This window comes from Anomaloglossus baeobatrachus, chromosome 7 (genome assembly GCF_048569485.1).
Source record: "Anomaloglossus baeobatrachus isolate aAnoBae1 chromosome 7, aAnoBae1.hap1, whole genome shotgun sequence".
Lineage (NCBI taxonomy): Eukaryota > Metazoa > Chordata > Amphibia > Anura > Aromobatidae > Anomaloglossus > Anomaloglossus baeobatrachus.
Genome location: NC_134359.1, coordinates 13,142,307 through 13,214,395, shown reverse-complemented (window position 1 = coordinate 13,214,395; position 72,089 = coordinate 13,142,307). Strand labels below are relative to the sequence as shown.

The window sequence follows — 72,089 nt, the reverse complement described above, 5'->3', positions numbered from 1 at the left end:
TATGCGCGACATCTGAATAAGGCTCTAGGGGAGGAAAATCATCTGTAATGCTCAGTTCCAGCTTCTAATGGTTTTATTTTTCTTTAACAAGTTAGAAAAATGTTATTTCAGTTTCCGAGCTCTTTCTGATTATGAGAAATGTGGATGACGACCTTCCCTTGAATCTCACGGGGTTTCACCGGACGTCCCGGCTGCCTCGTGGTGCGGCCGGACACACAAGCATTGTAATGGCCATCACAGGTGGTGTCACTTTTGGAAAAGTCGCTCTCTGGATACTCTGTAACATCTGTGACTTTGTCTGAGAAAAGAGGCCATTAAAAGAGATGCATTTGTCACAAAATCAAAGACTAAAACCAGCCCCATGAGGAGCACCCGGGTGACCACCACCAGGAGCACACGGCTGACCACCACCAGGAGCACCCGGGTGACCACCACCAGGAGCACACGGCTGACCACCACCAGGAGCACCCGGGTGACCACCACCAGGAGCACACGGCTGACCACCACCAGGAGCACCCGGGTGACCACCACCAGGAGCACACGGCTGACCACCACCAGGAGCACACGGCTGACCACCACCAGGAGCACACGGCTGACCACCACCAGGAGCACACGGCTGACCACCACCAGGAGCACACGGCTGACCACCAAAGTCTGGGACAAGAGTGAATGAAGCTGTCTATCACATCATCCGGATATAGCGTATTCTGGGATGTGTATAGTGAAGACACTTGATGTCTGGGCAGTTTCCAGCCTGGCAGAGGAAATAAATGGCTGGCACTAGTAATGCCCGTGCATCGGAGCCGCAGGCTGACAATTACTTGCATAAACAGACGCGTGTGATCTAAACAATGTGCACAATGTGGCGGTGGAAAGATTACACAGGAACAATCAGTGATCCTTCCTTCCCAAACATACAATTAGCTGAAACACAGGATGCACAGCGTATAAGCTTCATCTGCAGCCGGGTTATACGGTCATATTCACACTTGTAGATTTTAGGGTACGTTCACAGGGGACAGAGCCTGATGCAAAGGCCGCAGCGTATTCCTGGAGGAGAATCTGCTGCATATTATAGCGGCAGCAAAGTGGAGGAGCTTATAGGAAATCTCACCACACACCGCAGGAACAATCTGCTCAAAAATTGATCTGTGGCGCGGATTCTAAGGCTATGTGCGCACTAAAAAGTGCCTTTTTCTTAAGATAAAAACGGACCCTCTTAAAAACTGCACCAAAACTGCAACGAAATCCGCATGCGGTTTTACCACGGATTTACAGTGGATTTTCTGCAAGTTGGTCCCTGCGGATTTTTACCATTATCTATGGCAAAAACCGCAGGTACCTGCAGAAAAAAAGTGACATGCTCATTAATTCCGCAGCGGAAAATCCACGGGTATAAAAAAACGCAGTGTGCGCACATCTTTTTTTAAACCCATAGGATTTGCTGGGGAATGACTGCAGCAATGTTCATTTTCTGCAGCAAATCCGCAGTAAATCCGCAGCGTGCGCACAGGGCCTAAATCTGCAGTATATAAATTCATGAACTTTGCACTAAAAAATGAGCCCAAACTGCAGCATTTTCCCAATTGAAATGTGCTGTAAATGACATGATTTGCACTGGTTTTCCGGCGCATTATTCCTGTGTAATCAACCGGATTTACTCGCAAAATCCAGCGCAATTTATGGGTTTGTCTTTGCTTTTAAATAACAATCTTTAAAAAAAATAAATAAACGAGCAACATAACAAATGCATCAAGTATTTACAAGGCAAAGGGGAAAATCTGAGCCAATATTTATCAGATATGGATTCCGTGCCAAAATGTGGACTTGGACTAGTTTCGTTTAGCTGCGTTCTATGGGGATGGATGAAAATTACCCAAATAGAAGAGTTCCCTGTAAAGAGATAAAAGTCCTTGCGTCGCCCTCTTCTGTCACATTGAAGGGTCTTCCAGGAGACCCCTGAGGCCGGGTGGGAACCCTAGATGCATAGAATGACTGCATTGTCCCCTGCTCTGCCCCATCACACCAGAGGATCCCAGCTAAGCGGAGTGACAATATATGGGAGCAGATATGGCGGCTGTATATGGGAGCAGACAAGGCGGCTGTATATGGGAGCAGACATGGCGGCTGTATATGGGAGCAGACATGGCGGCTGTATATGGGAGCAGATATGGCGGCTGTATATGGGAGCAGATATGGAGGCTGTATATGGGAGCAGATATGGAGGCTGTATATGGGAGCAGATATGGAGGCTGTATATGGGAGCAGATATGGAGGCTGTATATGGGAGCAGATATGGAGGCTGTATATGGGAGCAGATATGGAGGCTGTATATGGGAGCAGATATGGAGGCTGTATATGGGAGCAGATATGGAGGCTGTATATGGGAGCAGATATGGAGGCTGTATATGGGAGCAGATATGGAGGCTGTATATGGGAGCAGATATGGCGGCTGTATATGGAGCAGATATGGCGGCTGTATATGGAGCAGATATGGCGGCTGTATATGGAGCAGATATGGCGGCTGTATATGGAGCAGATATGGTGGCTGTATATGGGAGCAGATATGGAGGCTGTATATGGGAGCAGATATGGAGGCTGTATATGGAGCAGATATGGTGGCTGTATATGGAGCAGATATGGAGGCTGTATATGGAGCAGATATGGTGGCTGTATATGGGAGCAGATATGGAGGCTGTATATGGGAGCAGATATGGAGGCTGTATATGGGAGCAGATATGGAGGCTGTATATGGGAGCAGATATGGAGGCTGTATATGGAGCAGATATGGAGGCTGTATATGGAGCAGATATGGCGGCTGTATATGGAGCAGATATGGCGGCTGTATATGGAGCAGATATGGCGGCTGTATATGGAGCAGATATGGCGGCTGTATATGGAGCAGATATGGCGGCTGTATATGGAGCAGATATGGAGGCTGTATATGGAGCAGATATGGAGGCTGTATATGGAGCAGATATGGAGCAGATATGGTGGTTGTATATGGAGCAGATATGGAGGTTGTATATGGAGCAGATATGGCGGCTGTATATGGAGCAGATATGGAGGCTGTATATGGAGCAGATATGGTGGCTGTATATGGAGCAGATATGGCGGCTGTATATGGAGCAGATATGGCGGCTGTATATGGAGCAGATATGGCGGCTGTATATGGAGCAGATATGGCGGCTGTATATGGAGCAGATATGGCGGCTGTATATGGAGCAGATATGGCGGCTGTATATGGAGCAGATATGGCGGCTGTATATGGAGCAGATATGGCGGCTGTATATGGAGCAGATATGGCGGCTGTATATGGAGCAGATATGGCGGCTGTATATGGAGCAGATATGGCGGCTGTATATGGAGCAGATATGGCGGCTGTATATGGAGCAGATATGGTGGCTGTATATGGAGCAGATATGGCGGCTGTATATGGAGCAGATATGGCGGCTGTATATGGAGCAGATATGGAGGCTGTATATGGAGCAGATATGGAGGCTGTATATGGAGCAGATATGGAGGCTGTATATGGAGCAGATATGGAGGCTGTATATGGAGCAGATATGGAGGCTGTATATGGAGCAGATATGGCGGCTGTATTAGCCAGTTATAAGGAACAGATGAGCTTTTAGATCTCACTCCTTAGTTTCTTATTCTTTACAGTAAAATCTTCCTTCCGAAACTTCCAGGACGCTCCTTTATGAAGCTAGATTCATGTGAGGCCGGCCTGACGCAGAAACGTCTGACTGTCGTATTGATCTAAGGTTTGCAGAAATCCAGCGTTTGCTGCAAAAAAAACCGAATCATATACACGGAAGAGATGCAAAAAATTCAGCTAGAAATCTGCACCGTGTGATCATCCCCCAATCTGAGAAAAGCAGCATTAATTAGAGGAATATGAATTATAATTAGGGATTACCCTGTGTCCATCATCATAAAACAATGGAAGCCCGGCTACTGATGGACGAGTACTTTGCAATTATTTATTTTTTTAACGTTCGGTATCACTTCAGTATCTGGCTGAGAATTTGAGGCAATTCACACATTTTCTCAAAGCATTTTTGCACTGACTTCCTCCTGACCAAATCTGAAACAGCCGCTCCTAACAGCAAAGTATGGGAGAAATCAGCTTTTATTAGGGGGAAATCAGATGTCTGTGGCCTAAAGTGGGGGATGGGCAGAGCTAGTGTAGGGCTATATATATAGGAATAGATAGGAAATCCCCTACTGGGGGCAGAACCGAGACCTCAGCGGAAAACACACGACTCCCTGTGCGATTCACTGCAAGTCTGGAGATTATTTTGGGTGTAATGCAGATGTAAAAGAGGCCTCTGTAAAGAGCTACATGAAGCAAGGATCACCATAGTAATCACTGACACCCTGTGACAACAGGCGTATAACGCTGACACCCTGTGACAACAGGCGTATAACGCTGAAACCCTGCGACAACAGGCGTATAACGCTGACACCCTGCGACAACAGGCGTATAACGCTGACACCCTGCGACAACAGGCGTATAACGCTGACACCCTGTGACAACAGGCGTATAACGCTGACACACTGTAACCACAGGCGTATAACGCTGACACCCTGTGACAACAGGCGTATAACGCTGACACCCTGTGACAACAGGCGTATAACACCGACACCCTGTGACAACAAGCGTATAACGCTGACACCCTGTGACAACAGGCGTATAACGCTGACACCCTGTGACAACAGGCGTATAACGCTGACACCCTGTGACAACAGGCGTATAACACTGAAAAACCAGCCACATAACGCTGACACACTGTGACAACAGCCGTATAACGCCGACACACTAACAGGCATATAACGCTGACACACTGTACCAACAGGCGTATAACACCGACACCCTGTGACAACAGGCGTATAACGCCGACACCCTGTGACAACAGGCGTATAACGCCGACACCCTGTGACAACAGGCGTATAACGCCGACACACTGTACCAACAGGCGTATAACGCTGACACCCTGTGACAACAGGCGTATAACGCTGACACCCTGTGACAACAGGCGTATAACGCTGACACCCTGTGACAACAGGCGTATAACGCTGACACCCTGTGACAACAGGCGTATAACGCTGACACCCTGTGACAACAGGCGTATAACGCTGACACCCTGTGACAACAGGCGTATAACGCTGACACCCTGTGACAACAGGCGTATAACGCTGACACCCTGTGACAACAGGCGTATAACGCTGACACCCTGTGACAACAGGCGTATAACGCTGACACCCTGTGACAACAGGCGTATAACGCTGACACCCTGTGACAACAGGCGTATAACGCTGACACACTGTATCAACAGGCGTATAACGCTGACACACTGTATCAACAGGCGTATAACGCTGACACACTGTATCAACAGCCGTATAACGCTGACATCCTGTGACAACAGCCGTATAACGCTGACACACTGTAACAACAGGCACATGACGCTGACACACTGTGACAACAGCCGTATAACGCTGACACACTGTACCAACAGCCGTATAATGCTGACACACTGTACCAACAGCCGTATAATGCTGACACACTGTACCAATAGCCACATAACGCTGACACACTGACAACAGCCGTATAACGCTGACACACTGACAACAGCCGTATAACGCCGACACACTGACAACAGCCGTATAACGCCGACACACTGAAACAGCCACATAACGCTGACACACTGTGACAACAGGCGTATAACGCTGACACACTGAAACAGCCACATAACTCTGACACACTGTGACAACAGGCGTATAACGCTGACACACTGTAACAACACCTGTGTAACACTGACACATTGTATCAGCGATATACAACTGTTACAAAAAGTCCACGTTATAGGACTTGTTACAATGTGCCACCGTTATACGACTGTTGTTACATTGTAAGAACAGTCGTATAACGCTGACACATTGTAACAACAGTCGTAAAACACTGATACATTGTAAGAACAGTCGTAAAACACTGATACATTGTAAGAACAGTCGTAAAACACTGATACATTGTAAGAACAGTCGTATAACGCTGACACATTGTAACAACAGTCGTAAAACACTGATACATTGGAAGAACAGTCGTATAACACTGATACATTGTAAGAACAGTCGTAAAACACTGATACATTGTAAGAACAGTCGTAAAACACTGATACATTGTAAGAACAGTCGTAAAACGCTGACACATTGTAAGAACAGTCGTATAACGCTGACACATTGTAAGAACAGTCGTATAACGCTGATACACTGTATCACTCACCCTCTGACATGCAGTAGCTCCGTTACATGACCCTGGGTGACTGGATCTGCACTGACACACTGTATCCACATTCTATCAGATGTGTCACGCACAGCCTATATGAGCGCAGTGCACTATATGAACCTATTAACCTCTTCTTTCCGAGGATAAACACTCCAGTAATTTAATTATAAATCCCTCAGCAATTAATGAGGCGGATATTTAATTAGCTGCTTATAAAAGCTTCTTCCTATTCCTCATCCTCCTAATGGAAAGCCATAGTCAGTGCAGTGATCTGCAGCAGAGGAGCTGCTCACCTGGCATCATGTGCGGGGTCCTCCCTGCTGCTCCCTGGTGATGGTGGGGGAGACCCCATATGTGAGGTAGGTTAGGCTGCAGCAGTGTCCATCCCAGCACTGCTCCCTGCACAAAGACCAGTGCAGACCCCTACAGACCACGCCCCCAGGCACATCCCTGGGAGGAGCCTGAGCTCTTACTCATGACGTCATTCAGGCAGATCAGAGAGAATGGTCCTGACTGTTAACTGTTTAGCTGATGATGGGAAGTAAGAAAGTGAGAGACCCCCGCAAAAAGTGTCGTATCCAGAGTGTGGGGATCTGTGGGTGACGCTCTGTTATGGGGGATCTGTGGATGACGCGCTGTTATGGGGGGATCTGTGGATGATACTCTGTTATGGAGGATCTGTGGATGATGCTCTGTTATGGGGGATCTGTGGATGATGCTCTGTTATGGGGGATCTGTGGATGACGCTCTGTTATGGGGGATCTGTGGATGATGCTCTGTTATGGGGGGATCTGTGGATGATACTCTGTTATGGAGGATCTGTGGATGATGCTCTGTTATGGGGGATCTGTGGATGATGCTCTGTTATGGGGGATCTGTGGATGACATTCTGTTATGGAGGATCTGTGGATGATGCTCTGTTATGGGGGATCTGTGGATGATGCTCTGTTATGGGGATCTGTGGATGATGCTCTGTTATGGAGGATCTGTGGATGACGCTCTGTTCTGGGGGATCTGTGGATGATGCTCTGTTATGGGGTATCTGTGGATGACGCGCTGTTATGAGGGATCTGTGGATGATGCTCTGTTATGGGAAATCTGTGGATGATGCTCTGTTATGGAGGATCTGTGGATGATGCTCTGTTATGGGGGATCTGTGGATGATGCTCTGTTGTGGGGATCTGTGGATAATGCTCTGTTATGGGGAATCTGTGGATGACGTTTTGTTATGAGGGATCTGTGGATGACACTCTTATGGGGGATCTGTGGGTGACACTCTGTTATGGGGGATCTGTGGATGACGTTTTGTTATGAGGGATCTGTGGATGACACTCTTAGGGGGGATCTATGGGTGACACTCTGTTATGGGGGATCTGTGGATGACGTTCTGTTATGGAGGATCTGTGGATGATGCTCTGGTATGGGGGATCTGTGGAGGACGCTCTGTTATGGGGGATCTGTGGATGATGCTCTGTTATGGGGGATCTGTGGATGATGCTCTGTTATGGGGGATCTGTAGATGACGCTCTGTTATGGAGGATCTGTGGATGATGCTCTGTTATGGGGAATCTGTGGATGACGTTTTGTTATGAGGGATCTGTGGATGACACTCTTATGGGGGATCTGTGGGTGACGCTCTGTTATAGGGGATCTGTGGATGACACTCTGTTATGGTGGATCTGTGGATGATGCTCTGTTATGGGGGATCTGTGGATGACGCTCTGTTATGGAGGATCTGTGGATGATGCTCTGTTGTGGGGGATCTGTGGATGACGCTCTGTTATAGGGGATCTGTGGATGATGCTCTGTTCTGGGGGATCTGTGGGTGACACTCTGTTATAGGGGATCTGTGGATGACGCTCTGTTATGGGGGATTTGTGGATGACGCTCTGTTATAGGGGATCTGTGGATGATGCTCTGTTCTGGGGGATCTGTGGATGATGCTCTGTTATGGGGGATCTGTGGATGACGCTCTGTTATGGGGGATCTGTGGATGACGCTCTGTTATGGAGGATCTGTGGATGACGCTCTGTTATGGGGGGATCTGTGGATGACGCTCTGTTATAGGGGATCTGTGGATGATGTACCATTATAGGGGATCTGTGGATGACGCTCTGTTCTGGGGGATCTGTGGATGATGCTCTGTTCTGGGGGATCTGTGGATGATGCTCTGTTCTGGGGGATCTGTGGATGATGCTCTGTTCTGGGGGATCTGTGGATGATGCTCTGTTATGGGGGGATCTGTGGATGACGCTCTGTTATGGGGATCTGTGGATGATGCTCTGTTCTGGGGGATCTGTGGATGATGCTCTGTTATGGGGGATCTGTGGATGATGCTCTGTTCTGGGGGATCTGTGGATGATGCTCTGTTATGGGGGATCTGTGGATGACGCTCTGTTATGGGGGATCTGTGGATGATGCTCTGTTCTGGGGGATCTGTGGATGATGCTCTGTTCTGGGGGATCTGTGGATGATGCTCTGTTCTGGGGGATCTGTGGATGACGCTCTGTTATGGGGATCTGTGGATGACGCTCTCTTATGGGGGATCTGTGCTGTTATGGGGGATCTGTGGATGACATTTTGTTATGGAGGATCTGTGGATGATGCTCTGTTATGGGGGATCTGTGGATGATGCTCTGTTATGGGGGATCTGTGGATGACGTTCTGTTATGGAGGATCTGTGGATGATGCTCTGTTATGGGGGATCTGTGGATGATGCTCTGTTATGGGGGATCTGTGGATGATGCTCTATTATGGGGGATCTGTGGATAACGTTCTGTTATGGAGGATCTGTGGATGACGCTCTGTTATGGGGGATCTGTGGATGACACTCTGTTATGGGGCATCTGTGGATGACGTTTTGTTATGAGGGATCTGTGGATGACGCTCTGTTATGGGGGATCTGTGGAAGACGCTCTGTTATGGGGGATCTGTGGGTGACACTCTGTTATGGGGGATCTGTGGATGACGTTTTGTTATGAGGGATCTGTGGATGACACTCTTATGGGGGATCTGTGGGTGACGCTCTGTTATAGGGGATCTGTGGATGATGCTCTGTAATGGGGGATCTGTGGATGATGCTCTGTTATGGGGGATCTGTGGATGATGCTCTGTTATGGAGGATCTGTGGATGATGCTCTGTTATGGGGGATCTGTGGATGACGCTCTGTTAAGGGGGGATCTGTGGATGACGCTCTGTTATGGGGGATCTGTGGATGACGCTCTGTTATGGGGGATCTGTGGATGACGCTCTCTTATGGGGGATCTGTGCTGTTATGGGGGATCTGTGGATGACGCTCTGTTATGGAGGATCTGTGGATGATGCTCTGTTATGGGGGATCTGTGGATGACGTTCTGTTATGGAGGATCTGCGGATGACGCTCTATTATGGAGGATCTGCGGATGACGCTCTGTTATTGGGGATCTGTGGATGACGCTCTGTTATGGGGGATCTGTGGATGACGCTCTGTTATGGGGGATCTGTGGATGACGCTCTGTTATGGGGGATCTGTGGATGATGCTCTGTTATGGGGGATCTGTGGATGACGCTCTCTTATGGGGGATCTGTGCTGTTATGGGGGATCTGTGGATGACGCTCTGTTATGGGGGATCTGTGGATGACGCTCTGTTATGGGGGATCTGTGGATGACGCTCTGTTATGGGGGATCTGTGGATGACGCTCTGTTATGGGGGATCTGTGGATGACGCTCTGTTATGGGGGATCTGTGGATGACGCTCTGTTATGGGGGATCTGTGGATGACGCTCTGTTATGGGGGATGTGTGGATGACGCTCTCTTATGGGGGATCTGTGCTGTTATGGGGGATCTGTGGATGACGCTCTGTTATGGAGGATCTGTGGATGACGCTCTGTTATGGGGGATCTGCGGAGGACGTTCTGTTATGGGAGATCTGTGGATGACGCTCTGTTATGGGGGATCTGCGGAGGACACTCTGTTATGGGGGATCTGTGGATGACGCTCGGTTATGGGGGATCTGTGGATGACGCTCTGTTATGGGGGATCTGTGGATGATGCTCTGTTATGGGGGATCTGTGGATGATGCTCTGTTATGGGGGATCTGTGGATGACGCTCTGTTATGGGGGATCTGTGGATGACGCTCTGTTATGGAGGATCTGTGGATGACGCTCTGTTATGGGGGGATCTGTGGATGACGCTCTGTTATAGGGGATCTGTGGATGATGTACCATTATGGGGGATCTGTGGATGACGCTCTGTTCTGGGGGATCTGTGGATGATGCTCTGTTCTGGGGGATCTGTGGATGATGCTCTGTTCTGGGGGATCTGTGGATGACGCTCTGTTATGGGGATCTGTGGAAAACGCTCTCTTATGGGGGATCTGTGCTGTTATGGGGGATCTGTGGATGACATTCTGTTATGGAGGATCTGTGGATGATGCTCTGTTATGGGGGATCTGTGGATGATGCTCTGTTCTGGGGGATCTGTGGATGATGCTCTGTTATGGGGGGATCTGTGGATGACGCTCTGTTATGGGGGATCTGTGGATGAGGCTCTGTTATGGTGGATCTGTGGATGACGCTCTGTTATGGGGGATCTGTGGATGATGCTCTGTTCTGGGGGATCTGTGGATGATGCTCTGTTCTGGGGGATCTGTGGATGACGCTCTGTTATGGGGATCTGTGGAAAACGCTCTCTTATGGGGGATCTGTGCTGTTATGGGGGATCTGTGGATGACATTCTGTTATGGAGGATCTGTGGATGATGCTCTGTTATGGGGGATCTGTGGATGATGCTCTGTTATGGGGGATCTGTGGATGACGTTCTGTTATGGAGGATCTGTGGATGATGCTCTGTTATGGGGGATCTGTGGATAACGTTCTGTTATGGAGGATCTGTGGATGACGCTCTGTTATGGGGGATCTGTGGATGACGCTCTGTTATGGGGCATCTGTGGATGACGTTTTGTTATGAGGGATCTGTGGATGACGCTCTGTTATGGGGGATCTGTGGAGGACGCTCTGTTATGGGGGATCTGTGGAAGACGCTCTGTTATGGGGGATCTGTGGGTGACACTCTGTTATGGGGCATCTGTGGATGACGTTTTGTTATGAGGGATCTGTGGATGACACTCTTATGGGGGATCTGTGGGTGACGCTCTGTTATAGGGGATCTGTGGATGATGCTCTGTAATGGGGGATCTGTGGATGATGCTCTGTAATGGGGGATCTGTGGATGATGCTCTGTTATGGGGGATCTGTGGATGATGCTCTGTTATGGAGGATCTGTGGATGATGCTCTGTTATGGGGGATCTGTGGATGACGCTCTGTTATGGGGGATCTGTGGGTGATGCTCTGTTATGGGGGATCTGTGGATGACGTTCTGTTATGGAGGATCTGTGGATGACGCTCTGTTATGGGGCATCTGTGGATGACGTTTTGATATGAGGGATCTGTGGATGACACTCTTATGGAGGATCTGTGGATGACGCTCTGTTATGGAGGATCTGTGGCTGACGCTCTGTTATGGAGGATCTGTGGATGACGCTCTGTTATGGGGGGATCTGTGGATGATGCTCTGTTATAGGGGATCTGTGGATGATGTACCATTATGGGGGATCTGTGGATGACGCTCTGTTCTGGGGGATCTGTGGATGACGCTCTGTTCTGGGGGATCTGTGGATGACGCTCTGTTCTGGGGGATCTGTGGATGACGCTCTGTTCTGGGGGATCTGTGGATGATGCTCTGTTATGGGGGATCTGTGGATGACGCTCTGTTATGGTGGATCTGTTGATGATGCTCTGTTCTTGGGGATCTGTGGATGACGCTCTGTTATGGAGGATCTGTGGATGACGCTCTGTTATGGAGGATCTGTGGATGATGCTCTGTTATGGGGGATCTGTGGATGATGCTCTGTTATGGGGGATCTGTGGATGACGCTCTGTTATGGGGATCTGTGGATGACGCTCTGTTATGGAGGATCTGTGGATGACGCTCTGTTATGGGGGGATCTGTGGATGACGCTCTGTTATAGGGGATCTGTGGATGATGTACCATTATGGGGGATCTGTGGATGACGCTCTGTTCTGGGGGATCTGTGGATGATGCTCTGTTCTGGGGGATCTGTGGATGATGCTCTGTTCTGGGGGATCTGTGGATGACGCTCTGTTATGGGGATCTGTGGAAAACGCTCTCTTATGGGGGATCTGTGCTGTTATGGGGGATCTGTGGATGACATTCTGTTATGGAGGATCTGTGGATGATGCTCTGTTATGGGGGATCTGTGGATGATGCTCTGTTCTGGGGGATCTGTGGATGATGCTCTGTTATGTGGGGATCTGTGGATGACGCTCTGTTATGGGGGATCTGTGGATGAGGCTCTGTTATGGTGGATCTGTGGATGACGCTCTGTTATGGGGGATCTGTGGATGATGCTCTGTTCTGGGGGATCTGTGGATGATGCTCTGTTCTGGGGGATCTGTGGATGACGCTCTGTTATGGGGATCTGTGGAAAACGCTCTCTTATGGGGGATCTGTGCTGTTATGGGGGATCTGTGGATGACATTCTGTTATGGAGGATCTGTGGATGATGCTCTGTTATGGGGGATCTGTGGATGATGCTCTGTTATGGGGGATCTGTGGATGACGTTCTGTTATGGAGGATCTGTGGATGATGCTCTGTTATGGGGGATCTGTGGATAACGTTCTGTTATGGAGGATCTGTGGATGACGCTCTGTTATGGGGGATCTGTGGATGACGCTCTGTTATGGGGGATCTGTGGGTGACACTCTGTTATGGGGGATCTGTGGATGACGTTTTGTTATGAGGGATCTGTGGATGACACTCTTATGGGGGATCTGTGGGTGACGCTCTGTTATAGGGGATCTGTGGATGATGCTCTGTAATGGGGGATCTGTGGATGATGCTCTGTAATGGGGGATCTGTGGATGATGCTCTGTTATGGGGGATCTGTGGATGATGCTCTGTTATGGAGGATCTGTGGATGATGCTCTGTTATGGGGGATCTGTGGATGACGCTCTGTTATGGGGGATCTGTGGGTGATGCTCTGTTATGGGGGATCTGTGGATGACGTTCTGTTATGGAGGATCTGTGGATGATGCTCTGTTATGGGGGATCTGTGGATGATGCTCTGTTATGGGGGATCTGTAGATGACGCTCTGTTATGGGGCATCTGTGGATGACGTTTTGATATGAGGGATCTGTGGATGACACTCTTATGGAGGATCTGTGGATGACGCTCTGTTATGGAGGATCTGTGGATGACGCTCTGTTATGGAGGATCTGTGGATGACGCTCTGTTATGGGGGGATCTGTGGATGATGCTCTGTTATAGGGGATCTGTGGATGATGTACCATTATGGGGGATCTGTGGATGACGCTCTGTTCTGGGGGATCTGTGGATGACGCTCTGTTCTGGGGGATCTGTGGATGACGCTCTGTTCTGGGGGATCTGTGGATGACGCTCTGTTCTGGGGGATCTGTGGATGATGCTCTGTTATGGGGGATCTGTGGATGACGCTCTGTTATGGGGGATCTGTGGATGATGCTCTGTTCTTGGGGATCTGTGGATGACGCTCTGTTATGGGGGATCTGTGGGTGATGCTCTGTTATGGGGGATCTGTGGATGACGTTCTGTTATGGAGGATCTGCGGATGACGCTCTCTTATGGGGGATCTGTAGATGACGCTCTGTTATGGGGGATCTGTGGATGACGCTCTCTTATGGGGGATCTGTGGATGACGCTCTCTTATGGGGGATCTGTGCTGTTATGGGGGATCTGTGGATGACGTTCTGTTTTTGGGGATCTGTGGATGACGCTCTCTTATGGAGGATCTGCGGATGATGCTCTGTTTTTGGGGATCTGTGGATGATGCTCTGTTATGGGGGATCTGTGGATGACGCTCTGTTATGGGGGATCTGTGGATGACGCTCTCTTATGGGGGATCTGTGGGTGACGCTCTCTTATGAGGGATCTGTGGATGACGCTCTGTTATGGGGGATCTGTGGATGATGCTCTGTTATGGGGGATCTGTGGATGATGCTCTGTTATGGGGGATCTGTGGATGATGCTCTGTTATGGGGGATCTGTGGATGATGCTCTGTTATGGGGGATCTGTGGATGATGCTCTGTTATGGGGGATCTGTGGATGATGCTCTGTTATGGGGGATCTGTGGATGACGCTCTGTTATGGGGGGATCTGTGGATGACGCTCTGGTATGGGGGATCTGTGGGTGATGCTCTGTTATGGGGGATCTGTGGATGATGCTCTGCAATGGGGGATCTGTGGATGACACTCTGTTATGGGGGATCTGTGGATGACGCTCTGTTATGGGGGGGATCTGTGGGTGACGCTCTGTTTGGGGGATCTGTGGATGACGCTCTGTTATGGGGGGGATCTGTGGGTGATGCTCTGTTATGGGGGATCTGTGGATGACGTTCTATTTTGGGGGATCTGTGGATGATGCTCTGTTATGGGGGATCTGTGGCTGACGTTCTGTTATGGGGGATCTGTGGATGATGTTTTATTATGGGGGATCTGCGGATGACGCTCTGTTATGGGGGATCTGTGGATGACGCTCTGTTATGGGGGATCTGTGGATGATGTTTTATTATGGGGGATCTGCGGATGACGCTCTGTTATGGGGGATCTGTGGATGACGCTCTGTTATGGGGGATCTGTGGATGATGTTTTATTATGGGGGATCTGCGGATGACGCTCTGTTATGGGGGATCTGTGGATGACGCTCTGTTATGGGGGATCTGTGGATGATGTTTTATTATGGGGGATCTGCGGATGACGCTCTGTTATGGGGGATCTGTGGATGACGCTCTGTTACGGGGGATCTGTGGATGTCGCTCTGTTATGGGGGATCTGTGGATGACGCTCTCTTATGGGGGATCTGTGGGTGACGCTCTGTTATGGGGGATCTGTGGATGACGCTCTGTTATAGAGGATCTGTGGATGATGTTTTATTATGGGGGATCTGCGGATGACGCTCTGTTATGGGGGATCTGTGGATGACGCTCTGTTATGGGGGATCTGTGGATGATGTTTTATTATGGGGGATCTGCGGATGACGCTCTGTTATGGGGGATCTGTGGATGACGCTCTGTTATGGGGGATCTGTGGATGTCGCTCTGTTATGGGGGATCTGTGGATGACGCTCTGTTATGGGGGATCTGTGGATGACGCTCTCTTATGGGGGATCTGTGGGTGACGCTCTGTTATGGGGGATCTGTGGATGACGCTCTGTTATGGGGATCTGTGGATGACGTTTTGTTATGGAGGATCTGTGGATGACGCTCTGTTACGGGGGATCTGTGGATGACGCTCTGTTATGGGGGATCTGTGGATGACGCTCTGCTATGCGGGATCTATGGATGATGCTCTGCTCTAGGGGATCTGTGGATGACGCTCTGTTATGGGGGATCTGTGGATGACGCTCTGTTATGGGGATCTGTGGATGATGCTCTGTTATGGGGGATCTGTGGATGACGCTCTGTTATGGGGGATCTGTGGATGACGCTCTGCTATGGGGGATCTATGGATGATGCTCTGCTCTAGGGGATCTGTAGATGACGCTCTGTTATGGGGGATCTATGGATGATGCTCTGCTCTAGGGGATCTGTAGATGACGCTCTGTTATGGGGGATCTGTGGATGACGCTCTGTTATGGGGATCTGTGGATGACGTTTTGTTATGGAGGATCTGCGGATGACGCTCTGTTATGGGGGATCTGTGGATGACGCTTTGTTATGGGGGATCTGTGGATGACGCTCTGTTATGGGGGATCTGTGGATGACGCTCTGTTATGGGAGATCTGTGGATGACGCTCTGCTATGGGGGATCTATGGATGATGCTCTGTTATGGGGGATCTGTGGATGACGCTCTGCTATGGGGGATCTATGGATGACGCTCTGTTATGGGGGATCTGTGGATGATGCTCTGTTATGGGGGATCTGTGGATAATGCTCTGTTATGGGGGATCTGTGGATGATGCTCTGTTATGGGGGATCTGTGGATGATGCTCTGTTATGGGGGATCTGTGGATGATGCTCTGTTATGGGGGATCTGTGGATGATGCTCTGTTATGGGGGATCTGTGGATGATGCTCTGTTATGGGGGATCTGTGGATGATGCTCTGTTATGGGGGATCTGTGGATGACGCTCTGCTATGGGGGATCTATGGATGATGCTCTGCTCTAGGGGATCTGTAGATGACGCTCTGTTATGGGGGATCTGTGGATGACGCTCTGTTATTGGGGATCTGTAGATGACGTTCTATTATAGGCGATCTGTGGATGATGTTTTATTATGGGGGATCTGTGGATGACGCTCTGCTATGGGGGATCTATGGATGATGCTCTGTTATGGGGGATCTGTGGATGACGCTCTGCTATGGGGGATCTATGGATGACGCTCTGTTATGGGGGATCTGTGGATGATGCTCTGTTATGGGGGATCTGTGGATGATGCTCTGTTATGGGGGATCTGTGGATGATGCTCTGTTATGGGGGATCTGTGGATGATGCTCTTTTATGGGGGATCTGTGGATGACGCTCTGCTATGGGGGATCTATGGATGATGCTCTGCTCTAGGGGATCTGTAGATGACGCTCTGTTATGGGGGATCTGTGGATGACGCTCTGTTATTGGGGATCTGTAGATGACGTTCTATTATACGCGATCTGTGGATGATGTTTTATTATGGGGGATCTGTGGATGATGCTCTGTTATGGGGGATCTGTGGATGATGCTCTGTTATGGGGGATCTGTGGATGATGCTCTATTATGGGGGATCTGTGGATGATGCTCTATTATGAGGGATCTGTGGATGATGCCCTATTATGGGGGATCTGTGGATGATGCTCTGTTATGGGGGATCTGTGGATGATGCTCTGTTATGGGGGATCTGTGGATGACGTTCTGTTATGGAGGATCTGTGGATGATGCTCTGTTATGGGGGATCTGTGGATGATGCTCTGTTATGGGGGATCTGTAGATGACGCTCTGTTATGGGGCATCTGTGGATGACGTTTTGTTATGAGGGATCTGTGGATGACACTCTTATGGAGGATCTGTGGATGACGCTCTGTTATGGAGGATCTGTGGATGACGCTCTGTTATGGAGGATCTTTGGATGACGCTCTGTTATGGGGGGATCTGTGGATGACGCTCTGCTATGGGGGATCTGTGGATTAGGCTCTGTTCTGGGGGATCTGTGGATGACGCTCTGTTCTGGGGGATCTGTGGATGAGGCTCTGTTCTGGGGGATCTGTGGATGATGCTCTGTTATGGGGGATCTGTGGATGACGCTCTGTTATGGGGGATCTGTGGATGATGCTCTGTTCTTGGGGATCTGTGGATGACGCTCTGTTATGGGGGATCTGTGGATGACGTTCTGTTATGGAGGATCTGCGGATGACGCTCTCTTATGGGGGATCTGTAGATGACGCTCTGTTATGGGGGATCTGTGGATGACGCTCTCTTATGGGGGATCTGTGGATGACGCTCTCTTATGGGGGATCTGTGCTGTTATGGGGGATCAGTGGATGACGTTCTGTTTTTGGTGATCTGTGGATGACGCTCTCTTATGGAGGATCTGCGGATGATGCTCTGTTTTTGGGGATCTTTGGATGATGCTCTGTTATGGGGGATCTGTGGATGACGCTCTGTTGTGGGGGATCTGTGGATGACGCTCTCTTATGGGGGATCTGTGGGTGACGCTCTCTTATGGGGGATCTGTGGATGATGCTCTGTTATGGGGGATCTGTGGATGACGCTCTGTTATGGGGGATCTGTGGATGACGCTCTGTTATGGGGGATCTGTGGATGACGCTCTGTTATGGGGGATGTGTGGATGACGCTCTCTTATGGGGGATCTGTGCTGTTATGGGGGATCTGTGGATGACGCTCTGTTATGGAGGATCTGTGGATGACGTTCTGTTATGGAGGATCTGTGGATGATGCTCTGTTATGGGGGATCTGTGGATGATGCTCTGTTATGGGGGATCTGTGGATGACGTTCTGTTATGGAGGATCTGTGGATGATGCTCTGTTATGGGGGATCTGTGGATAACGTTCTGTTATGGAGGATCTGTGGATGACGCTCTGTTATGGGGGATCTGTGGATGACGCTCTGTTATGGGGCATCTGTGGATGACGTTTTGTTATGAGGGATCTGTGGATGACGCTCTGTTATGGGGGATCTGTGGAGGACGCTCTGTTATGGGGGATCTGTGGAAGACGCTCTGTTATGGGGGATCTGTGGGTGACACTCTGTTATGGGGGATCTGTGGATGACGTTTTGTTATGAGGGATCTGTGGATGACACTCTTATGGGGGATCTGTGGGTGACGCTCTGTTATAGGGGATCTGTGGATGATGCTCTGTAATGGGGGATCTGTGGATGATGCTCTGTAATGGGGGATCTGTGGATGATGCTCTGTTATGGGGGATCTGTGGATGATGCTCTGTTATGGAGGATCTGTGGATGGTGCTCTGTTATGGGGGATCTGTGGATGACGCTCTGTTATGGGGGATCTGTGGGTGATGCTCTGTTATGGGGGATCTGTGGATGACGTTCTGTTATGGAGGATCTGTGGATGATGCTCTGTTATGGGGGATCTGTGGATGATGCTCTGTTATGGGGGATCTGTAGATGACGCTCTGTTATGGGGCATCTGTGGATGACGTTTTGATATGAGGGATCTGTGGATGACACTCTTATGGAGGATCTGTGGATGACGCTCTGTTATGGAGGATCTGTGGATGACGCTCTGTTATGGAGGATCTGTGGATGACGCTCTGTTATGGGGGGATCTGTGGATGATGCTCTGTTATAGGGGATCTGTGGATGATGTACCATTATGGGGGATCTGTGGATGACGCTCTGTTCTGGGGGATCTGTGGATGACGCTCTGTTCTGGGGGATCTGTGGATGACGCTCTGTTCTGGGGGATCTGTGGATGACGCTCTGTTCTGGGGGATCTGTGGATGATGCTCTGTTATGGGGGATCTGTGGATGACGCTCTGTTATGGGGGATCTGTGGATGATGCTCTGTTCTTGGGGATCTGTGGATGACGCTCTGTTATGGGGGATCTGTGGATGACGTTCTGTTATGGAGGATCTGCGGATGACGCTCTCTTATGGGGGATCTGTAGATGACGCTCTGTTATGGGGGATCTGTGGATGACGCTCTCTTATGGGGGATCTGTGGATGACGCTCTCTTATGGGGGATCTGTGCTGTTATGGGGGATCTGTGGATGACGTTCTGTTTTTGGGGATCTGTGGATGACGCTCTCTTATGGAGGATCTGCGGATGATGCTCTGTTTTTGGGGATCTGTGGATGATGCTCTGTTATGGGGGATCTGTGGATGACGCTCTGTTATGGGGGATCTGTGGATGACGCTCTGTTATGGGGGATCTGTGGATGACGCTCTGTTATGGGGGATCTGTGGATGATGCTCTGTTATGGGGGATCTGTGGATGACGCTCTCTTATGGGGGATCTGTGCTGTTATGGGGGATCTGTGGATGACGCTCTGTTATGGGGGATCTGTGGATGACGCTCTGTTATGGGGGATCTGTGGATGACGCTCTGTTATGGGGGATCTGTGGATGACGCTCTGTTATGGGGGATCTGTGGATGACGCTCTGTTATGGGGGATGTGTGGATGACGCTCTCTTATGGGGGATCTGTGCTGTTATGGGGGATCTGTGGATGACGCTCTGTTATGGAGGATCTGTGGATGACGCTCTGTTATGGGGGATCTGCGGAGGACGTTCTGTTATGGGGGATCTGTGGATGACGCTCTGTTATGGGGGATCTGTGGATGACGCTCTGTTATGGGGGATCTGTGGATGATGCTCTGTTATGGGGGATCTGTGGATGATGCTCTGTTATGGGGGATCTGTGGATGACGCTCTGTTATGGGGATCTGTGGATGACGCTCTGTTATGGAGGATCTGTGGATGACGCTCTGTTATGGGGGGATCTGTGGATGACGCTCTGTTATAGGGGATCTGTGGATGATGTACCATTATGGGGGATCTGTGGATGACGCTCTGTTCTGGGGGATCTGTGGATGATGCTCTTTTCTGGGGGATCTGTGGATGATGCTCTGTTCTGGGGGATCTGTGGATGACGCTCTGTTATGGGGATCTGTGGAAAACGCTCTCTTATGGGGGATCTGTGCTGTTATGGGGGATCTGTGGATGACATTCTGTTATGGAGGATCTGTGGATGATGCTCTGTTATGGGGGATCTGTGGATGATGCTCTGTTCTGGGGGATCTGTGGATGATGCTCTGTTATGTGGGGATCTGTGGATGACGCTCTGTTATGGGGGATCTGTGGATGAGGCTCTGTTATGGTGGATCTGTGGATGACGCTCTGTTATGGGGGATCTGTGGATGATGCTCTGTTCTGGGGGATCTGTGGATGATGCTCTGTTCTGGGGGATCTGTGGATGACGCTCTGTTATGGAGGATCTGTGGATGATGCTCTGTTATGGGGGATCTGTGGATGATGCTCTGTTATGGGGGATCTGTGCTGTTATGGGGGATCTGTGGATGACATTCTGTTATGGAGGATCTGTGGATGATGCTCTGTTATGGGGGATCTGTGGATGATGCTCTGTTATGGGGGATCTGTGGATGACGTTCTGTTATGGAGGATCTGTGGATGATGCTCTGTTATGGGGGATCTGTGGATAACGTTCTGTTATGGAGGATCTGTGGATGACGCTCTGTTATGGGGGATCTGTGGATGACGCTCTGTTATGGGGGATCTGTGGGTGACACTCTGTTATGGGGGATCTGTGGATGACGTTTTGTTATGAGGGATCTGTGGATGACACTCTTATGGGGGATCTGTGGGTGACGCTCTGTTATAGGGGATCTGTGGATGATGCTCTGTAATGGGGGATCTGTGGATGATGCTCTGTAATGGGGGATCTGTGGATGATGCTCTGTTATGGGGGATCTGTGGATGATGCTCTGTTATGGAGGATCTGTGGATGATGCTCTGTTATGGGGGATCTGTGGATGACGCTCTGTTATGGGGGATCTGTGGGTGATGCTCTGTTATGGGGGATCTGTGGATGACGTTCTGTTATGGAGGATCTGTGGATGATGCTCTGTTATGGGGGATCTGTGGATGATGCTCTGTTATGGGGGATCTGTAGATGACGCTCTGTTATGGGGCATCTGTGGATGACGTTTTGATATGAGGGATCTGTGGATGACACTCTTATGGAGGATCTGTGGATGACGCTCTGTTATGGAGGATCTGTGGATGACGCTCTGTTATGGAGGATCTGTGGATGACGCTCTGTTATGGGGGGATCTGTGGATGATGCTCTGTTATAGGGGATCTGTGGATGATGTACCATTATGGGGGATCTGTGGATGACGCTCTGTTCTGGGGGATCTGTGGATGACGCTCTGTTCTGGGGGATCTGTGGATGACGCTCTGTTCTGGGGGATCTGTGGATGACGCTCTGTTCTGGGGGATCTGTGGATGATGCTCTGTTATGGGGGATCTGTGGATGACGCTCTGTTATGGGGGATCTGTGGATGATGCTCTGTTCTTGGGGATCTGTGGATGACGCTCTGTTATGGGGGATCTGTAGATGACGCTCTGTTATGGGGGATCTGTGGATGACGCTCTCTTATGGGGGATCTGTGGATGACGCTCTCTTATGGGGGATCTGTGCTGTTATGGGGGATCTGTGGATGACGTTCTGTTTTTGGGGATCTGTGGATGACGCTCTCTTATGGAGGATCTGCGGATGATGCTCTGTTTTTGGGGATCTGTGGATGATGCTCTGTTATGGGGGATCTGTGGATGACGCTCTGTTATGGGGGATCTGTGGATGACGCTCTCTTATGGGGGATCTGTGGGTGACGCTCTCTTATGAGGGATCTGTGGATGACGCTCTGTTATGGGGGATCTGTGGATGATGCTCTGTTATGGGGGATCTGTGGATGATGCTCTGTTATGGGGGATCTGTGGATGATGCTCTGTTATGGGGGATCTGTGGATGATGCTCTGTTATGGGGGATCTGTGGATGATGCTCTGTTATGGGGGATCTGTGGATGATGCTCTGTTATGGGGGATCTGTGGATGACGCTCTGTTATGGGGGGATCTGTGGATGACGCTCTGGTATGGGGGATCTGTGGGTGACGCTCTGTTATGGGGGATCTGTGGATGATGCTCTGCAATGGGGGATCTGTGGATGACACTCTGTTATGGGGGATCTGTGGATGACGCTCTGTTATGGGAGGGATCTGTGGGTGACGCTCTGTTTGGGGGATCTGTGGATGACGCTCTGTTATGGGGGGGATCTGTGGGTGACGCTCTGTTATGGGGGATCTGTGGATGACGTTCTATTATGGGGGATCTGTGGATGACGTTCTATTTTGGGCGATCTGTGGATGATGCTCTGTTATGGGGGATCTGTGGCTGACGTTCTGTTATGGGGGATCTGTGGATGACGTTCTGTTATAGAGGATCTGTGGATGATGTTTTATTATGGGGGATCTGCGGATGACGCTCTGTTATGGGGGATCTGTGGATGACGCTCTGTTATGGGGGATCTGTGGATGATGTTTTATTATGGGGGATCTGCGGATGACGCTCTGTTATGGGGGATCTGTGGATGACGCTCTGTTATGGGGGATCTGTGGATGTCGCTCTGTTATGGGGGATCTGTGGATGACGGTCTGTTATGAGGGATCTGTGGATGACGCTCTCTTATGGGGGATCTGTGGGTGACGCTCTGTTATGGGGGATCTGTGGATGACGCTCTGTTATGGGGATCTGTGGATGACGTTTTGTTATGGAGGATCTGTGGATGACGCTCTGTTACGGGGGATCTGTGGATGACGCTCTGTTATGGGGGATCTGTGGATGACGCTCTGCTATGGGGGATCTATGGATGATGCTCTGCTCTAGGGGATCTGTGGATGACGCTCTGTTATGGGGGATCTGTGGATGACGCTCTGTTATGGGGATCTGTGGATGATGCTCTGTTATGGGGGATCTGTGGATGACGCTCTGTTATGGGGGATCTGTGGATGACGCTCTGCTATGGGGGATCTATGGATGATGCTCTGCTCTAGGGGATCTGTAGATGACGCTCTGTTATGGGGGATCTATGGATGATGCTCTGCTCTAGGGGATCTGTAGATGACGCTCTGTTATGGGGGATCTGTGGATGACGCTCTGTTATGGGGATCTGTGGATGACGTTTTGTTATGGGGGATCTGCGGATGACGCTCTGTTATGGGGGATCTGTGGATGACGCTTTGTTATGGGGGATCTGTGGATGACGCTCTGTTATGGGGGATCTGTGGATGACGCTCTGTTATGGGAGATCTGTGGATGACGCTCTGTTATGGGGGATCTGTGGATGACGCTCTGTTATGGGGGATCTGCGGATGACGCTCTGTTATGGGGGATCTGTGGATGACGCTTTGTTATGGGGGATCTGTGGATGACGCTCTGTTATGGGGGATCTGTGGATGACGCTCTGCTATGGGGGATCTATGGATGATGCTCTGTTATGGGGGATCTGTGGATGACGCTCTGCTATGGGGGATCTATGGATGACGCTCTGTTATGGGGGATCTGTGGATGATGCTCTGTTATGGGGGATCTGTGGATAATGCTCTGTTATGGGGGATCTGTGGATGATGCTCTGTTATGGGGGATCTGTGGATGATGCTCTGTTATGGGGGATCTGTGGATGATGCTCTGTTATGGGGGATCTGTGGATAATGCTCTGTTATGGGGGATCTGTGGATGATGCTCTGTTATGGGGGATCTGTGGATGACGCTCTGCTATGGGGGATCTATGGATGACGCTCTGTTATGGGGGATCTGTGGATGATGCTCTGTTATGGGGGATCTGTGGATGATGCTCTGTTATGGGGGATCTGTGGATGATGCTCTGTTATGGGGGATCTGTGGATGATGCTCTGTTATGGGGGATCTGTGGATGATGCTCTGTTATGGGGGATCTGTGGATGATGCTCTGTTATGGGGGATCTGTGGATGATGCTCTGTTATGGGGGATCTGTGGATGACGCTCTGCTATGGGGGATCTATGGATGATGCTCTGCTCTAGGGGATCTGTAGATGACGCTCTGTTATGGGGGATCTGTGGATGACGCTCTGTTATTGGGGATCTGTAGATGACGTTCTATTATAGGCGATCTGTGGATGATGTTTTATTATGGGGGATCTGTGGATGACGCTCTGCTATGGGGGATCTATGGATGATGCTCTGTTATGGGGGATCTGTGGATGACGCTCTGCTATGGGGGATCTATGGATGACGCTCTGTTATGGGGGATCTGTGGATGATGCTCTGTTATGGGGGATCTGTGGATGATGCTCTGTTATGGGGGATCTGTGGATGATGCTCTGTTATGGGGGATCTGTGGATGATGCTCTGTTATGGGGGATCTGTGGATGATGCTCTGTTATGGGGGATCTGTGGATGATGCTCTGTTATGGGGGATCTGTGGATGATGCTCTGTTATGGGGGATCTGTGGATGATGCTCTGTTATGGGGGATCTGTGGATGACGCTCTGCTATGGGGGATCTATGGATGATGCTCTGCTCTAGGGGATCTGTAGATGACGCTCTGTTATGGGGGATCTGTGGATGACGCTCTGTTATGGGGGATCTGTGGATGATGCTCTGTTATGGGGGATCTGTGGATGATGCTCTATTATGGGGGATCTGTGGATGATGCTCTATTATGAGGGATCTGTGGATGATGCCCTATTATGGGGGATCTGTGGATGATGCTCTGTTATGGGGGATCTGTGGATGATGCTCTGTTATGGGGGATCTGTGGATGACGTTCTGTTATGGAGGATCTGTGGATGATGCTCTGTTATGGGGGATCTGTGGATGATGCTCTGTTATGGGGGATCTGTAGATGACGCTCTGTTATGGGGCATCTGTGGATGACGTTTTGTTATGAGGGATCTGTGGATGACACTCTTATGGAGGATCTGTGGATGACGCTCTGTTATGGAGGATCTGTGGATGACGCTCTGTTATGGAGGATCTTTGGATGACGCTCTGTTATGGGGGGATCTGTGGATGACGCTCTGTTATGGAGGATCTGTGGATGATGCTCTGTTATGGAGGATCTTTGGATGACGCTCTGTTATGGGGGGATCTGTGGATGACGCTCTGTTATGGAAGATCTGTGGATGACGCTCTGTTATGGAGGATCTTTGGATGACGCTCTGTTATGGGGGATCTGTGGATTAGGCTCTGTTCTGGGGGATCTGTGGATGACGCTCTGTTCTGGGGGATCTGTGGATGACGCTCTGTTCTGGGGGATCTGTGGATGATGCTCTGTTATGGGGGATCTGTGGATGACGCTCTGTTATGGGGGATCTGTGGATGATGCTCTGTTCTTGGGGATCTGTGGATGACGCTCTGTTATGGGGGATCTGTGGATGACGTTCTGTTATGGAGGATCTGCGGATGACGCTCTCTTATGGGGGATCTGTAGATGACGCTCTGTTATGGGGGATCTGTGGATGACGCTCTCTTATGGGGGATCTGTGGATGACGCTCTCTTATGGGGGATCTGTGCTGTTATGGGGGATCAGTGGATGACGTTCTGTTTTTGGGGATCTGTGGATGACGCTCTCTTATGGGGGATCTGTGCTGTTATGGGAGGATCTGCGGATGATGCTCTGTTTTTGGGGATCTGTGGATGATGCTCTGTTATGGGGGATCTGTGGATGACGCTCTGTTGTGGGGGATTTGTGGATGACGCTCTCTTATGGGGGATCTGTGGGTGACGCTCTGTTGTGGGGGATCTGTGGATGACGCTCTCTTATGGGGGATCTGTGGGTGACGCTCTCTTATGGGGGATCTGTGGATGATGCTCTGTTATGGGGGATCTGTGGATGACGCTCTGTTATGGGGGATCTGTGGATGACGCTCTGTTATGGGGGATCTGTGGATGACGCTCTGTTATGGGGATCTGTGGGTGACGCTCTCTTATGGGGGATCTGTGGATGACGCTCTGTTATGGGGGATCTGTGGATGATGCTCTGTTATGGGGGATCTGTGGATGATGCTCTGTTATGGGGGATCTGTGGATGATGCTCTGTTATGGGGGATCTGTGGATGATGCTCTGTTATGGGGGATCTGTGGATGATGCTCTGTTATGGGGGATCTGTGGATGATGCTCTGTTATGGGGATCTGTGGATGTCGCTCTGTTATGGGGGGATCTGTGGATGACGCTCTGGTATGGGGGATCTGTGGGTGACGCTCTGTTATGGGGGATCTGTGGATGATGCTCTGCAATGGGGGATCTGTGGATGACGCTCTGTTATGGGGATCTGTGGATGACGTTCTGTTATGGAGGATCTGTGGATGACGCTCTGTTATGGGGGATCTGTGGATGACGCTCTGTTATGGGGATCTGTGGATGACGTTCTGTTATGGAGGATCTGTGGATGACGCTCTGTTTGGAGGATCTGTGGATGACGCTCTGTTATGGGGGGATCTGTGGGTGACACTCTGTTATGGGGGATCTGTGGATGACGTTCTATTATGGGGGATCTGTGGATGACGTTCTATTTTGGGGGATCTGTGGATGATGCTCTGTTATGGGGGATCTGTGGATGACGCTCTGTTATGGGGATCTGTGGCTGACGTTCTGTTATGGGGGATCTGTGGATGACGTTCTGTTATAGAGGATCTGTGGATGATGTTTTATTATGGGGGATCTGCGGATGACGCTCTGTTATGGGGGATCTGTGGATGACGCTCTGTTATGGGGATCTGTGGATGACGTTTTGTTATGGAGGATCTGTGGATGACGCTCTGTTACGGGGGATCTGTGGATGACGCTCTGTTATGGGGGATCTGTGGATGACTCTCTGTTATGGGGGATCTGTGGATGACGCTCTGTTATGGGGATCTGTGGATGACGCTCTGTTATGGGGGATCTGTGGATGACGCTCTGTTATGGGGGATCTGTGGATGACGCTCTGCTATGGGGGATCTATGGATGATGCTCTGCTCTAGGGGATCTGTAGATGACGCTCTGTTATGGGGGATCTATGGATGATTCTCTGCTCTAGGGGATCTGTGGATGATGCTCTGTTATGGGGGATCTGTGGATGACGCTCTGTTATTGGGGATCTGTGGATGACGTTTTGTTATGGAGGATCTGCGGATGACGCTCTGTTATGGGGGATCTGTGGATGACGCTCTGTTATGGGGGATCTGTGGATGACGCTCTGTTATGGGGGATCTGTGGATGACGCTCTGTTATGGGGGATCTGTGGATGACGCTCTGCTATGGGGGATCTATGGATGATGCTCTGTTATGGGGGATCTGTGGATGACGCTCTGCTATGGGGGATCTATGGATGACGCTCTGTTATGGGGGATCTGTGGATGATGCTCTGTTATGGGGGATCTGTGGATGATGCTCTGTTATGGGGGATCTGTGGATGATGCTCTGTTATGGGGGATCTGTGGATGATGCTCTGTTATGGGGGATCTGTGGATGATGCTCTGTTATGGGGGATCTGTGGATGATGCTCTGTTATGGGGGATCTGTGGATAATGCTCTGTTATGGGGGATCTGTGGATGATGCTCTGTTATGGGGGATCTGTGGATGACGCTCTGCTATGTGGGATCTATGGATGATGCTCTGCTCTAAGGGATCTGTAGATGACGCTCTGTTATGGGGGATCTGTGGGTGACGCTCTGTTATTGGGGATCTGTAGATGACGTTCTATTATAGGCGATCTGTGGATGATGTTTTATTATGGGGGATCTGTGGATGATGCTCTGTTATGGGGGATCTGTGGATGATGCTCTGTTGTGGGGGATCATTGGATGATGCTCTGTTATGGGGGATCTGTGGATGATGCTCTGTTATGGGGGATCTGTGGATGATGCTCTGTTATGGGGGATCTGTGGATGATGCTCTGTTATGGGGGATCTGTGGATGATGTTCTGTTATGGGGGATCTGTGGATGACGCTCTGTTATGGGGGATCTGCGGATGACGCACTGTTATGGGGGGATCTGTGGATGACGTTTTGTTATGAGGGATCTGTGGATGACACTCTTATGGGGGATCTGTGGGTGACACTCTGTTATGGGGGATGTGTGGATAACGCTCTGTTATGGGGGATCTGTGGATGATGCTCTGTTATGGGGGATCTGTGGATGACGCTCTGTTATGGAGGATCTGTGGATGACGCTCTGTTATGGGGGGATCTGTGGATGACGCTCTGTTCTGGGGGATCTGTGGATGATGCTCTGTTATGGGGGATCTGTGGATGATGCTCTGTTATGGGGGATCTGTGGATGACGCTCTGTTATGGAGGATCTGTGGATGACGCTCTGTTATGGGGGGATCTGTGGATGACGCTCTGTTCTGGGGGATCTGTGGATGATGCTCTGTTATGGGGGATCTGTGGATGATGCTCTGTTATGGGGGATCTGTGGATGACGCTCTGTTATGGGGGATCTGTGGATGATGCTCTGTTATGGGGGATCTGTGGATGACGTTCTGTTATGGAGGATCTGCGGATGACGCTCTGTTATTGGGGATCTGTGGATGATGCTCTGTTATGGGGGATCTGTTGGTGACGCTCTGTTATGGGGGATCTGTGGATGACGCTCTGCAATGGGGGATCTGTGGATGACGCTCTGCAATGGGGGATCTGTGGATGACGCTCTGTTATGGGGATCTGTGGATGACGTTCTGTTATGGAGGATCTGCGGATGACGCTCTGTTATGGGGGATCTGTGGATGACGCTCTGTTATGGGGGATCTGTGGATGACGCTCTGTTATGGGGGATCTGTGGATGACGCTCTGTTATGGGGGATCTGTGGATGATGCTCTGTAATGGGGGATCTGTGGATGACGCTCTGTTATGGGGGATCTGTAGATGACGCTCTGTTATGGGGGATCTGTGGATGATGCTCTGTTATTGGGGATCTGTGGATGACGCTCTGTTATGGGGGATCTGTGGATGATGCTCTGTTATTGGGGATCTGTGGATGATGCTCTGTAATGGGGGATCTGTGGATGACGCTCTGTTATGGGGGATCTGTGGATGACGCTCTGTTATGGGGGATCTGTAGATGACGCTCTGTTATGGGGGATCTGTGGATGATGCTCTGTTATTGGGGATCTGTGGATGATGCTCTGTTATTGGGGATCTGTGGATGATGCTCTGTTATGGGGGATCTGTGGATGATGCTCTGTAATGGGGGATCTGTGGATGACGCTCTGCTATGGGGGATCTATGGATGATGCTCTGTTATGGCAGATCTATGGATGACGCTCTGTTATGGGGGATCTGTGGATGACGCTCTGTTATGGGGGATCTGTAGATGACGCTCTGTTATGGGGGATCTGTGGATGATGCTCTGTTATTGGGGATCTGTGGATGACGCTCTGTTATGGGGGATCTGTGGATGATGCTCTGTTATTGGGGATCTGTGGATGACGCTCTGTTATTGGGGATCTGTGGATGACGCTCTGTTATGGAGGATCTGTGGATGATGCTCTGTTATGGGGGATCTGTTGGTGACGCTCTGTTATGGGGGATCTGTTGGTGACGCTATGTTATGGGGGATCTGTTGGTGATGCTCTGTTATGGGGGATCTGTGGCTGACGCTCTGTTATGGGGGATCTGTGGCTGATGTAGTATTATGCAGTGTATCTATGACTGCTGCACTAATATGGGGTGTAACTGTGGCTGCTGCACTATTATGGGGTACATGTGTGGCTGCTGCACTATTATGGGGTGTATCTATTATAGGTTATGTATTATGGGATGCTCTGTGACATCTTCAGCAGTTACTATGGCTGTTCTGGTCGTCATGGAAACTACAGACGCGACCTCTGACCCGGAAGCGTCACATGACGTGTGGAGACATGGCGGCCCGCGGTGTGTTCGCTCCCGGACTGTTCAAGAACAAAGTCGCCATTGTGACCGGAGGAGGCACCGGTATCGGGAAGGCCATCGCGGCCGAGCTGCTGGGCCTGGGTCCGTGTGCGGCCGGTGACGGCTTGTGTTAACGCTTTCATTGCTGATAGCAGGGAGACCCCGGTGCCGCTCACCTTGCTGTAGAACTACAAGTCCCGGCATGCAGTGCTGGTCGCAGTGGGCACCGCGCAGTAGGAGGTCTGCTCGTTGTGCTGGGATTTGTAGTTTTCCAGCTGTTGTATAATAGTAAGACCTGTGGACACAGTGAGGCTGAGACGAGGCCGTGACGTGTCCTGTGTGCGGCGCACGCGTGTCTGTGGGGGCATGGGACTGACTCTGGTAATTGTCCTGGGTGACTGCCGGCTCCATACGTTATTCTTAAAGGGGATGTCCATAATGGTCCCCTGCTGTGCGCGGCTTTATAAAGGATTGTGGCCAGGTTCAGGATCCGCAGTGTTCTGGGCGCAGAGTGTTTTCGCTGCATTGTACAGTACAAGCACAGCGGATGGATAGAAATCTGAATGTCCATATATACTGCGGAGACGCGAGAATAGTGCTAAAATCCACAGCGGCCCGAACCCAGATCATGTGCACCGGCCGCTGCGGCCATCTGCGGAGAACACGAGCGGCTCCGCAGGAGAGGACACTGTCCAGAATACCGCATGTGCGGATCGTGGGCACGTACGCTAAGCCCTCAATGTCCTCATGTCACTACACCGGCCTGCGTTACTTCTGGACAGACCATCCTTAATGGCCACCGGTATAGTGTCATGTGACCCGTGGTGTCATTCAGCAGTCCCAAGTAAGAAGGAATGACCACAACAACCAGTGCATGTGCCATGCAGAGGACGGATCACTGGGCAGTTTAAGACATTTGTGCTGAAGGATGTGGCGGTGGCGATATGGAGGCTGCAATGACGATACAAAGGTGTTGGTGAGGACATGGCAATAGGGGGGCGGCTGTGAGGATAGCGGCGATGGGACGTGGTGGTCAGGATAAGGGTGTGGCGGTGAGGAAAACGGCGATGGAATGCGGCGTTAAGAATAGGGTTGTGGAGGTGAGGATAGCGGCGATGGGACACGGCGGTGAGGATAGGGGTGTGGCAGTGAGGATAGCGGCGATGGGACACGGCAGTGAGGATAGCGGCGATGGGACACGGCAGTGAGGATAGCGGCGATGGGACACGGCAGTGAGGATAGCGGCGATGGGACACGGCGGTGAGGATAGCGGCGATGGGACACGGCGGTGAGGATAGGGGTGTGGCAGTGAGGATAGCGGCGATGGGACACGGCGGTGAGGATAGGGGTGTGGCAGTGAGGATAGCGGCGATGGGACACGGCGGTGAGGATAGGGGTCTGGAGATGAGGATAGCGGCGATGGGACACGGCGGTGAGGATAGGGGTGCAGCTGTGAGGATAACGGCGATGGGACGTGGTGGTGAGTATAACGGCGATGGGACACGGCGGAGAGGATAGGGTTGTGGAGGTGAGGATAGTGGCGATGGGACGCGGCAGTGAGGATAGGGTTGTGGCAGTGAGGATAGCGGCGATGGGACACGGCGGTGAGGATAGGGGTGTGGCAGTGAGGATAGCGGCGATGGGACACGGCGGTGAGGATAGGGTTGTGGAGGTGAGGATAGTGGCGATGGGACACGGCGGTGAGGATAGGGGTGTGGCAGTGAGGATAGCGGCGATGGGACACAGCGGTGAGGATAGGGGTGTGGCAGTGAGGATAGCGGCGATGGGACACGGCGGTGAGGATAGGGTTGCAGTGGTGAGGATAGCGGCGATGGGATGCGGCGGTGAGAATAGGGTTCTGGAGATGAGGATAGCAGCAATGGGACGCGGCGGTGAGGATAGGGTTCTGGAGATGAGGATAGCGGCGATGGGACGCGGCGGTGAGGATAGGGGTGCAGCTGTGAGGATAACGGCGATGGGACGTGGTGGTGAGGATCACGGCGATGGGACACGGCGGAGAGGATAGGGTTGTGGAGGTGAGGATAGCGGCGATGAGACGCGGTGGTGAGGATAGTGGCGATGGGACGGGGGGGGGGGGGGTGAGGATAAGGGCGATGGGACGCGGGGGTGAGGATAAGGGCGTGGAGGTGAGGATAGTGGCGATGGGACGTGGAGGTGAGGATAGTGGCGATGGGACGCGGTGGTGAGGATAAGGGTGTGGAGGTGAGGATAGTGGCGATGGGACGCGGTGGTGAGGATAAGGACGTGGAGGTGAGGATAGTGGCGATGGGACGCAGTGGTGAGGATAAGGGCGTGGAGGTGAGGATAGTGGCGATGGGACGCGGTGGTGAGGATAAGGCTGTGGAGGTGAGGATAGTGGCGATGGGACGCGGTGGTGAGGATAAGGACGTGGAGGTGAGGATAGTAGCGATGGGACGCGGTGGTGAGGATAAGGACGTGGAGGTGAGGATAGTGGCGATGGGACGCGGTGGTGAGGATAAGGACGTGGAGGTGAGGATAGTGGCGATGGGACGCGGTGGTGAGGATAAGGACGTGGAGGTGAGGATAGTGGCGATGGGACGCGGTGGTGAGGATAAGGACGTGGAGGTGAGGATAGTAGCGATGGGACGCGGTGGTGAGGATAAGGGCGTGGAGGTGAGGATAGTAGCGATGGGACGCGGTGGTGAGGATAAGGGCGTGGAGGTGAGGATAGTGGCAATGGGACGCGGTGGTGAGGATAAGGACGTGGAGGTGAGGATAGTAGCGATGGGACGCGGTGATGAGGATAAGGACGTGGAGGTGAGGATAGTGGCGATGGGACGCGGTGGTGAGGATAAGGACGTGGAGGTGAGGATAGCGGCGATGGGACGCGGTGATGAGGATAAGGACGTGGAGGTGAGGATAGCGGCGATGAGACGCGGTGGTGAGGATAGTGGCGATGGGACGGGGGGGGGGGGTGAGGATAAGGGCGATGGGACGCGGGGGTGAGGATAAGGGCGTGGAGGTGAGGATAGTGGCGATGGGACGTGGAGGTGAGGATAGTGGCGATGGGACGCGGTGGTGAGGATAAGGGTGTGGAGGTGAGGATAGTGGCGATGGGACGCGGTGGTGAGGATAAGGACGTGGAGGTGAGGATAGTGGCGATGGGACGCAGTGGTGAGGATAAGGGCGTGGAGGTGAGGATAGTGGCGATGGGACGCGGTGGTGAGGATAAGGCTGTGGAGGTGAGGATAGTAGCGATGGGACGCGGTGGTGAGGATAAGGACGTGGAGGTGAGGATAGTGGCGATGGGACGCGGTGGTGAGGATAAGGACGTGGAGGTGAGGATAGTGGCGATGGGACGCGGTGGTGAGGATAAGGGCGTGGAGGTGAGGATAGTGGCGATGGGACGCGGTGGTGAGGATAAGGACGTGGAGGTGAGGATAGTAGCGATGGGACGCGGTGGTGAGGATAAGGACGTGGAGGTGAGGATAGTGGCGATGGGACGCGGTGGTGAGGATAAGGACGTGGAGGTGAGGATAGTGGCGATGGGACGCGGTGGTGAGGATAAGGACGTGGAGGTGAGGATAGTGGCGATGGGACGCGGTGGTGAGGATAAGGACGTGGAGGTGAGGATAGTGGCGATGGGACGCGGTGGTGAGGATAAGGACGTGGAGGTGAGGATAGTGGCGATGGGACGCGGTGGTGAGGATAAGGACGTGGAGGTGAGGATAGTAGCGATGGGACGCGGTGGTGAGGATAAGGGCGTGGAGGTGAGGATAGTAGCGATGGGACGCGGTGGTGAGGATAAGGGCGTGGAGGTGAGGATAGTGGCAATGGGACGCGGTGGTGAGGATAAGGACGTGGAGGTGAGGATAGTAGCGATGGGACGCGGTGATGAGGATAAGGACGTGGAGGTGAGGATAGTGGCGATGGGACGCGGTGGTGAGGATAAGGACGTGGAGGTGAGGATAGTAGCGATGGGACGCGGTGGTGAGGATAAGGAAGTGGAGGTGAGGATAGTGGCGATGGGACGCGGTGGTGAGGATAAGGGCGTGGAGGTGAGGATAGTAGCGATGGGACGTGGAGGTGAGGATAGTAGCGATGGGACGCGGTGGTGAGGATAGTAGCGATGGGACGCGGTGGTGAGGATAAGGGCGTGGAGGTGAGGATAGTAGCGATGGGACGCGGTGGTGAGGATAAGGACGTGGAGGTGAGGATAGTGGCGATGGGACGCGGTGGTGAGGATAGTGGCGATGGGACGCGGTGGTGAGGATAAGGACGAGGATAGTGGCGATGGGACGCGGTGGTGAGGATAAGGACGTGGAGGTGAGGATAGTGGCGATGGGACGCGGTGGTGAGGATAAGGACGTGGAGGTGAGCATAGTGGCGATGGGACGCGGTGGTGAGGATAAGGACGTGGAGGTGAGGATAGTGGCGATGGGACGCGGTGGTGAGGATAAGGACGTGGAGGTGAGGATAGTGGCGATGGGACGCGGTGGTGAGGATAAGGACGTGGAGGTGAGGATAGTGGCGATGGGACGCGGTGGTGAGGATAAGGACGTGGAGGTGAGGATAGTGGCGATGGGACGCGGTGGTGAGGATAAGGACGTGGAGGTGAGGATAGTGGCGATGGGACGCGGTGGTGAGGATAAGGGCGTGGAGGTGAGGATAGTAGCGATGGGACGCGGTGGTGAGGATAAGGACGTGGAGGTGAGGATAGTGGCGATGGGACGCGGTGGTGAGGATAAGGGCGTGGAGGTGAGGATAGTAGCGATGGGACGCGGTGGTGAGGATAAGGGCGTGGAGGTGAGGAAAGTAGCGATGGGACGCGGTGGTGAGGATAAGGACGTGGAGGTGAGGATAGTGGCGATGGGACGCGGTGGTGAGGATAAGGACGTGGAGGTGAGGATAGTGGCGATGGGACGCGGTGGTGAGGATAAGGACGTGGAGGTGAGGATAGTGGCGATGGGACGCGGTGGTGAGGATAAGGACGTGGAGGTGAGGATAGTGGCGATGGGACGCGGTGGTGAGGATAAGGGCGTGGAGGTGAGGATAGTGGCGATGGGACGCGGTGGTGAGGATAAGGACGTGGAGGTGAGGATAGTGGCGATGGGACGCGGTGGTGAGGATAAGGACGTGGAGGTGAGGATAGTGGCGATGGGACGCGGTGGTGAGGATAAGGACGTGGAGGTGAGGATAGTGGCGATGGGACGCGGTGGTGAGGATAAGGACGTGGAGGTGAGGATAGTAGCGATGGGACGCGGTGGTGAGGATAAGGACGTGGAGGTGAGGATAGTGGCGATGGGACGCGGTGGTGAGGATAAGGACGTGGAGGTGAGGATAGTGGCGATGGGACGCGGTGGTGAGGATAAGGACGTGGAGGTGAGGATAGTGGCGATGGGACGCGGTGGTGAGGATAAGGACGTGGAGGTGAGGATAGTGGCGATGGGACGCAGTGGTGAGGATAAGGACGTGGAGGTGAGGATAGTAGCGATGGGACGCGGTGGTGAGGATAAGGACGTGGAGGTGAGGATAGTGGCGATGGGACGCGGTGGTGAGGATAAGGACGTGGAGGTGAGGATAGTGGCGATGGGACGCGGTGGTGAGGATAAGGACGTGGAGGTGAGGATAGTGGCGATGGGACGCGGTGGTGAGGATAAGGACGTGGAGGTGAGGATAGTAGCGATGGGACGCGGTGGTGAGGATAAGGACGTGGAGGTGAGGATAGTGGCGATGGGACGCGGTGGTGAGGATAAGGACGTGGAGGTGAGGATAGTGGCGATGGGACGCGGTGGTGAGGATAAGGACGTGGAGGTGAGGATAGTGGCGATGGGACGCGGTGGTGAGGATAAGGACGTGGAGGTGAGGATAGTGGCGATGGGACGCGGTGGTGAGGATAAGGACGTGGAGGTGAGGATAGTGGCGATGGGACGCGGTGGTGAGGATAAGGACGTGGAGGTGAGGATAGTGGCGATGGGACGCGGTGGTGAGGATAAGGACGTGGAGGTGAGGATAGTGGCGATGGGACGCGGTGGTGAGGATAAGGACGTGGAGGTGAGGATAGTGGCGATGGGACGCGGTGGTGAGGATAAGGACGTGGAGGTGAGGATAGTAGCGATGGGACGCGGTGGTGAGGATAAGGGCGTGGAGGTGAGGATAGTAGCGATGGGACGCGATGGTGAGGATAAGGACGTGGAGGTGAGGATAGTAGCGATGGGACGCGGTGGTGAGGATAAGGACGTGGAGGTGAGGATAGTGGCGATGGGACGCGGTGGCGAGGATAAGGGCGTGGAGGTGAGGATAGTAGCGATGGGACGTGGAGGTGAGGATAGTAGCGATGGGACGCGGTGGTGAGGATAGTAGCGATGGGACGCGGTGGTGAGAATAAGGGCGTGGAGGTGAGGATAGTAGCGATGGGACGCGGTGGTGAGGATAAGGACGTGGAGGTGAGGATAGTGGCGATGGGACGCGGTGGTGAGGATAGTGGCGATGGGACGTGGAGGTGAGGATAGTGGCGATGGGACGTGGAGGTGAGGATAGTGGCGATGAGACGCGGTGGTGAGGATAAGGGCGTGGAGGTGAGGATAGTGGCGATGGGACGCGGTGGTGAGGATAAGGGCGTGGAGGTGAGGATAAGGACGTGGAGGTGAGGATAGTGGCGATGGGACGCGGTGGTGAGGATAGTGGCGATGGGACGCGGTGGTGAGGATAAGGACGAGGATAGTGGCGATGGGACGTGGAGGTGAGGATAGTAGCGGTGGGACGCGGTGGTGAGGATAAGGACGAGGATAGTGGCGATGGGACGCGGTGGTGAGGATAAGGGCGTGGAGGTGAGGATAGTAGCGATGGGACGCGGTGGTGAGGATAAGGACGTGGAGGTGAGGATAGTGGCGATGGGACGCGGTGGTGAGGATAGTAGCGGTGGGACGCGGTGGTGAGGATAAGGCCATGGATAGTGGCGATGGGACGCGGTGGTGAGGATAAGGACGTGGAGGTGAGGATAGTAGCGGTGGGACGCGGTGGTGAGGATAAGGGCGTGGAGGTGAGGATAGTGGCGATGGGATGCGGTGGTGAGGATAAGGGCGTGGAGGTGAGGATAGTGGCGATGGGACGCGGTGGTGAGGATAAGGGCGTGGAGGTGAGGATAGTGGCGATGGGACGCGGTGGTGAGGATAAGGACGTGGAGGTGAGGATAGTAGCGATGGGACGCGGTGGTGAGGATAGTAGCGGTGGTGAGGATAAGGGCGTGGAGGTGAGGATAGTAGCGATGGGACGCGGAGGTGAGGATAGTAGCGGTGGTGAGGATAAGGGCGTGGAGGTGAGGATAGTAGCGATGGGACGCGGTGGTGAGGATAGTAGCGGTGGTGAGGATAAGGGCGTGGAGGTGAGGATAGTAGCGATGGGACGCGGTGGTGAGGATAGTAGCGGTGGTGAGGATAAGGGCGTGGAGGTGAGGATAGTAGCGATGGGACGCGGAGGTGAGGATAGTAGCGGTGGTGAGGATAAGGGCGTGGAGGTGAGGATAGTAGCGATGGGACGCGGTGGTGAGGATAGTAGCGGTGGTGAGGATAAGGGCGTGGAGGTGATGATAGTGGCGATGGGACGCGGTGGTGAGGATAAGGGCGTGGAGGTGAGGATAGTGGCGATGGGACGCGGTGGTGAGGATAAGGGCGTGGAGGTGAGGATAGTGGCGATGGGACGCGGTGGTGAGGATAAGGGCGTGGAGGTGAGGATAGTGGCGATGGGACGCGGTGGTGAGGATAAGGACGTGGCCACTGACCTGAGAACACTCGTGAAGAGGCTATGCCGCAGAAATGTTATTTGTAAAATGCCTCAAACCACAGGAAAATGGTAAAAGCGGCTCCGTCCTCGGTCACCCGCTCGGTATTTTCTGCCGTTTCCAGTGATTTATGTCATTTTTCTTATTTAGTGCATTAGACTCCCTGAAACCTCCTCTTAAAGGGGACCTGTCACTTTCCATAATTGTGGCACTTGTCCCCCTGGTGTAAATGCCGCTGTTCTCCTGAATCTGGAGATGTTTTGCTTTTGTCCCTGCTCCTCTCTGTTCCCGAGATGTGGCCCTGTAAGTGAAGGTAGCCATTTATACTGAGGGGGTGTGTTCATCAGGGAGACGCCCACAGAACAGTAAGCCACACCCACTTCGCTAACCGCCCCCACAACTTGATTTACATATAGGTATAAAGAGGCTGTAACTGGGGAACTGAGAGGCGCAGGAACAAAAGAAAAACATTGCCGGATTCAGCAGAACATCGACATTTACACCAGGTAAAACCATTATACATTTTTGACAAGTGACAGATCCCCTTTATGTGATGCCACGTCTCGGGAGTGACGACATTACAGGGCCATTTAGTAGAAGAATTGCTGATTGGCGGTTTATAGGAGGAGCTATAGACCTATCCGTGCGGGTGGGTCCGGTGGGCAGGTGCAGGCCGTCCTGGGCCCAGGCTTTACATGGTGGGCTCCCGTAGCCGGCTCACAGCAGGGTCGGGCTCTCCTCGCCCATCTGATTATACATCGCTGGCTTTGCTAATCCGCGCAGGTAAAGTTGATGTGTGCAGGTTTCTGGGATGCAGGGCTGTAAGAAACAGACTGTTATGATAAGCCACAGAAGGTGATGGCTGTAATGTCTACCTGCACCTTTAAGGGGAACTGGAGCCGTGGCTGCAGGGAGAGAATTAAGTTGTTTTTTTTTTTTCTCCCTGCAGCTGCTCGCTTCTATTCATCGGGACAGTGCAGGAAGCAGTAACAGTCCCTGCCCTCTATACACTCAGTGCGGCTGTTATGACTCCCCGGCACAATGATTGACAGCCTGCTCTGCGCACACTGCACACTCAGCAGAGCCGGCCGGGGAGTGATTACAGCCGCACTCACAGAATAGAAAGCGGTGACTGCAACCGCTCCGTGCACCACCACAATGACTGGAAGCCAGCGGCTGCAGGGAGAATGAAAATTCATTTTTTACTTGCAGCCGCTGATCCTGTAAGACGGGATATGAGAGCTATTTATCTGAAAATTGCCTCTATATACAGTATAACTTTTCTAGACGTGCAGGTTCCCTTTAAGTGACTTGCACAGAGGACGGTAGGAGTCAATGACCTGACTCCAGAGGAATTTGTGGGATCCGCCATGCGCGTCCTCAGGGGTTCCCCATATTTTGCAGTGTCCTCTTACTCTCCCCTGTGATTCCCTTGTATCACCCAGCGATACTGACTTTATTCCTCCAAAGCAATGGCAACTTGTCTTGTGTCTGTGTCGTCTCACAAGCTGCTGATCCGGGAATTGGGGGTCCCCAACACTGTACCCCCATCATCCATGATTATCCCCTGTCTTCTCTTCACAGGTTGCAATGTGGTGATCGCCTCCCGTAAGCTTGAACGGCTGAAGGAAGCGGCCAAGGAGCTGGTGTCCCAGATCTCCCCCACAAACCCGTCTATGGTGACAGCGCTGCAGTGTAACATCCGCCAGGAGGAGGAGGTGGGCAGGGGACGGTGGGGAGGGGACGGTGGGGAGGGGACGGTGGGGAGGGGACGGTGGGGAGGGGACGGTGGGCAGGGGACGGTGGGGAGGGGACGGTGGGGAGGGGACGGTGGGCAGTGTGAATGGGGCTGACAGCTGTGCAGAGGATTTCAGGAGAAAATATTGCTGATCCACCTGTTCACATAATGGTTATGAAGGAGATCCACTGTAATGAGATCCATTATCACTATGACATGTATTAACCCCTGCATTGCTGGCTCGTTTTTCCATTCTTGTCTCCTTTTCTCTTATAGGTAGAATCGCTGGTTCAGTCTACACTCAGCGTTTATGGTCGCATCGACTTCTTAGTCAACAATGGAGGAGGTCAATTCCCGTGTCCAAGTGAAGCGATTACTTCTAAAGGATGGAACGCCGTGGTGGAGACCAACCTGACCGGCACCTTCTATTGCTGCAAAGCAGGTAAACGTACTGTCAGCTCTGGAGGATAATACGGGAGGTAACTCAGGATCAGTCATGTAATGTACGTACACAGTGACTGCACCAGCAGAATAGTGAGTGCAGCTCTGGAGTATAATACAGGAGGTAACTCAGGATCAGTAATATAATGTATATACACAGTGACTGCACCAGCAGAATAGTGAGTGCAGCTCTGGAGTATAATACAGGAGGTAACTCAGGATCAGTAATATAATGTATATACACAGTGACTGCACCAGCAGAATAGTGAGTGCAGCTCTGGAGTATAATACAGGAGGTAACTCAGGATCAGTAATATAATGTATATACACAGTGACTGCACCAGCAGAATAGTGAGTGCAGCTCTGGAGTATAATACAGGAGGTAACTCAGGATCAGTAATGTAATGTATATACACAGTGACTGCACCAGCAGAATAGGGAGCGCAGCTCTGGAGTATAATACAGGAGGTAACTCAGGATCAGTAATGTAATGTATGTACACAGTGACTGCACCAGCAGAATAGTGAGTGCAGCTCTGGAGTATAGTACATGAAGTGGCTGCACAGCAGCAGCACTGAGTGATCCTGTGCATTGTGTAGTGTCGGTGATTATCTCTGCAGTTCTGCATCATTCTGGGGGTTACTTACTATGATCCCCCATATTGATGTCCTCTTCTCCTGGCAGTAGTGGTGTCTGGCGGTCACTGACAATACCCCTTTGTCTTCCTCCAGTGTACAATGCCTGGATGAAGGAACATGGTGGCGCCATAGTGAACATCGTGGCAGACATGTGGCGAGGATTTCCCATCATGGCGTAAGATTAGACTTGTAATTAGTAACTGACCCTTTCCCCGATCCTGCGATAATGGCGCTCGGCTGTCAGGGGCTTTTTACGGATTCCAATGACTGCGGTCATTGCTGTGTTTTGTGTCGCAGGCACACTGGAGCCGCACGAGCCGCTGTGGACAACCTGACGAAAAGCCTGGCTATTGAATGGGCCTACACTGGGGTCCGGGTTAATTCTGTGGCTCCTGTAAGTATCGGGACGTTTGTTCCTATTAGTCCCATCACACAGTGAGATTCCAGCCGGGCGCAGTGCGCTGGGACATGTACATCACTGACGGCCGGTATCACACGTATCGCCCTGTGCCGGTCCCCCCCACGCACTGCACGGTCTCTTCACTGTCACTTATGTGTCTTCCTATCTCCATATTTTGCAGGGAACCATCTTTTCGAAGACCGCCGTTGAGAATTATAAAGACGGCGGGCCTGCAATGTTTTATAATTACATCCCTAAAATTCCAGCAAAAAGGCTGGGACTCCCTGAAGAGGTAAGATGTTACCAGGCTGAGGTCAGCTGATCACACGTGATCCGCATAGTGATCTGGAGGATCCGAGCGGGATCCATCTGTAACAAACCTCCCCCCCTCCAAGCATGGACAAGTGACTAGATTCCTCAGGCTAGCCACACACGAGATGTCAGCAGAGTACACGTGTATCCATCAGCTCGGTGATCCGCTCCTGAACTCTGTATGCAAGGGTCGCTACCAGACCTCTGTCTCTCTCCCCAAACCCCCCCCAATCCTCCAGGCGACTTGTCCGTCTCCCCCCATCCTCGGGGCGGCTGGTCTGTCTCTCCCCCCACCCATCCTCGGGGCGGCTGGTCTGTCTCTTCCCCCCCCCCTTCATCCTCGGGGCAGTTGGTCTGTCTCTCCACCCCATCCTCGGGGCGGTTGGTCTGTCTCTCCCCCCCATCCTCGGGGCGGTTGGTCTGTCTCTTCCCCCCCCCCCCATGCTCGGGGCGGCTGGTCTGTCTCCCCCCCACCCCCACCCCATTATGCTCGTGGCGGCTGGTCTGCCTCTCCCCCCCCCATGCTCGTGGCGGCTGGTCTGTCTCTCCCCCCCCCCATGCTCGTGGCGGCTGGTCTGTCTCTCCCCCCCCATGCTCGTGGCGGCTGGTCTGTCTCTCCCCCCCATGCTCGTGGCGGCTGGTCTGTCTCTCCCCCCATGCTCGTGGCGGCTGGTCTGTCTCTCCCCCCCATGCTCGTGGCGGCTGGTCTGTCTCTCCCCCCATCCTCGTGGCGGCTGGTCTGTCTCTCCCCCCATCCTCGTGGCGGCTGGTCTGTCTCTCCCCCCATCCTCGTGGCGGCTGGTCTGTCTCTCCCCCCATCCTCGGGGCGGCTGGTCTGTCTCTCCCCCCATGCTCGTGGCGGCTGGTCTGTCTCTCCCCCCATGCTCGTGGCGGCTCGTCTGTCTCTCCCCCCCATGCTCGTGGCGGCTGGTCTGTCTCTCCCCCCCATGCTCGTGGCGGCTGGTCTGTCTCTCCCCCCATGCTCGTGGCGGCTGGTCTGTCTCTCCCCCCATGGTCGGGGCGGCTGGTCTGTCTCTCCCCCCATGCTCGTAGCGGCTGGTCTGTCTCTCCCCCCATCCACGTGGCGGCTGGTCTGTCTCTCCCCCCATCCTCGTGGCGGCTGGTCTGTCTCTCCCCCCATCCTCGTGGCGGCTGGTCTGTCTCTTCCCCCATCCTCGGGGCGGCTGGTCTGTCTCTCCACCCCCATGCTCGGGGCGGCTGGTCTGTCTCTCCCCCCATGCTCGTGGCGGCTGGTCTGTCTCTCCCCCCATGCTCGGGGCGGCTGGTCTGTCTCTCCCCCATCCTTACAATTCTCAGGTCTACTCGTCTGTCCCCATCTTATCTCCCATCTCTTCTGTCCTCTGACAATCCTGTATCTGGGGAGAGTCGGGAGACCCTCATTTTCAAGCCATTTCAGATTTTCGGTCAGGACTGCTGTAGTCTGTGAGTGGCCGCCTTTCACCTGTATGTGGAGGTTTATGCTCAGATCTTCGTGGTCCCCGGTATTCGCAGTGGAGCCTGTGTACAGTCATGGCCAAAAGTTTTGAGAATGACACCAGAATGCTATTTTCACATGATCTGTTCCCTCTGGTGTTTAATTGTGTTTGTCTGATGTTTCCATCACATACAGGAATATAATTGCAATCATATTATGAGACCAGAAGGTTCTATTGACATTAGAATGAGTTAATGCAGCAATATTTGCAGTGTTGCCCCTTCTTCTTCAGGACCTCTGCAATTCTCCCCGGCAGCTGTCAATCATCTTCTGGAGCAAATCCTGATGATCGCTGTCCATTCTTGCATAAGCAATGCTTGCATTTTGCCAGAATTTGTTGGTTTTTGTTTGTCCACCCGTCTCTTGATGATTGCCCACAAGTTCTCAATGGGATTAAGATCTGGGGAGTTTCCAGGCCATGGACCCAAAATCTCTATGTTTTGTTCCATGAGCCATTTAGTGATCCCCTTTGCTTTATGGCAAGGTGCTCCATCATGCTGGAAAAGGCATTGTTGGGGCCAAACTGCTCTTGGACAGTTGGGAGAAGTTGCTCTTGGAGGACATTCTGGTGCCATTCTTTATTCATGGCTGTGTTTTTAGGCCAGACTGTGAGTGGTGTGATTCCCTGGGCTGAGAAGCAGCCCCACACATGAATGGTTTCCGGATGCTTCACAGTTGGCATGAGACAAGACTGGTGCTAGCGTCACCTCTTCTTCTCCTAATAAGCTGTTTTCCAGATGTCCCAAACTATCCAAAAGGGGATTCATCTGAGAAAATGCCTTTCCCCCAGTCCTCAGCAGTCCACTCCCTGTACCTTCTGCAGAATATCAGTCGGTCCCTGATGTTTTTTCTGGAGAGAAGTGGCTTCTTTGCTGCCCTCCTTGAAACCAGGCCTTGCTCCAGCAGTCTCCGCCTCACAGTGCGTGCAGAAGCCCTCACACCAGCCTGCTGCCATTGCTGCGCTAGCTCGCCACTGCTGGGAGTCCCATCCCGCAGCTGAAACAGTTTTAAGATACGGTCCTGGCGTTTGCTGGTCCTTCTTGGGCGCCCTGGAGCCTTTTTGGCAACAATGGAAGCTCTCTCCTTGAAGTTCTTGATGATGCGATAGATTGGTGACTGAGGTGCAATCTTTGTAGCTGCGATACTCTTCCCTGTTAGGCCATTTTTGTGCACAGCAATGATGGCTGCACGTGTTTCTTTAGCGATAACCATGGTTAACTGAAGAGAAACAATGATACCAAGCACCAGCCTCCTTTTAAAGTGTCCAGTGGTGTCATTCTTACTTAATCATGACTGATCGCCAGCCCTGTCCTCATCAACACCCACACCTGTGTTACTGGAACAATCACTAAAACAATGTTAGCTGCTCCTTTTAAGGCAGGAATGCAATGATGTTGAAATGTGTTTTGGGGGTTAAAGTTCATTTTCTTAGCCAATATTGGCTTTGCAAGTAATTGCTGTTAAGCTGATCACTCTTTATGACATTCTGGAGTATATGCAAATTGCCATTAGAAAAACTTAAGCAGTAGACTTTGTAAAAATTAATATTTGCAGCATTCTCAAAACTTTTGCCCATGACTGTATATACCTGTGTGTATACCTCTGTATATCCTGGTACAGCCGCGGTCACTCCACAGTTGTACATTGGTGAATCTGATGTAGATGCTCAATGTGTCCTCAAGGTTCTGTTGGCAGAATTTCTCGTTTTGGTTTCTGTCGTGCTGCAAAAAATGTCTTACAGTTGTTCAAAGGAAGAAAAAACAAAAAAGCCAGCACTAAATGTGCACTTCAGCACTAAAAATTCCAACTGTACTTATTATAAATTTGAGATTTTTGGCAAAAAAATTTCAATTTCTGTAGCTACCCCGCCACGTCACGGCAAATCTCTATTGGGGCAGTCCTACGCTAAAATATTTTTATAAAATGTGCCATACGGCCTCACATATGAATGGTAGAACTGCTCTTAGCAGCACTCACCTGGTCTATTTCAGTCCCGTACCCATGACTAAGTCATGGCTGTGGGCGGGACACGTCCAAGCAAATGCTGCATGAAGTAAATAGCCTGTGGACAAAGCCTGATGACTGAGTGTGAACAGTCACCAACCGCCAAAATCCAGACAGGTGGAATACATCCCAAATTGGGGTGCATAGCAAGGTGGGGGTCAGCCACCGACCAATTCAATGAAGAAAATTGACCCCCACCTTGCTATGCACCCCAATTTGGGATGTATTCCACCTGTCTGGATTTTGGCGGTTGGTGACTGTTCACACTCAGTCATCAGGCCTTGTCCACAGGCTATTTACTTCATGCAGCATTTGCTTGGACCTGTCCCGCCCACAGCCATGACTCAGTCATGGGTACGGGATTGAAATAGACCAGGTGAGTGCTGCTGAGAGCAGTTCTACTATTCATATGTGAGGCCGTATGGCACATTTTATAAAAATATTTTAGCGTAGGACTGCCTCAATAGAGATTGCCGTGACGTGGCGGGGTAGCTACAGAAATTGCAATTTTTTTTTTGCCAAAAATCTCAAATTTATAATAAGTAGAGTTGGAATTTTTAGTGCTGAAGTGCACATTTAGTGCTGGCTTTTTTGTTTTTTCTTCAGTTGTTTAAAGGAACCTGAAAGACGTCGGTGCACAATACACGGGGCTGTGACCGGGCAGAGGCCAAAAATGTCTGCCTTCTTTCTGACCTATATATATCAGCATAATGTAGAAAGGTGTACAGTAGAACATTAGACACAATTTTCTATTCTTCCGGGTCCATTTCATATTTCCGTCTTTTCTTGGCGTGTTCAGTAAACTGCGGCAATAAAGCGTGATGTGAACACGGCCTGTCCCCGCTTCTTTCTGCACAGATCTCGCCTATGGTTTGTTTCCTTCTGTCTCCTGCCGCCTCCTTCATCACTGGAGAGACCGTGAAGGTCGACGCCGGGCAAAGCTTGTACCACAGCCATTGGGAGGTGCCAGGTAGGAGACGCACGCTCGCGCTATGGTGGGCATGCTGGGAGTTGTAGTTTCTCGGCAGGAGGTCGGCCATAGTCACTTAAATGGACCGTTCACCTATGTATCACCTACAACCTGGACCGGTGGCTTTGTAAGGAGGCGGCCATGTTTCTCTAAAGATGGACAGCCCCTTTACCTTCAGAGGTGGAAGTTCTGTCCTTTGATGCCCCCTAGTGGAGGACAGTGCTAATGAATGCAAATACAATTTCATGCTCATACACGTAATTAAAGGGTTATTCCCAACATTGAGAGTTGTCACCTCTCCAGGATAGGTAATAAGTTTCTCTCCTGGGATCCTGAAACCCCTGTTGGAAGGGAGCAGTTGCCCGGCTCCATTCGTTGTATATGACCCTGCCATTGAGTAGAGTGCTCCCCTTTTTCTGACCACGCTATTCTGACAATAGCGTTTTTCTGTATAGGGAATATCCCATTATTAGTCACCGGCAGCGGCCGTGGATATAATCTGTGTATTATTAACCCATTAGATGATGATCTCTGCGCGTGGCGCTGTATAGAAGTATTTAGCATTATAACCATTGTTGTCACTTCTGTCCAGACCACGACAGGTGGCCGCAGGCTCCGGACGGGGAGAATGCCGAAGCTTTGAAGAAGATGATTGCAGAGCTCCCGCCATCGAAGCTGTGATGTCCGGGCTCTGGAAGGCCCCAATCACGCGCTGCCTAGCTTAATTGCCGAGATGAATGAATGCCGTAATGAGCAGTAATTAAAGCGGTCACACCGTGTTATATCAGATGAATGGGGACATGTTTCATGTGCAGCGATAACAGCGCAGCTGCTGAGAACGAGATGTAGCGGAGCCGAATGTGCCTGATACAGAGCCCTGAGCGCAGCACATGACGGGCCTCCTCCTGCAAACTGCATGGGGAAAGCGCCATCGCATGAGCAACAGTCTCCACCATGCAGCTCAATGTGAATGGGGCGATAAACAGCAGATCACCTGCTAAATCATCAATTAGCATCTGTACAATGCAGCTGTATTACATATTGATCCTCAGGCGAGGCGTCACTTATAGACTCTGCAACTAAAAAATAGCAGTAAATCCTCTTGTGCTTATAACGGGCGTCCCCTGCGCTGTAACGAGCGTCAGCACCTCAATTGTTCTAAACTACACAAGGGGGATAGGAAATCTGGGATCATATTGCCTTATGCCTGTGTCTGCCTTAGGCTGTGTGCACATGTTGCGTTTTTTCATGCATTTACGCAGCGTTTTAAACTGAAGCGTAGACACATGCGTTCTGCGTCCCCAGCAAAGTCTATGAGAATTTAGCAAATTCCATGCAAACGTTGCGTTTTGGATGCCAAATGTTTTACAAAATCGCAGCGTTGTAAAAAGCAAAATGTAACTTCCTTTGTGCGTTTTGGATGCTTTTCCCTCTCTATGGGAGAGCACGCATCCATTCTGCATTCAAAATGCATCCAAAACGCAGCATTTTGTATGCTTTTTGAAATGCACATGCAGTGACAAAACGCTGCGGAATATTTGTTACGGCAGAACGCAGCGTGCGCACATAGCCTTAAAGGGATTCTCCCACTTCAGGCCTTTATGGCTTTGATATAAGGAGGAGACACAAACACACATGGAGGATATAGTTTATGTGAATAAATGTTCTATAACTTTGTCATTTTCTGGTTCAGTCTCGCTCCTCTTTCAAGATCTCTTCTTGCTTTCAGTGAATGTAAACAATTTGTTGAAGCAGAGTCCTAGACCGACCTAATATCAGTGCAGGAGGTCACAAGGGGTTAATGTAGACCAAATAGAATTGTAGCAAACTCTCAGCTGCGAGAAGTTCCTTTCTAGATTTTAAATGTAGAGATATTACCATTCACTGACAGCAAGCAGACGTCTTGAAAATGGTGAGAAATTAAGACAAACTTCCCTCCTCCTCCATTGTTTCTTATGAGTAAATCCGGATGTTTCCTTTGAACTATAACTTTTGAATATTTCAGTATGCAAATTTTGAAACTATGTATTAATAATAAAAATTTATTTTGAATGCATTTGTATAGCTTTTGCCTCTTTCTTATCTTTTGGGGGTCACTTTATAACTCTATATTATGCAGGGGCTTATCCAGACTTCTGAAGTCATCATGATGTGTCTATAGTGAAAAGTTCATCAAATTTCTACTTTATTCGGTGCAGAAAACGTCCATGTGAACGAGCACATTGAAGTTTGCTCATCTGACTGTAGCCTAAAGTCAAAAAATGTTACATTAATGCCGAATTTTGCATTTTCACAAGGATAACGAGATAAATTGCACCATAATTTGATTTGCAATTTCTCCTGAGTACAGAGATACTCAATATATGGAGGAAATCCACTGTTTAGACGCAGGGCTCGGAAGGGAAGGAGCGCTGTTTTGAATTTTAGAGCGCAAAATTGTCTGGAATAAATAGTGGACGTCGTCGTTTTTGGAGACCCCTGATGTGCCTAGACAGTGGAAGTGTCCCACAAGTGACCCCATTTTGGAAACTAGACCTCTCAAGCAATTTAGCCAGATGTGTAGTAGTAAACACCATGAACCCACAGGTGCTTCACTGAATTTTATAACATTGAGCCGTGAAAATAAAAATTCCTCAATTTTTTTTATTTTCCCAAGGGTAACAGGAGAAATTGCACCATATAGTTTGTTGTGCAATTTCTCATGAGTATGCAGATATCTCATATTTAGTGGAAAACTACTGTTTGGGCACGAGAGGGCTCGGAAGGAAAGACGCGCTATTTGACTTTTGGAACACAAAATTGAGGGATACAGATCTTTCTGGAGTACACACCACTAGAGGGCAACATTGCTCCCTTTCAAGAGAAATGTGGACCGTTATTGTATTGTTACAGTAATATGTTGATAGTGGTGATAAGTATTGTTCCACATGTAATGTTTGTCGTTATTACTGTATAATATGGTGGTTTGTTATGTTGCCCTTCCTGTATCTGTTCCAATACGGTGACACCTCCTCCCTGCATGTGTGCGCCGTCGGATCTGATGTCTCCTGCCCTGTGCCTGGCGTCCTATCGGCTCTTCGGGGTTTGCACATGCACTCTGACTTCCAGGACGCCGGGCGCAGCGGTGGATCGGCATTGGGCAGCAGATGCGCGCCACAATAGGTGGGTGAGTTTATGATTTCCGGCTATATAACCAGCCAGCTCCACTCTTCCTGCACCTCCTGACAAAGCTGAGGCGAAACGCGTGTCGAGGTGCAGGGCAGTGCGATCCTTGGGGTGCTCATGGCTGCTGCTAGTGAGTAATAGGGACATTGTGCCTCATATTTCCACTGTCTACCAATGGCTTCATGTTTTAACCCAGGTCATCTTTACAGTGAGTCCTCTGTGAGGCTCCCACAAGTAACTCCATTTTGGAAACTACACCCTGAATGAATTTGGCTAGATGCGTAGTGAGCACCTTGAAACCACAGGTGCTTCACAAAATTTTAGAACGTTGAGCCGTGATAATGAAAAAATAAATTACCACTTAAATGTTGCTTTAATCCCAATCTTCTTCATTTTTGCAAAGGTAACAGGAGAAAGTGGGCCATACAATTTGTTGTGCAATTTCTCTGGAGAAAAGGGGCACTTTATATGCAGTGGAAAACTTATTTGGGGGGCTCAGAAGGGAAGGAGTGCTATTTTGGCTGAAAAAGATTACTGACGCCATGTATTATTTGAAGAGTGCCTGACAGATCAAAACAGCAGGAACCCCCACAAGTGACCCCATTCTGGGAACTACACCTCTCAAGGAATTCATTAAGAAGTGTAGTGAGCAAGAAGCAAAGAGAGAACTTCCAGATCATCACATATTGATCATCCTTCATCCTCGTAATTATGTTCTCATAGTTTTCCTTCCAGTGCACAGAATGCCCTGCAGGCAATTAAGCATATACTGTGCTCGCTGCCATTGAGCAGTCGTGGCTTTCAGACTTTTTGTCATGAATCTATAGTCTCCACTCGCTCATGTTCTCAATGTTACATTTTTCCATCAGTGCGATACATTAGAGCACCGTCTTGAGAAAAGTATGGAAGGAATTCCTTTAGGAAGCCTATGGAGTCAGTGTTTGTGATAAAACTGCACATGATGGAATATTGTTTAGATACTTTTGATCGCTGAACTTTGTAAAAACATGTAAAGATCATATCTTACTTTTCAAACAATTTTACCCTTACAGCCCTATGTTATTATGTGCAGCCCAATACTTTCCTGGGGATCGATGAGCCACATGATGTGACTGTCATTAGTGGAAATCCTTGCTCTTAAAGGGGTTGTCGACTACTTAGACAACCCCCTACTCCTTCCCCTTGTTCGCCCCCTTAAAGAGCCTATACTCACTTCCGGTGCAGCCACGGTTCCAGCGATGTCTAAAGCCGCATTGTTATGACACTTGAGGCCCTCGACCAATTAGCGCCAATGAGTTGCGACTTAACAACTTAATGTTTGTCAGGGTGATCTCTGACATTTTTTTTATTTAGTTGGTTCCTTACTTGCGTTCATCACTCAATCAACAGCAATTTTCATGCACGACAATGCCCCCTGTCACACAGCAAAACGGGGAAAACAGCTCCTGGAAACAATGAAAAGGCCAAAGCACAGAGTCCTGATCTAAACCCAATAGAAAACCTCTGGAAAATCCTGGGTGACAAAGTTATGGGCAAGAAACCCACAACAGTCAAAGAACCGTGGAAGAGACTGGAAGAAGAGTGGGCCAAAATCCCCCCAGAGCAGTGTGAGAGACTAGTGATGTCCTGTGGAAAGACTGGAAGAAGAGTGGACCAAAATCCCCCAGAGCAGTGTGAGAGACCAGTGATGTCCTGTGGAAGAAACTGGAAGAAGAGTGGGCCAAAATCCCCCCAGAGCAGTGTGAGAGCCTAGTGATGTCCTGTGGAAAGACTGGAAGAAGAGTGGACCAAAATCCCCCCCAGAGCAGTGTGAGAGACTAGTGATGTCCTGTGGAAGAGACTGGAAGAAGAGTGGGCCAAAATTCCCCCAGAGCAGTGTGAGAGACTAGTGCTGTGGAGGAGACTGGAAGAAGAGTGGACCAAAATCTCCCCAGAGCAGTGTGAGAGACTAGTGCTGTGCTGTGGAGGAGACTGGAAGAAGAGTGGACCAAAATTCCCCCCAGAGCAGTGTGAGAGACTAGTGCTGTGCTGTGGAGGAGACTGGAAGAAGAGTGGACCAAAATCCCCCCAGAGCAGTGTGAGGGACTAGTGATGTCCTGTGGAAGAGACTGGAAGAAGAGTGGGCCAAAATCTCCCCAGAGCAGTGTGAGGGACTAGTGCTGTGCTGTGGAGGAGACTGGAAGAAGAGTGGGCCAAAATCTCCCCAGAGCAGTGTGAGAGACTAGTGATGTCCTGTGGAAGAGACTGGAAGAAGAGTGGACCAAAATCCCCCCAGAGCAGTGTGAGAGACTAGTGATGTCGTGTGGAAGAGACTGGAAGAAGAGTGGGACAAAATCCCCCAGAGCAGTGTGAGAGCCTAGTGATGTCCTGTGGAGAAACTGGAAGAAGAGTGGGCCAAAATCCCCCCAGAGCAGTGTGAGGGACTAGTGATGTCCTGTGGAAGAGACAGGAAGAAGAGTGGACCAAAATCCCCCCAGAGCAGTGTGAGGGACTAGTGATGTCCTGTGGAAGAGACTGGAAGAAGAGTGGGCCAAAATCTCCCCAGAGCAGTGTGAGAGACTAGTGATGTCCTGTAGAAGAGACTGGAAGAAGAGTGGACCAAAATCCCCCCAGAGCAGTGTGAGAGACTAGTGATGTCCTGTGGAAGAGACTGGAAGAAGAGTGGGCCAAAATCCCCCCAGAGCAGTGTGAGAGGCTAGTGATGTCCTGTGGAAGAGACTGGAAGAAGAGTGGGCCAAAATCCCTCCAGAGCAGTGTGAGAGACTAGTGATGTCCTGTGGAGAAACTGGAAGATGAGTGGGCCAAAATCCCCCCAGAGCAGTGTGAGGGACTAGTGATGTCCTGTGGAAGAGACAGGAAGAAGAGTGGGCCAAAATCTCCCCAGAGCAGTGTGAGAGACTAGTGATGTCCTGTAGAAGAGACTGGAAGAAGAGTGGGCCAAAATCTCCCCAGAGCAGTGTGAGAGACCAGTGATGTCCTGTGGAAGAGACTGGAAGAAGAGTGGACCAAAATCCCCCCAGAGCAGTGTGAGAGGCTACTGATGACCTGTGGAAGAGACTGGAAGAAGAGTGGGCCAAAATCCCCCCAGAGCAGTGTGAGACTAGTGATGTCCTGTGGATGAGTCTGGAACAAGAGTGGGCCAAAATCCCCCCAGAGCAGTGTGAGACTAGTGATGTCCTGTGGATGAGTCTGGAACAAGAGTGGGCCAAAATCCCCCCAGAGCAGTGTGAGAGACTAGTGATGTCCTGTGGAAGAGACTGGAAGAAGAGTGGACCAAAATCCCCCCCAGAGCAGTGTGAGAGACTAGTGATGTCGTGTGGAAGAAACTGGAAGAAAAGTGGGCCAAAATCCCCCCCAGAGCAGTGTGAGAGGCTAGTGATGTCCTGTGGAAGAGACTGGAAGAAGAGTGGGCCAAAATCCCCCCAGAGCAGTGTGAGACTAGTGATGTCCTGTGGAAGAGACTGGAAGAAGAGTGGACCAAAATCCCCCCAGAGCAGTGTGAGAGGCTAGTGATGTCCTGTGGAAGAGACTGGAAGAAGAGTGGGCCAAAATCCCCCCAGAGCAGTGTGAGAGACTAGTGATGTTCTGTGGAAGAGACTGGAAGAAGAGTGGGCCAAAATCCCCCCAGAGCAGTGTGAGGGACTAGTGATGTCCTGTGGAAGAGACTGGAAGAAGAGTGGGCCAAAATCCCCCCAGAGCAGTGTGAGAGGCTAGTGATGTCCTGTGGAAGAGACTGGAAGAAGAGTGGGCCAAAATCCCCTCAGAGCAGTGTGAGGGACTAGTGATGTCCTGTGGAAGAGACTGGAAGAAGAGTGGCCCAAAATCCCCCCAGAACAGTGTGAGAGGCTAGTGATGTCCTGTGGAAGAGACTGGAAGAAGAGTGGGCCAAAATCCCCCCAGAGCAGTGTGAGAGACTAGTGATGTCCTGTGGAAGAGACTGGAAGAAGAGTGGGCCAAAATCCCCCCAGAGCAGTGTGAGAGGCTAGTGATGTCCTGTGGAAGAGACTGGAAGAAGAGTGGGCCAAAATCCCCCCAGAGCAGTGTGAGAGACTAGTGATGTCCTGTGGGAGAGACTGGAAGAAGAGTGGGCCAAAATCCCCCCAGAGCAGTGTGAGAGACTAGTGATGTCCTGTGGAAGAGACTGGAAGAAGAGTGGGCCAAAATCCCCCCAGAACAGTGTGAGAGACTAGTGATGTTCTGTGGAAGAGACTGGAGGAAGAGTGGACCAAAATCCCCCCAGAGCAGTGTGAGAGACTAGTGATGTCCTGTGGAAGAGACTGGAAGAAGAGTGGGCCAAAATCCCCCCAGAGCAGTGTGAGACTAGTGATGTCCTGTGGAAGAGACTGGAAGAAGAGTGGACCAAAATCCCCCCAGAGCAGTGTGAGAGGCTAGTGATGTCCTGTGGAAGAGACTGGAAGAAGAGTGGACCAAAATCCCCCCAGAGCAGTGTGTGAGACTAGTGATGTCCTGTGGAAGAGACTGGAAGAAGAGTGGGCCAAAATCCCCCCAGAGCAGTGTGAGAGACTAGTGATGTCCTGTGGAAGAGACTGGAAGAAGAGTGGGCCAAAATCCCCCCAGAGCAGTGTGAGAGACTAGTGATGTCCTGTGGAAGAGACTGGAAGAAGAGTGGACCAAAATCCCCCCCAGAGCAGTGTGAGAGACTAGTGATGTCGTGTGGAAGAAACTGGAAGAAAAGTGGGCCAAAATCCCCCCAGAGCAGTGTGAGAGGCTAGTGATGTCCTGTGGAAGAGACTGGAAGAAGAGTGGGCCAAAATCCCCCCAGAGCAGTGTGAGACTAGTGATGTCCTGTGGAAGAGACTGGAAGAAGAGTGGACCAAAATCCCCCCAGAGCAGTGTGAGAGGCTAGTGATGTCCTGTGGAAGAGACTGGAAGAAGAGTGGGCCAAAATCCCCCCAGAGCAGTGTGAGAGACTAGTGATGTTCTGTGGAAGAGACTGGAAGAAGAGTGGGCCAAAATCCCCCCAGAGCAGTGTGAGGGACTAGTGATGTCCTGTGGAAGAGACTGGAAGAAGAGTGGGCCAAAATCCCCCCAGAGCAGTGTGAGAGGCTAGTGATGTCCTGTGGAAGAGACTGGAAGAAGAGTGGGCCAAAATCCCCTCAGAGCAGTGTGAGGGACTAGTGATGTCCTGTGGAAGAGACTGGAAGAAGAGTGGCCCAAAATCCCCCCAGAACAGTGTGAGAGGCTAGTGATGTCCTGTGGAAGAGACTGGAAGAAGAGTGGGCCAAAATCCCCCCAGAGCAGTGTGAGAGACTAGTGATGTCCTGTGGAAGAGACTGGAAGAAGAGTGGGCCAAAATCCCCCCAGAGCAGTGTGAGAGGCTAGTGATGTCCTGTGGAAGAGACTGGAAGAAGAGTGGGCCAAAATCCCCCCAGAGCAGTGTGAGAGACTAGTGATGTCCTGTGGGAGAGACTGGAAGAAGAGTGGGCCAAAATCCCCCCAGAGCAGTGTGAGAGACTAGTGATGTCCTGTGGAAGAGACTGGAAGAAGAGTGGGCCAAAATCCCCCCAGAACAGTGTGAGAGACTAGTGATGTTCTGTGGAAGAGACTGGAGGAAGAGTGGACCAAAATCCCCCCAGAGCAGTGTGAGAGACTAGTGATGTCCTGTGGAAGAGACTGGAAGAAGAGTGGGCCAAAATCCCCCCAGAGCAGTGTGAGACTAGTGATGTCCTGTGGAAGAGACTGGAAGAAGAGTGGACCAAAATCCCCCCAGAGCAGTGTGAGAGGCTAGTGATGTCCTGTGGAAGAGACTGGAAGAAGAGTGGACCAAAATCCCCCCAGAGCAGTGTGTGAGACTAGTGATGTCCTGTGGAAGAGACTGGAAGAAGAGTGGGCCAAAATCCCCCCAGAGCAGTGTGAGAGACTAGTGATGTCCTGTGGAAGAGACTGGAAGAAGAGTGGGCCAAAATCCCCCCAGAGCAGTGTGAGAGACTAGTGATGTCCTGTGGAAGAGACTGGAAGAAGAGTGGGCCAAAATCCCCCCAGAGCAGTGTGAGAGGCTAGTGATGTCCTGTGGAAGAGACTGGAAGAAGAGTGGGCCAAAATCCCCTCAGAGCAGTGTGAGGGACTAGTGATGTCCTGTGGAAGAGACTGGAAGAAGAGTGGCCCAAAATCCCCCCAGAACAGTGTGAGAGGCTAGTGATGTCCTGTGGAAGAGACTGGAAGAAGAGTGGGCCAAAATCCCCCCAGAGCAGTGTGAGAGACTAGTGATGTCCTGTGGAAGAGACTGGAAGAAGAGTGGGCCAAAATCCCCCCAGAGCAGTGTGAGAGGCTAGTGATGTCCTGTGGAAGAGACTGGAAGAAGAGTGGGCCAAAATCCCCCCAGAGCAGTGTGAGAGACTAGTGATGTCCTGTGGGAGAGACTGGAAGAAGAGTGGGCCAAAATCCCCCCAGAGCAGTGTGAGAGACTAGTGATGTCCTGTGGAAGAGACTGGAAGAAGAGTGGGCCAAAATCCCCCCAGAACAGTGTGAGAGACTAGTGATGTTCTGTGGAAGAGACTGGAGGAAGAGTGGACCAAAATCCCCCCAGAGCAGTGTGAGAGACTAGTGATGTCCTGTGGAAGAGACTGGAAGAAGAGTGGGCCAAAATCCCCCCAGAGCAGTGTGAGACTAGTGATGTCCTGTGGAAGAGACTGGAAGAAGAGTGGACCAAAATCCCCCCAGAGCAGTGTGTGAGACTAGTGATGTCCTGTGGAAGAGACTGGAAGAAGAGTGGGCCAAAATCCCCCCAGAGCAGTGTGAGAGACTAGTGATGTCCTGTGGAAGAGACTGGAAGAAGAGTGGACCAAAATCCCCCCAGAGCAGTGTGAGAGACCAGTGATGTCCTGTGGAAGAGACTGGAAGAAGAGTGGGCCAAAATCCCCCCAGAGCAGTGTGAGACTAGTGATGTCCTGTGGAAGAGACTGGAAGAAGAGTGGACCAAAATCCCCCCAGAGCAGTGTGAGAGACTAGTGATGTCCTGTGGAAGAGACTGGAAGAAGAGTGGACCAAAATCCCCCCAGAGCAGTGTGAGAGACTAGTGATGTCCTGTGGAGAGACTGGAAGAAGAGTGGGCTAAAATCCCCCCAGAGCAGTGTGAGAGACTAGTGATGTCCTGTGGAAGAGACTGGAAGAAGAGTGGGCCAAAATCTCCCCAGAGCAGTGTGAGAGACTAGTGATGTCCTGTGGAAGAGACTGGAAGAAGAGTGGACCAAAATCCCCCCAGAGCATTGTGAGAGACTAGTGATGTCCTGTGGAAGAGACTGGAAGAAGAGTGGGCCAAAATCCCCCCAGAGCAGTGTGAGAGACTAGTGATGTCCTGTGGAGAGACTGGAAGAAGAGTGGACCAAAATCCCCCCAGAGCATTGTGAGAGACTAGTGATGTCCTGTGGAAGAGACTGGAAGAAGAGTGGGCCAAAATCCCCCCAGAGCAGTGTGAGAGGCTAGTGATGTCCTGTGGAAGAGACTGGAAGAAGAGTGGGCCAAAATCCCCCCAGAGCAGTGTGAGAGACTAGTGATGTCCTGTGGAAGACACTGGAAGAAGAGTGGGCCAAAATCCCCCCAGAGCAGTGTGAGAGACTAGTGATGTCCTGTGGAAGAGACTGGAAGAAGAGTGGGCCAATATCCCCCCAGAGCAGTGTGAGACTAGTGATGTCCTGTGGAAGAGACTGAAGAAGAGTGGACCAAAATCCCCCCAGAGCAGTGTGAGAGACTAGTGATGTCCTGTGGAAGAGACTGGAAGAAGAGTGGGCCAAAATCCCCCCAGAGCAGTGTGAGAGACTAGTGATGTCCTGTGGAAGAGACTGGAAGAAGAGTGGGCCAAAATCCCCCCAGAGCAGTGTGAGACTAGTGATGTCCTGTGGAAGAGACTGGAAGAAGAGTGGACCAAAATCCCCCCAGAGCAGTGTGAGAGACTAGTGATGTCCTGTGGAAGAGACTGGAAGAAGAGTGGACCAAAATCCCCCCAGAGCAGTGTGAGAGACTAGTGATGTCCTGTGGAGAGACTGGAAGAAGAGTGGGCTAAAATCCCCCCAGAGCAGTGTGAGAGACTAGTGATGTCCTGTGGAAGAGACTGGAAGAAGAGTGGGCCAAAATCTCCCCAGAGCAGTGTGAGAGACTAGTGATGTCCTGTGGAAGAGACTGGAGGAGTGGGCCAAAATCCCCCCAGAGCAGTGTGAGACTAGTGATGTCCTGTGGAAGAGACTGGAAGAAGAGTGGACCAAAATCCCCCCAGAGCAGTGTGAGAGACTAGTGATGTCCTGTGGAGAGACTGGAAGAAGAGTGGGCCAAAATCCCCCCAGAGCAGTGTGAGAGACTAGTGATGTCCTGTGGAAGAGACTGGAAGAAGAGTGGACCAAAATCCCCCCAGAGCAGTGTGAGAGACTAGTGATGTCCTGTGGAAGAGACTGGAAGAAGAGTGGACCAAAATCCCCCCAGAGCAGTGTGAGAGACTAGTGATGTCCTGTGGAAGAGACTGGAAGAAGAGTGGGCCAAAATCCCTCCAGAGCAGTGTGAGAGACTAGTGATGTCCTGTGGAAGAGACTGGAAGAAGAGTGGACCAAAATCCCCCCAGAGCAGTGTGAGAGACTAGTGATGTCCTGTGGAGAGACTGGAAGAAGAGTGGGCCAAAATCCCCCCAGAGCAGTGTGAGAGACTAGTGATGTCCTGTGGAGGAGACTGGAAGAAGAGTGGACCAAAATCCCCCCAGAGCAGTGTGAGAGACTAGTGATGTTCTGTGGAAGAGACTGGAAGAAGAGTGGACCAAAATCCCCCCAGAGCAGTGTGAGAGACTAGTGATGTCCTGTGGAAGAGACTGGAAGAAGAGTGGGCCAAAATCCCTCCAGAGCAGTGTGAGAGACTAGTGATGTCCTGTGGAAGAGACTGGAAGAAGAGTGGGCCAAAATCCCCCCAGAGCAGTGTGAGAGGCTAGTGATGTCCTGTGGAAGAGACTGGAAGAAGAGTGGACCAAAATCCCCCCAGAGCAGTGCGAGAGACTAGTGATGTCCTGTGGAAGAGACTGGAGGAAGAGTGGACCAAAATCCCCCCAGAGCAGTGTGAGAGGCTAGTGATGTCCTGTGGAAGAGACTGGAAGAAGAGTGGACCAAAATCCCCCCAGAGCAGTGTGAGAGACTAGTGATGTCCTGTGGAAGAGACTGGAAGAAGAGTGGGCCAAAATCCCCCCAGAGCAGTGTGAGAGGCTAGTGATGTCCTGTGGAAGAGACTGGAAGAAGAGTGGGCCAATATCCCCCCAGAGCAGTGTGAGACTAGTGATGTCCTGTGGAAGAGACTGGAAGAAGAGTGGGCCAATATCCCCCCAGAGCAGTGTGAGACTAGTGATGTCCTGTGGAAGAGACTGGAAGAAGAGTGGGCCAAAATCCCTCCAGAGCAGTGTGAGACTAGTGATGTCCTGTGGAAGAGACTGGAAGAAGAGTGGACCAAAATCTCCCCAGAGCAGTGTGAGAGACTAGTGATGTTCTGTGGAAGAGACAGGAAGGAGAGTGGGCCAAAATCCCCCCAGAGCAGTGTGAGAGACTAGTGATGTCCTGTGGAGAGACTGGAAGAAGAGTGGGCCAAAATCCCCCCAGAGCAGTGTGAGAGACTAGTGATGTCCTGTGGCTGCAGATGTGCTGGAGTCATTCCCAGCGACGGCCGGTGCACGTCCTACTGATTGTGACTGTTGTTACCTGCAGAACATTTCCTCATCATCTCTCTAGTCATTGCTGCTCTCTATCATCTCTCTCTAGTCATTGCTGCTCTCTTATCATCTCTCTAGTCATTGCTGCTCTCTTATCATCTCTCTAGTCATTGCTGCTCTCTTATCATCTCTCTAGTCATTGCTGCTCTCTATCATCTCTCTCTAGTCATTGCTGCTCTCTTATCATCTCTCTAGTCATTGCTGCTCTCTTATCATCTCTCTAGTCATTGCTGCTCTCTCTCATCTCTCTCTAGTCATTGCTGCTCTCTTATTATCATCTCTCTACAGCCATTGCTGCTCTCTATCATCTCTCTACAGCCATTGCTGCTCTCTATTTCTCTAGTCATTGCTGCTCTCTAATTATCATCTCTCTCTACAGTCATTGCTGCTCTCTAATTATCATCTCTCTAGTCATTGCTGCTCTCTATCATCTCTCTACAGTCATTGCTGCTCAATCATCTCTCTACAGCCATTGCTGCTCTCTAATTATCACTCTAGTCATTGCTGCTCTCTTATTATCATCTCTCTACAGCCATTGCTGCTCTCTAATTATCATCTCTCTCTACAGTCATTGCTGCTCTCTAATTTTCATCTCGTGTTTTTATAATGTAAAAAACAAACAAAAAAAACCAACAAAACGTATAGGTCTAGAATAAAAGGTGGCATTGTCAATAGCAACCAATCAGATTCCAGCTTTTTTGGAGGTTAGAAAATGAAAGCAACAACCTGATTTTGCATAGAAATAGCTTTTCCCCGTCGCCCTGTCAGTGTCTCGGGGACTGGCTGCAGGATGAGTGGATGTTGCTTTATTTTCCTGCGTCAGTAAATTTTCAGTCATTTGTCAATCAAACGCTGGTAGACCCCGCCCTTTTATCGTGTTACCATAGCCACGCCCTCTGGTGAGATGTCAGACAGAGCCCCGCCTCTCCGCTCGTCGTCAACGCCACGAAAGAAGCAGCGGCCGCCTTCCGTGACGTCACGTGTGTGGACGCCGCTCGGTTCTGGCCTCTCGTTCCGCGCTCCCGACTGTGGCCGGATTAACGCAGGATCCTCGGCCCCCGCCGCCCCCTGCAGGCCCCTCACCGGCTCCGGAGCGCGGGCGCCTCTCACAGGACTGTAGTCGCCGCTTCGTCCGAATGGTCGCCATTTTGTAAGAGGGCCGCCAGAAAGCTGCGGAGCCGCGGACTCATGTGACTGGTCCCCGGGCGGAGAGAAGAGCTGCCCCCGGGCCTGTGTCCCCCCGGACCCCGGGAGGAGCGGGCTGGGGGGCGGGAGAGGTGACACCGGGAGAGGCCGGACGGAGCGAGCACAAGTGAGTGACCCCCGAGTGCTGCTGACAGGAATACATGGCGACCCCGAGCAGCCGACCACAACAACTGACAGCATGGACCCCTCTGAACAACCGACCGCAGGGACCCCACCAACCGAGCGCAGGGACCGACCGAGCGTAGGGAGCACTCCGAACAACCGACCACAACGACCGACTGCAGGGACCCCTCCGAACAACCGACCGCAGGGACCCCACCAACCGAGCGCAGGGAGCCCTCCGAGCAGCCGACCACAACGACTGACAGCATGGACCCCTCTGAACAACCGAGCGCAGGGACCGACCAAGCGTAGGGAGCCCTCCGAACAACCGACCACAACGACCGACTGCAGGGACCCCTCCGAACAACCGACTGCAGGGACCCCTCCGAACAACCGACTGCAGGGACCCCTCCGAACAACCGACTGCAGGGACCCCTCCGAACAACCGACTGCAGGGACCCCTCCGAACAACCGACTGCAGGGACCCCTCCGAACAACCGACTGCAGGGACCCCTCCGAACAACCGACTGCAGGGACCCCTCCGAACAACCGAGCGCAGGGACCCCACCAACCGAGCGCAGGGAGCCCTCCGAGCAGCCGACCACAACGACTGACAGCATGGACCCCTCTGAACAACCGACCGCAGGGACCCCACCAACCGAGCGCAGGGACCCCTCCGAACAACACACAACGACCGACTGCAGGGACCCCTCCAAACAACCAACCACAACGACCGACAGCAGGGACCCCACCAACCGAGGGACCGGCCAACTGCAGGGACCCCTCCAAACAACCGACGACAACGACTGACCGCAGGGATCCCACCAACCGAGGGACCGGCCAACTGCAGGGACCCCTCCAAACAACCGACGACAACGACTGACCGCAGGGATCCCTCCAAACCGAGCGCAGGGAGCCCTCTGAGCAACTGACCACAATGACCGACGGCAGGGACCTAACCACAGAGACCCCTCCGAACAACCGACGACAACTGTCCGCAGGGAGCCCGCCAACCGAGGGACCGACCTCCGGGACCCCTCCCGACTGCAGGGACCCCTCCGAACAACTGACCATTCTAACCGAGCGCAGGGACCCCTCCGACAGAGCGCAGGGAGCCCTCCAAGCAACGGACGACAACAACTGACCGCAGGGAGCCCTCCAAACAACCGAGGGACCGACCACAGGGACCCCTCTGAACAACCGACCGCAGGGAGCCCTCCGAACAACCGACGAGAACAACTGACCGCAGGGACCCCTCCGAGCAACCGACAACAACTGACCGCAGGGACCCTGCCAACCGAGGGACCGACTGCAGGGACCCCTCCGAACAACCGACTGCAGGGACCCCTCCGAACAACCGACTGCAGGGACCAATCCGAACAACCGACCAAAACGTCCGAGTGCAGGGACCCCTCTGAACAACCAACTGCAGGCACCCCTCCGACCGAGCGCAAGGAGCCCTCCGAGCAACAGACCACAACGACCGACAGCAGGGACCCCGCCAACCGAGGGACTGACCGACTGCAGGGGCCCCTCTGCGCAACCGACCATAATGACCAACGGCAGGGACTCCACCAACCAAGGGACCGACCGACTGCAGGGACACGACCACAGGGTCCCGATCCAACTTCAGGGCCCTGCCAACCGATTGACCGAGCAACCGACCACGACGACCGACAGCATGGACTCCGCCAACCGAGCGACCAACTGCAGAAACCCTACAGACCACAGGGACCCCGCCAATCGACCAACCACAGGAATCTCGCCTAGCGCAGGGACCCCGCCAATCAACCAACCGCAGGGACCCCTGCTGACCAACCGCCGACCAAGCACGGATTGCAGGGACCCCGATGTCAGGGCGACCGAACAATCATATGAACCCCCCCCGTCCCTCTGCTATCCTTTGCCACATGCCCCTAGGGACCCATGCACCTCTCTCCCACCACTGCCCTGTAGCACCCCTCTCCTTTCCTCTGTCCTGTTGCCATATACACCCCCCCTTCTCCCCTGGTGACCCCCGCACCGCTCTCCCTCCACAGTCCTGTTGCTTCCCCCTCCTCCCCGGTGACCCCCGCATCCCCCTCCCTCCACAGTCCTGTTGCTTCCCCCTCCTCCCCGGTGACCCCCGCATCCCCCTCCCTCCACAGTCCTGTTGCTTCCCCCTCCTCCCCGGTGACCCCCGCACCCCTCTCTCTCCGTTGTCCTGTTGCTTCCCCCTCCTCTGCGGTTAATCCCGCACCCCTCTCCCTCCGCTGTCCTGTTGCTTCCCCCTCCTCCCCGGTGACCCCCGGACCGCTCTCCCTCCGCTGTCCTGTGGCTTCCCCCTTCTCCCCGGTGACCCCCGCAGCCCCCTCCCTCCGCTGTCCTGTTGCTTCCCCCCTCCTCCCCGGTGACCCCCGCACCCCCCTCCCTCCGCAGTCCTGTTGCCCCACTACTGCCGCTGCTTGTGATTGTCGCACATAGTTGCTGCTCTGTGGACCGGGTGTGATGAAATGTCTCATGTGAACGCTCCACTTCCCTTTTCTCTGCACTTCGTACATGCTGTGCGGTGACGACACATCGGCAGCCTGGAGACCTCACTATCTAAGGGCTTAGCCTGTGTTCACATTGTTTTTCATAGTATTTTCAGTGATTCCATCGGGGTTTACACCTGGACCCTGCAAAACGACAGGGTCATTGACTATACTGATGCAGACGGAGTCACCGTGTGCTTTGACATGCATCATTTTGGGCTGGATACACTTAGTTGAGGTGGGCAGCAAGACGCAGTCCCCTTCAGTAGGCGCCTATAGCCGAAAATATGTGATAAAGCACCCGGTGACTCCGTCTGTATTATTAGTTATTGGCCCTGTCCGCACACACCGGGTCTTGTTTTGTGAGGGGCTGGATGGGGTGGCAAACGCAGGCTGAACCTGGCCTGATTCACTCAGCCAATCATAAGCTGCGCACATCACATTATAGTCAATGGGCCGTTCAGAAAATTGCTAATAAAATTCATTGGGGAGAATGAATTCACCTGATAACGAGATGATCTCTGATCTGGTGAGATACAAAAACCAACCCCAAAATTGATCCATTACGGATGACGAGACGGACCTGGCCCCACGGGACGAGACGGACCTGGCCCCACGGGACGAGACGGACGTGGCCCCACGGGACGAGACGGACCTGGCCCCACGGGACGAGACGGACCTGGCCCCACGGGACGAGACGGACCTGGCCCCACGGGACGAGACGGACCTGGCCCCACGGGACGAGACGGACCTGGCCCCACGGGACGAGACGGACCTGGCCCCTCGGGACGAGACGGACCGGGTCCTAATTAGTGTATGGATGAAAAACGCGGTCAGAACGCTCGATCACTGATTAAGTTGACATCGCTTTGCAGTGCTCTGTGAGAGGACCCTGTGAAGGAGATAATTGGGGTGACGGGCACCAGGTTTATGTAGGTCATGTCCATGCTTGTCAGGTGTCATATTATCATAAGTGAGATGATTTTTTTCACTTAAATTGAGATCCATCCAATCTGAACCCATTCTAGTCCATCAGTGATTGTAAGGACAGATCCTCTTCGGGCACAAGTTTAGTATTTCTCTTCCTAAACGGGAGCTGTGCTCACCTCTGTGGCCCTGGAGCGCAGGTTCTGTGCTCCTTACACATTTGGGAATGGTGATGGCTTCTTGTCTGTCTTATGACTGCTGTTTCTGCTGTTCTCGTTATTCCAGAGAAATGGGCTGATTTCACGGCTACTGATTCCCCGCACAGGGACCGGGTAGCCTGGCATCAGCCAAGCTCTGAGATGGCACTGCCACCCATTTATAGCAATATTTTAGAAGATTTTCTTCTATGTGTGAATACAATGTATCATTCTGATGTCCAGGCTGCTTATATCACAGGGCTTTATCAATTGTAACAAAGTCTCAAAGTCTGTGTCAAGGAATGGGTCCAAATGGGTTCATTTCTGGTAAGTGGAGATCTTGTAAACTCTTAGGCTATGTGCATACGCTGTGTTTTTTTGACGCTGCGTTTTTGGCCTCTAAAAACGCGCAAAAAACACATGCGTTTTTGCCATGATTTGGTGCGTTTTTGGCTGCGTTTTGCTGCGTTTTTGATCTCTGCGTTTTTCCAATGCATTGCATGGGGGGAAAACGCAGGAAAGAATTGACATGTCCATTTTTTTTAAGCTCAAAAACGCAGCTTAAAAATAACAGTTGTGTGCGGACAGCAAAAATGAAAACTCATAGACTTTGCTGGGGAAGCAAAGTCATGCAGTTTTGAGACCAAAAACGCACTGTGTGAACTTACCCTTACCAGGGATATTTACTTGTCTTTGGTTGCAGGGCTCTTTTATTACATTGGTAACGGGTCCTCTTGGGTTGTAGCTCCAGCCACTGGTTTCTGCGTCTCACCCACAATCATGTCTGTGCGTGGTTTTAGTTCCCATCTCAGGTGCTGCATCATTTGTACCAAGGACTTGAAGCTGATCCCACAGGAGCAATGCTGCCTTCTATGGGGCAAGAGGTATATGTGGGCCCCAGTGTGATATGGATCGGATATACCATAAATGTCAAAAGCGGTGTGTTCCAAATAAAGAGCTGCACCTGCAGGGCCACGTCTCCAGTTCTGACAACTCTTCTGGCCCCCGACCTATGTGCTTCTGTCCCACATGAGAACACCCCATGGATATGGTGTCAGGAGACTAATGCAATACAAATTTCATTTTTTCTTCTCAGTATTTGCAGGTAGAAAAGCCAGAGTAGTAAAGGGTTATTGTCATGTTGGCACATGGGTATAGCTGCAAGTGGCTTGTAACAGCAAACTGCAGTTTACTTGTTTTCAAAATCTTTCCGTTCACAAGAACATGGGGATTTTTAATTTAAGTGAAAGGATCATTGCCTAGGTTACCAACCACCTCTGCAGTCTAGCAACTGCGGCTGGACATATGCAGTGCTTACAAGTACTTTCCAATAGAGCTTGTAAGTACTGCTCTGAATTTGTCAGGACTGGTGGCTTTGCATTGTCCGCTTCCATTCCTGCCGGCTTCAGTGTCTGTGGACGCTTTCACTGTAGCATTGGAGAGTGCACAGTTCAGGCCAATTTGAATTCTTTATTACAAGTTTTAGGTTTTGAATACTACTTGTGCGCTGGATCCTTTTTTTTCTATTTTGGACCTTCGGGCGCTTCCCAGGTTGTTCCGTGCGCACACTGGACTGATTAATCCCTCCCTTTCCTAAGCTGGTGAGCTGACCGACATTTTTTTCCCCCTTTTGAACACTTCCGGCAGCCATGGTGCAACGTTGCTGCAGGTCTGGACTGTCAATCACACAGGGCTCACCGCCCCGACCTACCAAGAGACTGAGGAGTGGTGCGCTGCGGCACCAGAGTCTTTTTCAGTTTTCCTAAACCGCAGCGTGGTAGCCACACGCCACCAGCATTTTACCACATGTTATCTGTGATGTGGATTTTGAGTCTTTAGTGTGATTGCATGCTGCAGATTTTACCTTACTCCGGGTCATAGCCTTAGAAAAGCTGCAGCAAAATCCACGACAGATCTGCTTGTTGCACTTGTAGATTTCGATGCAAATTTTTTGTAAAATAGTCAGTGGAAAATGTGCACAGTGTCTGAATATATCGATGATGCCTGGATGCTCGTTGAATCGTGGAGACATGACTTCACAAAGGAGGGAAGACTCGGCCTGCTTGGATGGGATTCATTTGGCACATGCGGTGATCTCTTTCCACCTGCCCATGTTTTGGCTGGGGTTGACCCCCTCCTTCCAGCCCCCATCCCCTACATCGCTATGCCAGGTGCCCACCTTGTAGATTCAGCAGCAGAGACCTGTGCTCTGCGCTCAGTAACTTTTCTGGAAGGGCTGGTCCCATGGGGCTTCGTTACGTTCGGTGTTTTCTGTGTGTGGTGTTTAGTCTGCGGAGCGCTCCGCCGTCTGCACGTAATGTTCTGCTGCATCTTATTTTTATACTTCAGGAACCCGGCACAACCATATTAGAGAAACACGATCCGTCTCCTGCCTGGGAAAATGAGCTGTAGGATTTTTGGGTAGAATCCGACGTCCTTCTGCTGCTCTTGAATTTCCAGCTGGACTGGTTTGCAGGTTTTAATACTTGCTCTGGTTGTTTTTTTTTCTATGACCGTGTACCCCCTTATGGTCCTGGGGGATGGGGTGGGTTATCTAGGAATGTATGGGAAGACGTGGATATGTCAGACTGCAATACAGTTTCACTAAAAATTGAAGTGTGCCAGACCTGGCTGCTGGGGCTGCACCTTGTGACGCGAGGCTCTGGGCTCTTGTGTGGTCCCAGATTTAATTTGCTTGTACATATGTTTCCCAGAAACCATCTAGACATAACGCATTTCCTTCTTGTTGCAGGAGCGAGGCGGGAACTGCTGATGGGACGCTCCTCTCCCTGACGTGACTGATAGCAGCGGTCTGCCATCATGGGTAAGGTGCATCGATGGATCGCTTATCTGCTGCAAATTTTCTTCCATATATTACATTTTGAAGGCGGTTGTCTGCATTCATTATAAACGAGCTATGGTCACACATTTTATCCCCCAATGGTTCTGTAGTCAAGGTCACACTACAGGGAGGTGGACAGATAACTGGCAGTAGCATTGTGCACTATTCTGAGCTATTGCACTGCATGTGCCCCATATACTGTTCTTACACAGGGACCTCCTATGTGTCCACTCCTGATCACAGCCAGTAACATACTGTACATCCAAGTATTACTGCTCAGGCTTGTGATTGGCTGCAGTGGTCACATAAATGATGGATGTGATATAATCACTGGAGTAGGGTGAGGGATTGAATAGATGGGCAATCGTGTATTTTTATACCATTTCTTGCCCTGTGTCAGTTTGTAAAAAGTCTTAAGGCTTTATTGTTGTAGAATGAAATATCCTTCAACTTATTAATGAGATTTGTTTCCTTACTTCTCAATTTTTTGAGTTGTCGGTGAACTATGTTCCTGGTTACATTCAGACGAGACCCTTGTGCAGACCTACATTTATTTGGGTACGGTGGTATTCAGTCTAAACAGCCATCTCTATAGAAGCTGAACATGAAATGGTTACATAGTAACTAGTATGTGCTAAAGAAAAAACATATTAAATATACAGATATGCAAACAATAGGTGACTACCAGACTATGCCTTGCTAGAAGAAATACATAAATATAATAAGTAAAAAGCAATACTTTTTAAATACCATTAAAAACCATCTGGACAAAACACAAAAAAAGCAACATAGATCTGAAAATATAGTAATAAGGGGGTCACCAACCTATCCCTGAGGTGAGTATAATGGATGGATCTCATGTACTTATGTACATTGTGTCTGTGCAGGCCAAATGTATCAAATTGCATTATCTCACAGAGCATTGTCTAGATGGAGTGCACATGTAGAAAGCAATTTAGTTACAAGAAATATAAGTTAGGAGTGTTGGAAAGAAAATAGCAAAGTCCAGTTACAGTTCTTAGATTGTACACCAGAGCTGCACTCACTATTCTGCTGGTGCAGTCACAGTGTACATACATTACATTACTGATCCTGTATTATACTCCAGAGCTGCACTCACTATTCTACTGGTGCCGTCACTGTGTACATACATTACATTACTGATCCTGAGTTACTTCCTGTATTCTCCTCCAGAGCTGCACTCACTATTCTACTGGTGCAGTCACTGTGTACATACATTACATTACTGATCCTGAGTTACTTCCTGTATTCTCCTCCAGAGCTGCACTCACTATTCTACTGGTGCAGTCACTGTGTACATACATTACATTACTGATCCTTAGTTACCTCCTGTATTATACTCCAGAGCTGCACTCACTATTCTACTGGTGCAGTCACTGTGTACATAGATTACATTACTGATCCTGAGTTACCTCCTGTATTATACTCCAGAGCTGCGCTCACTATTCTGCTGGTGCAGTGACTTGTACATTCCGTACTGTGCAAAAGGTTTAGGCAGTTGTGGTAAAAAATGCAGCAAAATGTTAAATACTGATGGGATTTATGTTTTTCTTCTTTGTTCTCTTTTTACATTTTATAAATTGATAAAAGTAATCTATTTCTTCTATTTCGGCTCTTCCCCACGTGTCTCGCCCTTTTGCTGTGTTTGTACGTTACATTGTGGCGTTCGCCTCCTCTGTGATGTAGAGGTGTATGGACAATCTGGGGAGCAGACCTTGCTGGCAGCGCTGATGTGCTCCACTGTTGGAGCGGCTGCTGTAGAACCTCTTGCTTTTTGTGCTTTCCTCTCCCTTTTGCACAGAGGTCCTGTTCTCCGCATCAGCCAGAGCTGAAGGGGACCATTGTCTGTGCAGAATAAATAAGCCTTGGGGAGGATTGCGGTGTACAAACACATGATGTCATGTCTCACATTGTACTCAGGGTCAGACGGGAATTCCTGGTGTTTGTAATTGCAGCGTTGGCCTCATCACTGGCACGCTGAGCGCTGGCAGCACCTGGGCATGTCACCTTCAAAGAAATGGCTACTCCTGTATCGCTGCACCTCCAGATAGGAGCTGCCATTCTGCACGTTTTTTTTTTGTACGGTTCCTTCTCTGTATCCAGTTTAGTCCTATATGAGCTGTTTGTTACAATGTATCGGTCTGGAGTACATCTTCTAGACTGGATACAATTGTTGCAAACCCTCAGCTCTGCTGTCATTACATGGGAAGTCGAATACTTCTCGGAGATCTTGAAACTCAAGAATTCATGTACTATGGGCCCAAACCATCATTTATTTGTGGGTCGCTTTCTTTTTTTTTTTTTTGGTCTTACAGTATTTCACCTTTTTCCACTGAATTCTTCAAAATAGCGCACGTGGTTCATAAGTGTTGTGGCAAATTAACCCCTTCACGACATATGACATTTACATCATATGTTTTGTCCCTGACTTTGTTGCGGGCTCTCACACCGGCCGACATCTTCCCCACAGATGATGTCTGCAGTATTCAGCCATCAACTGCCTCTAATAGCCGCAGGTGCAGCGGAGCTCTGTTTGCTGCTGCTCACATGTTAAATGCTGCTGTCAATCTCGGACTCCGGCAATTAAAAGGCACCGTCGGGGAGCGCGCCATTTGTACTTGTCATGTCTCCCGTGAAAGCCAGTATTTAGCTGGCGAGCATAGGAGACAGTGATGTTTACTATACATAGGAGTGCTGATGCATTGCTATGTATAGTACAAGTGATCAGATGATCGTAACTTCAGGTCCCCTAAGGGGACTAACAAGTGTATTAAAAAAAAAAAAAAAAAGGCAAAATTGCCTCCTTTTTGCCCAATTCAAAATAAACTTAAAATAAAAAATACACAGACTTGGTATGGCTGCGTTCATAAACCTGCGATCCATCAAAATATAAAATACAATTTATTTATTTTTTTTGTTACTATGTTTTAATCAGCACTTATTGCATTTTATCAGTAGAATTTTTGGCTCATAGTGCAAAAAACGAGCCGTCACACAGCCGTATATTCTGGAGACTGAAAACTTAAATGGCCTCTGAATGTGGCGACACAAGAAAAATAATTTATAATTTTTTTTTTTCACCAGTTGAAAATTAATAAAACTATACATGTCTGATATCTGTGTGATCGCCAAGTCAGTTGTACTTTATAGTGATCATGGTAAATAAAAAAAACAACCTCAAAAACAAGTGTGAAAAAAATAAATATATACACACACATATACATATGTGTGTGTACGTGTGTATGTATGTATGTGTATATATATATATATATATATATATATATATATATATATATATATATATATATATATATATATATATATATATATATATATATATATATATATATATATAATTTTTATTTATTTTTTTTTCAATGTCAGTGCACTTGTAATTTTTTTTTCTTCGGCGCTCTATTGGGAGACCCAGACGATTGGGTGTATAGCACTGCCTCCGGAGGCCACACAAAGCAATTACACTAAAAAGTGTAAGGCCCCTCCCCTTCTGGCTATACACCCCCAGTGGGATCACTGGCTCACCAGTTTTCTGCTTTGTGCGAAGGAGGTCAGACATCCACGCATAGCTCCACTGTTTAGTCAGCAGACTGTTTAGTCAGCAGTAGCTGCTGACTATATCGGATGGAAGAAAAGAGGGCCCATTTGGGGCCCCCAGCATGCTCCCTTCTTACCCCACTTGTGGTTTGTAAGGTTGAGGTACCCATTGCGGGTACGGAGGCTGGAGCCCACATGCTGTTTTCCTTCCCCATCCCCCTGAGGGGCTCTGAGGAAGTGGGATCTTACCGGCCACCAAGCCCTGAGGCCGGGCTCCATCCACAGACCCATAGAACCTGCTGGATGTGGAGCGGGAGTGCCGTTCAGGGACAAGGCCCTGCAACTTTCAGGTACTCTGTGTCCCCGTGTGGCAGGCCACGCGCACCCCAGGCTTGCTGGGTGTGCTAGTGCGCCGGGGACTGTAGCGCTGTGCGCTGGGCTTATAGTCCCCGCAGATTACTGGGGGACTTTATGTGTGTGGATCGCCGCGCCGACCGCCCCTGGAGCGGCGGCGCAGCTGCGACTTGTAGTGCGCCGGGGTCGCGCCGACCGCGCTTTTACGGCGGCGGCGCTTCTAACTTTAGTCCCCGGCTTTCTGCGGCCTAGCTCCGCTTCGTTAACGCCCCCCACCCTGTCAATCAGGGTAGGGGAGAGACGTTATTCAATCGGCAGCGCCGAGGGCTGGGGCACGATTTACATGCTCCAGCCCTCTCACTGAGCACAGTAGGACACAGGCTTCGCGCTTTTTCTCTGTGCACGCCCTAGGCCCGCCCCCAGGCTTGCAGCTCCCCAGGACGCTGGCAGCCATTATACACATGCAGTCTGGCTGGAGAACACACGCAGGCTCTGGGGGACCCAGGCTAGGGGGTTCTGGCGACCACACACCCGCGCTCAGCGGGCGGTAAGCAGCACATACGTGCAGCCCCTCTAGTGCCACAGTGTTATATTTTTCACTGTACATAGACACTGCTGTGTCTAGATATATTTAATACTGCACTGTAAGGTCGCTTCTTGGCTGTACACCCTATATTGCTTGAGGAGACAACAGCATGTCATCCGCAAAACGCAAGGGTGCCAAGGCACGGGCTGTATACACTACTTGTACAGCATGTGGGGCTAATCTACCAGCAGGCTCCAACGACTCTCATTGTGTGCAATGTTCAGTCCCAGTGGCACTTCGTCAGCCAGAGCCTACTGTGGTGGTAGCCCAGGCAGAGACGCCTGTGAACCCTGCCCCGGTGACGGGGACAGAATTTGCAGTCTTTGCTGATAAAATGTCTGTGACTATGACAAAAATCCTGGAAACCTTGCAGTCCAGGCCAGTTGCTCAGACCATAGACACTGCTGTGTCTATGTTCCCCGGTCCCCCTCAGTTGGAACTAATCCGTACTTCAAGGGGGTCCCAGGCATCACAGGCTGAGGGCTCTGACTCCGATGACAGTCCCAGTCCGCCTAAGCGAGCTCGCTGGGAGAGACCCTCCACGTCATCACGTGGATCAGGGTCTCAGCGAGAAGGGTCCCTATATGAGGGTTCAGAGGTGGGTGATCAGGAGTCTTGTCCTGACGCCGCACTCAATTTGGATACGCCAGATGGTGACGCCATGGTAAATGACCTTATAGCGGCCATCAATAGGCTGTTGGATATTTCTCCCCCAGCCCCTTCTGCAGAGGAGGCAGCTGCACAGCAGGAGAAATTCCATTTCCTGTATCCCAAGCGTAAATTGAGTACTTTTCTGGACCACTCTGACTTCAGAGAATCCATCCAGAAACATAATACTTATCCGGACAAGCGTTTTTCTAAACGCCTTAAGGATACACGGTATCCTTTTCCCCCTGACGTGGTCAAA

The 72,089-nt window shown here is 51.2% G+C and overlaps 3 protein-coding genes across 4 annotated transcripts in view; 2 read left to right on the top strand and 1 right to left on the bottom strand.

Annotated features, from left to right (window-relative positions):
* The window catches only part of TMEM169 (transmembrane protein 169), a 29,108-nt gene extending 22,395 nt beyond the window's left edge, over positions 1-6,713 (bottom strand). Inside the window, exon 1 of one of the 2 annotated variants that reach the window (XM_075318764.1) lies at positions 6,583-6,713. The gene's annotated coding sequence lies outside the window, so the exon portion shown is untranslated. Of the gene's footprint in view, positions 1-6,286; positions 6,550-6,582 lie in introns of those variants that run through there. The other variant, XM_075318765.1, reaches the window with a different exon arrangement.
* Positions 6,714-30,227: 23,514 nt separating this feature from the next.
* PECR (peroxisomal trans-2-enoyl-CoA reductase) lies at positions 30,228-48,082 on the top strand. Its single transcript, XM_075318762.1, has 8 exons — positions 30,228-30,368; positions 39,613-39,746; positions 40,043-40,208; positions 40,939-41,020; positions 41,143-41,239; positions 41,427-41,537; positions 45,915-46,026; positions 46,619-48,082. The coding sequence occupies exons 1-8, from the start codon at positions 30,242-30,244 to the stop codon at positions 46,705-46,707; spliced, it is 918 nt and encodes a 305-aa protein (XP_075174877.1). The 5' UTR covers positions 30,228-30,241; the 3' UTR covers positions 46,708-48,082.
* Positions 48,083-59,813: 11,731 nt separating this feature from the next.
* MAP3K2 (mitogen-activated protein kinase kinase kinase 2) overlaps positions 59,814-72,089 on the top strand; it is a 57,704-nt gene continuing 45,428 nt past the window's right edge. The window contains exons 1-2 of the mRNA XM_075317041.1: positions 59,814-60,194; positions 66,580-66,651. Of these exons, the coding sequence (XP_075173156.1) occupies positions 66,648-66,651 (4 nt within the window). The 5' untranslated portion in view covers positions 59,814-60,194; positions 66,580-66,647. The remainder of the gene's footprint in view (positions 60,195-66,579; positions 66,652-72,089) is intronic.

Bases quoted from the DNA above. Each gene is read 5' to 3' on its own strand.
- PECR (XM_075318762.1), top strand. From the start codon at position 30,242: ATGACGTGTGGAGACATGGCGGCCCGCGGTGTGTTCGCTCCCGGACTG. The intron at 39,747-40,042 runs GTGGGCAGGGGA...TTTCTCTTATAG, and splicing joins ACATCCGCCAGGAGGAGGAG to GTAGAATCGCTGGTTCAGTC. The intron at 40,209-40,938 runs GTAAACGTACTG...GTCTTCCTCCAG, and splicing joins CTTCTATTGCTGCAAAGCAG to TGTACAATGCCTGGATGAAG.